The 64,622-nt window shown below is 36.6% G+C and overlaps 1 protein-coding gene and 1 long non-coding RNA gene across 2 annotated transcripts; one reads left to right on the forward strand and one right to left on the reverse strand.

Annotated features, from left to right (window-relative positions):
• Positions 1–5,521: 5,521 nt before the first annotated feature.
• LOC140329986 (uncharacterized) lies at positions 5,522–8,842 on the reverse strand. The gene is made up of 3 exons (XR_011920547.1): positions 8,757–8,842; positions 8,024–8,074; positions 5,522–6,011 (listed from the first exon to the last, which is right to left on the reverse strand). It is a non-coding gene; the product is annotated as an uncharacterized lncRNA (long non-coding RNA).
• Positions 8,843–25,303: 16,461 nt separating this feature from the next.
• APOB (apolipoprotein B) lies at positions 25,304–59,721 on the forward strand. The gene is made up of 29 exons (XM_072407486.1): positions 25,304–25,441; positions 29,824–29,862; positions 31,728–31,843; positions 31,937–32,082; positions 33,066–33,210; positions 33,373–33,522; positions 34,006–34,130; positions 34,766–34,848; positions 35,257–35,473; positions 36,513–36,740; positions 37,444–37,561; positions 37,653–37,796; positions 37,904–38,112; positions 38,266–38,506; positions 39,187–39,363; positions 40,475–40,666; positions 40,930–41,091; positions 41,952–42,163; positions 42,770–42,952; positions 43,041–43,162; positions 43,279–43,489; positions 44,340–44,515; positions 44,825–45,012; positions 45,970–46,109; positions 46,699–47,069; positions 48,441–55,877; positions 56,158–56,272; positions 57,024–57,207; positions 57,665–59,721. The coding sequence occupies exons 1-29, from the start codon at positions 25,384–25,386 to the stop codon at positions 59,474–59,476; spliced, it is 13,701 nt and encodes a 4,566-aa protein (XP_072263587.1). The 5' UTR covers positions 25,304–25,383; the 3' UTR covers positions 59,477–59,721.
• Positions 59,722–64,622: the final 4,901 nt, after the last annotated feature.

Raw genomic sequence — 64,622 nt, forward strand, 5'->3', positions numbered from 1 at the left:
ACTGTGCATTCATAGCCATTAGCAGATATGGCATAGCAGAAATGCAATTTTTTTTCCAGGATAACATCACTCATACCATGGCAGCATGAGAGTAGACTGGATGGGAGAGTGTTCGTGTGTATGCATTTCCACACATTGGCCCTGATTTATTAAAGTTCTCCATGGCTGGAGAGAATACACTTTCATCAGTGAAGCTGAGTAATTGAGCAAACCTGGAATGGATTTCCTAGAATCAAGCTATTTGTTAGCAAATGTTTTAAATCCTGGACCAGATCCATTCCAGGTTTTCTGGATCACCCAGCTTCACTGATGAAAGTGTATTCTCACCAGCCTTGGAGAACTTTAATAAATCAGGACCAATGCATCTGATGTGGGTTTGTGTGTTAGCAATGGGATGCTAATGGACACAGTTCAGATGCAAAATAACCCACACCCCCAGATTTAAAAACATTTCTTTCTGCCAAATCATGGATTTCCACAAAAACTCAATTTCAACTAGTACATGGCACCCCATGCGTCCCTGGCAAAACCACGTTCCGGGGCTTTGCAATTACCTAAAAAAATTGGTGTCCATGTTCTATATTGCAAATATAATAGAAGCATGAACATTTATTGGATTTTCACGTTAAACTGACAAACTTGGATGGAACTTGCAAATGAAAGCAAATGAACTATAAGGTGCAAAGAAGGATTAGTACTGAAAAGTATTGAATAATTTTGGGTATTAGGGCTATTAGGCTAGTAGGGCTACAGTTCTACTTTAGGCACACATGAAATTAGAACAACGCCCCCAAACCATGTCTTTATGATAAGCCTAACCATTTTGCCCTAGATGATTACACAAACTGACTGCAGATACATCCTAATAACTCTTATACCTTTTTAGGGCAAGTTGACCCAGCAACACACTTACAAAGTATTCCTACTTCCTACATTACTTGATGGGTAAGTAGGAGATTACTAGACACTGGCAAAGATCCAACTGACTTTCTAACACCACTCCCTTTAGATCGCCCTCAAAACCCCTTCCTGTCAGTCATCCATTCAGGTAAATGCCCTGTACCTCTCCTTCCAATGACCATTTAACCCTTTGACCATCTGGCCCCCCCATTGATCCCTGTTATCTAGGTCCTGCACCTAAATTTTGCTTTTCTTCTGCTCCGGTTCTAGCTAGAATTCTAGAAACCATTGTCAAATGGAAAAGTAAACATAAGCATACATGCTATTTTGTATGGAAAGATAAATTCTTGAAATAGCATATAACTTATCTCCTGCTTGGCAGATGGCAACCCTGCATTCATCCAGTCTTGGAACACCCTCTGACAATAAGACAGTCATAGCTGTGCGGGGTGGCATTTATATTGGAGCACCAAACTCCTGCATGATAGAGGTAAAAAGCCCCTTGGATTGAAGATACTTTATGAACTCTGGTTTACCACACACTGAGCAGGAGATAAGCACATTTTCTATCCTTTTCAGTAAATGCCATTTTAAGCATTTATATTTTCTTAAAAAAGGGTTTCACACCATGCCAGTGCACACTTAGTTTTCAATCTCCTTTCCTGAACTTCACCGGTACTTTTCTGATCACCACTTGCTCTGTTTTTCAGAAATGATGCCACAAATGTGATCATCAAGGGATAATGAAACAGGGTATGGGTTTTGTTAGAAGTAATAAGAATCATGGAATGGGTATATAAATCTCTGTGACTGCATAATGATTTTTTCCTTTCTTTATATAAATGTAAAATGTAAATTGTCTTTTCACTTGTTTTTTTTTTTATTCTGGTGTTTAGCATTAACTTGAATATAATTTTTTTTTAATAATGGAATGGATGATGACAACCTTATGGAGGAAACAAAGGTAAAAAAAAAATCTGTCAGTAATAAAACTGTGTCAAACTGGACACAAATGAAAATGCAGTCATCATAAGCAATTTAAAATTGAACTGGAGCTCAATAGGTGTCCTGTAGATTTGCCATCTTATAGAGAACATCTTGAAATGTTAATAGTGCCTAAGTAGAATTGAATTTCTCCAGCTGCCAAAGCCCTATGCCTTCAGCCTTTAAGGTTTTAGAAATGCATTATGAGATCAGCTAAGTAACGGATTTTCCCTGTTATCATATTTACCTGTTGTCTTAAAAAATAAATTGTAGGTCAGATTGAATTAAAATATGGGCCGCTGACTTTTTAAATCAACCACGGGACTGGCCTGTTTACAAGAAGGTTTACAATGAATCAAAGGTAAAGTATAGATGGGTAAACACTTTTCTTATGTTGAGTAGGCAGTGAATCATAATTTAACTTATTAGCATCTCAGTTTTTTTTAGATTAGTAGGTCTTTGTCTCAAATCTATCGGCATCATTCCTTTAAATGTGACACCTTTATCCTTTAACGAAATTGCCTTGGGAAAGCTTCATGTGTAGTATAACAGGGGGCACTTCTGTACCATTTGTAGGGGAATACACAAATCATTCAAAGAACATAGGTGAATGCCTTAAAGTTGTGGGTGTTTTTTTCAGATCAAGTTTGACCAGGTTCAAATATTACTTATCAGATTTTTAAGCCACAATTTTTTTAATCCCATAAATTTTGGTGTAAGATTTGGTGATATCACTACTGTGCTGCTCACTGTTCCCTTTGTTGGAAAAGAGTTGTACCTAATGGCCTGTAGACAGCATCTACTTGTTTCCAATAATTTGGAAATTGAAGCTTTTTCCTCTCCCACTGTTCCTTGATTTTTCTCCATTAGTCATTTAATCACCCGTTATCAAGGACAACTCTAATATAAAAAGAGAGTCCTAAGCCTCTACCAAGATGGCTGTTGGCACACAGAGATATAGCAAAGAAAAAAGCAACTGCAAAGAATTTGTAGCATAGGTCCGCAGTTCAGGTCTTCTCTAAAGATCTCAAACTCACCAGGAGTGCTCTAATGTGCATATTCAAAGCTTTCTTAGTAGTGTTGGAAGCCACCCCACCTCATCCAAATTTTCCATGTTCCTATTGACTCATTGCTAAACAAAAGTGGACCTACCGGACAATAAAAAAGTTCTTGAGGCAAGAGGGCATTGTCTAGCTAACAACACTGCTAAGTTCATTAAAGAACCTTAGGGCTCCTGGGACACCCAAGACGACATGTATATAGGCGTATGTGTAGGTCTGAATTTTACTTCTGTAACCTGCTTTATCAATATTTTACCTTTGGATACAAATTTTGTCATCAGATTCTCAGATAAATCCATTTCTAGCCACAATGATTGATTGTATGTTATTCTCCATAATTACACTCTCCCCTATTGATTTATTTTATAAAGAATAACTTTGCCTGATAAAAGATGAGCAACCATTACTAATACACATATCTTGAACGTGCAAATTCAACATAACAATGTTTACAAAAATATTGGTGATACCAATTATTATTGTTGGCCCTCTTTAGGAAATTATCTTGCATTGAGATAATCATGGAAAACACCATTCAGTGTTTCAGAGTTCATTGGCCTTCCCAGTCAATACACTATCATGGGACTATTGCGAATAATGTAGTTTTCCCCTGCTGTTTTTTACTTTCCCAACAAGAAAAAAGTAGTACTCTGCAAGTCGAAATATATCACAAAAAATCTTTATTGGTATTCACATTCATCACATTTCATCCACGTATTTCAAAATACCCAAAATCTAATCCAAAACAAATCTATTTTTTAAAAGAGGGTCACAGTTGCCATCACTGTTATTTATTACAATAAAGCAGAACAGATATGAAAATGCAGATCTGTACAGCTCCAGAACATAAATGCTAATGAAAATACCAAATACATCATAAACAGGAGATTGATAAATGTGGGGTCTTGGGCCCTCCTCAATTAGCTTAGCTCCCAAATCTGTTGGAAATGCACTCTGTACAATGCAGAAGTTTTCTCATGAGATTTGTAATACCCAGAAATCATTTATTCCGCATGTGAGGCCCAATGACATCATCAGAGCCTACACAAAGCATATGGAAGCCAGCCTTTAAGAATATTTTTCAATTTATCTTCCACACTTTTGTTTTTTGTTTTTTTTATTGGGGGTAAATGGCTGCAGGATACGTGGACCTTGCATTTTTATCCAAGGTCTGTTAAAGATTCAAGCTTTATTCTCATAAGGAAAACTTACCTATCAGAAAAACTGAAATAGTTTTTAAAAAATTAGAAAAACTTTCCCATTTGCTCATTGCTTTGTGGACCTATCACCACATTTTTTTACATTACATAAAAGGGTGGCTAACCCTTTTATAAAAAGAAAAAAATGTCTTTGTTTTTTTTTATTTTTTAGAGAGGACCCCTCCTCTTCCATCTTTACCACTGTGCCAGGGAAACCTGCAGCCTCTTGGGATACATTACATATCCCAGAACGGTGCAGTCTACTCCTTCGATCTCAAGCATGTGTAGAATGGGTTTTACTGGAATTGTTTTTTTACATTTTCAGGAAGGCACGTCACCTGATCTTGTGCCTGCACAGTACATGATTGGGTGACGTAAGAAGAAGAACCCTAAAGAAGACAGAATAGGATGGTGGTGCTCTGTGTCCTGTCTGTGCCAGAAAGAAGAAGGGACGGTGCTGGACTTACTGGCATCAAGGGCTTTAGACCTATCAATGTAAGTGTCTTTTGTTTTACTACCAACCACTTTATTTGGTACACCTTACTAGTTGGACTCTCTTTTACCCCCATAATGGCACATGCCATAACTCTTCGTGGCAAACGTTTCTATGGGATTTTGAAAGTGACATAATAGCATCACACATTTGCTGCAGATTTGTAGGCTGCACATCCAAGATAGTAATCCCCTAGTCCATCACATTCCAAAGGTGCACTGTTGGATTAAGCACTGGTTACTGTGGAGGCCATTTGAGTACAGTGAACTCATTGTCAAACTAAATAAACCAGATAGAGATTTTAATTTTGTGACATGGCACAAAATCTTGCTGGAATAGCCATCAGAAGAAGGGTGTGTTGCAGTCATATATTCTCTTGTCTTGGTAACCGTTGGAAAATTACATCCTAAGATGCCTGTTCTTAGCTGTCAGGTGTGGGACTCGATATGGTCTCCTGCTGCTATAGCCCATGTGTTTCAGGGCCATTCAGAAATTCTCATCTGCATACTGCTCACTGGATATTTTCCCTTTTAGGACCATTCTTTGTAAACCTTACAAATGACTTACATGAAAATCCAAGCAAATGGGCAGTTTCTGTATTACTAAGACCAGCCCAACTGACACCAACAGTTTCTTCCCCATTCTGATGCACAGTTTAAACTTCAGTGGGTCACCTTGACAATGTTTGCACACCTAAATTTAGTTATTTGCTTGTATATGAGTGTCCGATAATAAAGGAATCAGTGGATGTATGATTATCATATCATAATATTATATCATAATATTATATCTTATACATTTTTTGGTTTTAATGTTTCGGACAAAATATCATGACTAATTATACACTAATAAAGACTGCTTTAGTTATATTTACATGACTTGTGTGCCCACTCTTGTTGACATGTTTTTTTATCTTTTTGAAGTAGCAATGTTTGGATAACCTTTTTAGGTTTATTTTGTTCCTGTGCCAGCTGTTGTTGTTAGTATTTCAAACATCTACTCATACTCAAAAAAGTCTATATTTTTGAATTTTCATTTCAAACTTGAAAGGGCATTTTTAGTGAACACAGACTACAGTGAACCCAGTATCCAGTATATCCAGTATGCAGCAGTGAAGAGAATAAGAGAACGTAAACCTGCAGCCTAACAAAGAACATATAAATGACAGCAAACTTCCTGAAACCACTGGAGAGACGTGCATCATCTATCTGTTGCTTGAATCATTACATTGCTGTTTTCTGTAACGCCTTATCTTCAGGAGATATTGTAGTCAGAGATTAAGGGTTGACATTTGGCTTGGAATATAAGGTCACCGTTTTAACCTCTTGGCTTCAGAGTGTCTTCATTATAGAAAGAAAACACCTACAAAGTTTTCTATAAAAAAAAAACAAAAATTTCAGTATATGAATTTGAGAAGTTAGGTTTAAACTGGAATACCAATTTCTAACCTAGAGCAAACACATGAGCCTGGAGTTCCAATGATGTCCCTCACTAAGTTTCTATGCAAAAACAAATATCCTCGTGGATCTACAAACAGCCAATCAGGAACGACCACTGTCCGGTTCAAAAGAGGAGGGCACAGTGAGGATGTCAAATACTCGATCTCAGACTAATTTCAATTTTTTAGGGTTTTTTTCTGCATTTTATGTGGTTTAAAAAAAAAACAACATCAATGTAATATTCTGAAATGTATCAGTTCTTAGATTTGGTCACTGCATTAGTTTCCTGGTTAAGAATAAATTCAGCAAATACAGACAATACCCATTGATCACAGGATCACAAAGTAAATTGAGAAAGAAGCCTGAAAATAAAGAAAAGTAACATAGCCAGTAATTGCCTTGGTAAGCGTTAACGGTACAGAGATTGATCTTAAATTTTACAACTGACACTGGAGCGAAGCAGAGTGGAAGGAAAGTCTACAATTTCATTCCTGCTATATCAATATATAATAAAATTAAACTACTTGCAGGATTCAATTATAAAATATTTATGCAAGAAAATTATGAACATGCATCAGTATTTTCAAAGGAAAGACTAAAACTTTTGAAACTCCTTCCACATAACCATTCCATATTGGTGTGCTACCCTACTTCAACATGCAGTGTGTTTAGGCATCCAATTTACATACCAACACATTCAATGGGGGGCTACCAACACATAACGGGGTACAAATACATGCAATAGAAAAAATGTGAAACTGTAGCGTATTTTCCAGATGGTGCAGAACAAAGCATACTATATGTGTTGTAATGCAATGTACCACCTACCATAGTTATACATTGATGCACCACTGTGCACTGCAAATCATAGGGTGCAATACTACAATGGAAAGATGGGAAGCCAGTCTTAAAAAAGGTGTCAACTCTAATTAAAAGTGTGTGAATGCTATGGATTGCAACTTAGAGCATTACAGAGGAACATTCTTTTTAAAGTTCTTGTTTTGCTGGGTTTGTTTTTTTTATCTGAAAAAATAATAAAAACTGGTTGTAGTAAATTCGTTATAGGAAATGGAAATAATGACCAACCAGAACTGTTGTTCTGTTGGTCTTTTGAAAAATGTTGACATGCACAAAGAACCCACCCCCCCAACATTTTTCAATATGGTATTCAGTAATGGTTTTGACTAAATGCTAGACCATCATGAGCTGGCACATAAAAGATAGGGACAGTGTACTGTATTGACCTCACTTTGCCTCCACTCTTCTTTTAAGAAGGCTTTCCACAGGATTGTTGAGGGTTTCAATGTAATTTGTGCCTATCCAGCATTTAGAGGTCAGATCTGGCTGGTAATCTGTGTTATTTCTCCTGAAAGGTGTTCAGTAAAGTTGAGGTCAGGGCTTGGTGCAGATCATTTGAGTTCTTCCAATAACGGGTCTGGGAAAGCTTTATAAACCAAGTCCTATGTCTTTATGAAGCTAGCTTTGTGCACGGAGGCAAAGTCATACTAGAACAAACAAGAGCTTTCCTTAGACTTCTACCCCGGGGTTGAAAGTGCACAATTGTAAAAAAAAAATGTCTTTGTATGCTGTTGCATTAACAGTACCCTTCACTGGAAACTCCCAAATAATTATTTACCCATAGAGTGAAATTTCTTTTAAATACCCATTCTTGTTTCTCGATAATTGACATTATCTTTGTCCTTTATAAGCGGTGATCTGCAAATGAAATCTTAATTCTATTAGAACTTCACCCTGATAAGTAAATAAATGAATCAGCAACATTTTTTTCTAATGAGTAATTTTTTTTACCGATTGAGACAAGATCACTCAGCTGGGAGATAGCAGAGCATGTAGAGAATTATACCTTCGTTTACAGTAATGGTATAATACCTCCATATTCACCTGCATGTCTGTGATGACTAAAGGAAATAAGTGAAGCATACCTACCTGTGTCCTCTTGACCTGACCTTGCTTCACCTAGTGCAATTGTCTTTCTGCCTGTAATAAACAATTTTCAATATTACTAGGACATTTTTAAGCATGCAAGTTTTTAGTCCAGTGTTTCTCAAGCAGAGGTTGGTAGGGGTTCCTTGAGCAATTAGGAATTTGTGCTTCCTCAGTCAATTACCTTTGACACCAATAATCTTTTTGGCTATCCATAATGGTGACATTCTTTTCAATGACCACCAATGTAATAGGAATTCTTCCTATTGACCACCATGCTAATATACTGTAAGCTGAGGATATAGTATAGAAGGGGGTCCCTGAAGACCTGAAAGTTGTTTCAAGGGTTGCAAAACATTGTTTTAATCACATTGTCAATCACACAAAAAGGAATAAGTAATTAAAAAAAACTCTGTAATACTATTGTATGTCCAGCTACTCCATTTATCTTAGTTTTGGGTAGTTTGGGATTTTTACCTCTATTATAGGCTTCATTAGTAACGATTCTCTTTTCTGCTCCAGGAACATTCCAGAAGGCCACAGACAAAATGTATTGAGAACTCTACACAGGTATTGGAGGTATCATATTTTAGAAACATGAACTTGTCCTGCAACCTGTATTAAAAAATTTGTACCCTCCAGTAATATATCAAGAATACTGCATAGATTATATTGAAAAGAATCAAGCTGGCACAATGAGCATTTGTAAGAAAGCTAGAAAACTCTTTCTGCTTACCGATAAAACTTTGATAGTATATCTGTTTTCTGTTCTGTTTCTGTTTTAATTATCTCTGTCAGCAATGTACATATCTTGTAACTCGGCATGTCCTAGCATCGCTTGGACTTGTTAGCGGAGAGAGGGAGGTTCATAACAAGATTACCGCTGATTGACCAACCTGATAGCGCAGGTTTTATGTGTTGTGTGATAATGGTAATCAGAAACAACAAGCAAATAACAAAACTCAAATGAACTGAAAAAAGACAGCAAAGAAAAAAAATCCAAACAAAAAGGGTTAACTCAAAATTTTAAGTCGGATTACTATTGTATTTGTATACTCTATTAGCCTGACTCTTACATGTAGCTGGGTCTGTTTTATGATTCCATATTGTGAGAATTAAAATCTGATTTATGTGTTCAAGTGACATTTTAGTAGCAAACTTACATAGTTCTGACATTCTGTACATTTCACCAGACAGATAACAAGGGGAGAGGTAGACTGGTGCACTATACCTGGATGTAAGATCCAAGCTAGTAGTCTGTGTTACCTGTATGCATCTTAAAGCATTAAATTTAAATCTGACTGATGCTGACTTTCGTTATTTCTATTAAAAAGAAGTTGCCCTCTTTTTTATCAGAAATGGCAAGCTCCATATCTTTTTTTTGCCTGAATATTTTAAGGCTCATTGTATGTTTTAACCCTATTTTTCTCGTATCAGGTTGCTCAATGCTTATTTCATGCCCTTGGCTAATTTAGCTCTGAAGTTTAATTGTGCCTGAATATTACATGGATATTGTAATAGGAATGGCAAATTATGTCATTTATTATTTTATCAGCACTGTGCAGTTGATATATTTTGCCCTCTCTTGTAAAGCTTGCATGTGAAAAAAAGTAAGCTTGCTTAGTAACTAAGAAAGACAGAATGGGAAACATAGTGGGTAATTCCTTCTAACTAACTCCTTGCATATGTGGAGCTTGCAGGATAATTGGTCGCATAGCAAAAGATAAAAACAACCATGCTCAGCTCACATGAAGCCAAAAGATAACCCTAAGGCTATATACACATGAATGAGTACTGTCATTGGAAATGATCCTTCATGATCGTTTCCAGTGACAGTTGAATGTACACATGAGCAATGTACACAATGCTGTTCTGTTCTATAGGGAGGGGGCACCACTTCCATAGGAGTGACAGTGGTCATTCCCTATCAGTTGTTCATTCATCTGCCAGGATTGATGCACAACATCAGGGAACCTCTATACACATGTAAGATTTTCACCCAAGACGCGCATGATCTTACGCAACAATTATTTGACGTGTGTAGACAACCTAACAGCTCAAAGACCTGACTTTGCTATGTTCAGAAATCGATTGATATATCCATTAATATGAGTCAATATGAAGGCAAATCCTGATCGAGGTCCCTATGTTAACAGCAGATGCTAACACGTCCTTACTAAACAATGGGGTTTTATATAAATAGACAAAATATTTAAAGTTGACCTATCATGGCATTTTTACCATTATATGAAAAGATGAACCCTTCTGCTTCCATCTTTACCGATGCGGTGGTGAAGACAGAATAGGAAACATATGTCACATATTCCAGGCCTGCTTTTTCTGCTCATGCCTGAGCTTGGTTATGTGCAGAAGGGTCTTTCTCTGCACTTTAAAAAAAATTTCAGAACTCACACATATGCATTTAGATCATTTACGGGAAGGCATGCAGGTGACTCAGGTGACGTCAGCAGAAGAAAGATGGCGCCCGGAAGAAGAAAGGAGATGGACAGCACAGAATCTATTGGACTAGGTTTGAAGAGGGATTGAAGGCTTTTTCTCTGTAAAGTTTTTTTTTTTTTAATAAAAGTTCCTCTTTAAAAGAAAGAGCCCCCTACATGGGGCTGTTAATGGGCTTTGGACTTTAACCTATCTGGGTGAAGTTAACTTTGGGGTGGTGGATCACCCTGTGTCAATGCATACACCAGTATGGAAACAGAAAAAAAAATTAGTAGGTCCCTCAGTCAACCTGATAATCTAAATGTAAGAAGCTCATAAGACAGAGCAATGTCATACAAATCTGCATCCTGAAAAACTTAAGCTTGCTTTTGGTATCACATAATAGCTGCATTTTGAACAAGAAGGTAAACTTGATAAGCTAGAAAAATTGTAATTAACTTAATCAAACTAATGTCCTGTATATGAGTCACTCGCAAAACAATTAGTCATATGCAGCAAGATAAAAACCCTCCCTGTTCCACTTACACAAACCCATTGAATAGCCATAACAGCTACTACCAAATTGAGATTGTTACTTCCACAAATCAATGGACAGGCCATCTCTCAAAAAAACATTTAATAGGTACATTTAGTATTTTAGAGAATGAAAAGTACTGTACCTAGTGATGATCCAATGTTAATAAATAACCTGCAGACATGGCCTTATGCAGTAGCAAATTCCAAGTTTATCTACTGTATTTGGATAGATACAGAGTACCTGGTAAAATTACAGTGAAGACCTCGAACGGGTGCAATTGCACAACGCCTACAGTGCAGTATAAACACAAATGTAAATGCTAAGCACACAAAAGAGGGCACTAATTTTGCTAAAATGATGAAAGCAATGAAATGGTGCTGTTCAAATAATGTAAGGTTACTCAAGTTTAAAAGTCAAAAGTAACTAAAGCCTCACTGAGCCACTAGCACTCCAAGATGGTCAGGGATCTCAGGTGCACTCAGAAATTTCTGCATCAACAAAAAGCATGCTCTTTGCCAATAAATAGACCCTTTGCACATGAATATTCATAGCTTCTTAATTGAAGGTACTTATTAAACTATATTCCAACTTTCCCATATTGCAAGCCAGTCCTGATTGTCACTGTGTGCATTATTAAAATGTTTGAAATGCCTCTCCTTTGACTACAATAATAGCAAGATTAGTCTGGAAATCCGGCTAGCTGCTGTCAAAATGCTGCTAGTTTCACCATTCCTCCCAATGTACTGGCGCTGATAGAGTAATTAATCTGTCCATTTAGTAGTGATGGATTTTACAAAAATCCAATTTCCCTGCTTACATTTCACTGTGTAAATTATTAATAACATAATCTTAGCAGATAATAATCCATGTACTGCCATTGTATTGTTGTCTGTTAGTTTGTACAAATTGTCCATTGTGGCAAACGTCCACCCTTAATGTGCTGCTAAATGGCTTAAAAGTTGGAAAATGAAATGGTTGTAGGATGTAAACAACCACTGCTCTATGTCACCCTTTCCCCACTGCAAAACCTATTTACATTTATTAACATGCTGGAAAACACAAGTAAATGAGTGAATTTTCAAACAAACATCAAGAAAAGTTGGAAAAGTCATACCATTATCAGTAACCACAGGAAAAATATTTTAATACAAAGCAGTAGTCCAAAATGAAGCCCATTTGTGGTATTCAATGGACCAACTGAGGGTCTAGGTTGTGTTAAGTATCTCCATATGGTATGCACAGTACAACATGTCTGTACAACGTGCCAGTATTCTCTTTTACAACTGCTATACTTCCATACTATTTCTTTGGATAACACGATAGCCTGCTTTTGGACAGCACAAGGAGCCCCCTGATCATTCCACTTAAGACCAGTTTTTCATGTTGTTTGCTTGAAAATTTACTTGTATATTGCCTGTGAGTAGCTTTGAGATATAGGGGCTGATTTATTAAAGTTCTCCAAGACTGGAGAAGATACACTTTCATCAGTGAAGCTGGGTGATCCAGGAAACATGGAATTAATTACTTAAAAGTTGCTATTTGTTAGCAATTGTTTTCAATCCTGGACCAGATACATTCCATGTTTGCTGGATCACCCAGCTTTACTGATAAAAGTGTATTCTCTCCAGCCTTGGAAAGCTTTAATAAATCAATCAGCAAGTAAAAATGAGCATCACAATAGTGGCATCACCAAATTTCATTCCAGATCCCCTGAGTCTTAGATTTCCCACTGCAGATATAAAGCTATGAAGATAAAAAACAGGAGTAACTGTGTTTGTAATCCAGTTCTTTAGCAACTTACAGGGCCACATAGAGTCTTTCACATGATTTTATTTTGAAATGTATTAAAATGAAACAGACAAATATAAAAATAGTGAAACACACTTTAGTTAGGTACCACTGATGTTCCTTAAAGATCAACTAAACCCAGAACTGAAAAGGGCAAATTCAAATAGTGATCAGTAATATATATACTGTAAAGGGGTGGACAGAATGCCTATTTTATAGACTACTTTACAGCTAATTTCTCCCATCTCTGAATTTTGTTAGTGAGAGGGTCAATCATAGATAACTTGTATTAGGAAGAGCATTTCCAAATATCTTCACATGTCAGTAGAAATTACATAATGCAGCAGGCTTTGTAGTTACAGAAAGTAGGTGGTGAACAATTGTAGGAACTGTGTTAACAAAACTATTTGGTTGGAGAGGTCTTAAATTTAAAGGGGTAGTTGCAAGCAAACAACTTGGGAACCTATGAGGAGGTGGGAATGATCTGGAAACAAGAAAGGGAGCTACTAGGTTCCTTTAGGGATTAGCTGCCTCACTTGCCATGCCAATAACAGTTTATGGGGAAAGTCTTGATCACAGTTGATCCCTCGAATTATAGTACATGAGTGATTCTTTGGTTTAAGTGTTGTCATGTACCTGGGTTTATAACAGGCAAGATTGACAAGGCTTGGTGAAGTCCACAGTAGCTCAAGAAGGATGGGGTCAAGGTATAAACCATGTTCACCATGTTCACCAGAGCGCCCTGCAAGGACTAATGGCCATTGCTGTAAATAACTCCTAGGTTTCAGCCCTTGGACATACCAGAGCAGGCAGTTCAAAAGGGACACTAGACAATCACACTCAGGGGCAAGCCAAAGGTCAGGAAGAGCTTGCAAGCATATGAAATCAGTAACAGACCGGAGTCGTTAACAGGTAAAGAAGCAAAATGGTGAATGGGTACACAGAAACCACAGCCACAGGGGTCACACAAAGTCACAGTTATCACGCAAGACAGTGGCACAACAGCAAGATACAGGGGCACAACAGCAAGGGGACTCAAAACTAACAAACTGAACTATTGTGCAAAATGTCATGCAACATGTTTCTGCACATTTAGGTGCCCGGAATAAGCAAAAGGGCTGATTCCTGATGGGCCAAACTTAAAAGTTCAAGTGACTATGAGCTAGAGAGGAGACTGGATCAATGTACAGAAAATGTCACAAGTGCAATTGTATTCTTAGTTACTGTATCTACACATATATACTATAACAATTCTCACCTTCTATATCTACAAAATTCTTTTGGTGCTGGGTTGGCACTGCAACTCACTTCCATCACCCTGGTTGACAGATATGTAAGACCAAAATTCCTAAATAGGTAATCATACATTCCTTTGGTTTAGTTTTTAGTACTTCTTTGGTCTAAAACTTTAATGAAAGTCTTAAAAGAAACATTTTCCACCTCTCCTGCAGCTTTATAGTCTTTTTTTAAGCACTTCCAAAATCTAAAAAAAGCAGTTATTTAAACTTGCTGTTACATGACTATGATCAGATGCTTCTCAGTGTACTCTCTGGCCATCCAGCCACTTTGCCACTATTTCACTATTTGTATTTGTGTGAAGGAGTATTCTCTATAATATATATATTTATATATATGCCAGATTAAGCTAAATCTCTGGGTATACTGTCAAAGTGTAAACAAACAGAAGTACATTGAATTCCCTCTTGGTTGGAAAACTTATGGTGTCCCAGTTTTTCCTGCTAGTTGTCCGCTGTTTTTTTATTACTTGGAATATCTTATTTTATGGGCAGCTGCCAATTGCTTCATTGCTTTTAACAAACTCCAACCAAGGGTGTAAACAGATTACACATTAGACTCGAGTTATCAGAACTACTGAACAATAACAAAGCTTGAGAATAGAATGCTGCTTCAGACTTTACCATCCAATATTCACGGGGATGTGCTAGAAATTACAGCTATTTTCACACCTCCAAAGAATTGGTGCTATTAGTAGCCAAGACTGGGGAAAAAGGAGACCCTCTGGGAGATAGTTTTTTTTTTTGTTTGTTTCAAGAGACAGTGGGTCTGAGTTAGAGGTAGAAGCTTTGGGTCAGAGGTCAAAGCAGAATGTTAGTCTGCTGGGTATGGCACAGATTTTACCAAACAATGCAGGTTTGTGCATATTACAGCACTTTCACCTACTGGGGCAGTATTTATCAACCATGGTTCAATGGAACACTAGGGTTCCTTCAGATGTTGCTAGGGCTTCCTTAAGCCTTGAGTAATCCTCACCTGTCAGCTCAGTTACTACTGACACCAATGATCTGTAATGGTGATATTCTTCCCACTGACCAACAATGTAAGAAGTATTTTTCCCACTGACCACCACACCAATGTACTGTGAGCTGTGGATACAATAATTATAGAAGTGGTTCCTTGAAGACCTTAAAGTTATTTCAAGGGGTTCCCCCATGTTAAAAAGGACAAGAAACACTGTACTAGGGTGTCCTAATTTAGCACTGGAAGGTTCATGATGTCTATAGCCATTTCTCCCTCACCATCCTCTTCAACACTTCTTCTTCTAGAGTCTGAATAATCTCCTTTTAAACAACTGGGCAGTCTCAAATTATGGAACTCCTGCATAAGAACAATGGTTTTACATTGTTTTTACATGTCCCTGGTTCTTTTACCAGCATCAGATACATGGCACTGCTGTGCACCAATATGTGCTGTGGTTGTTCATTCATGGTGAAAATAAAAACAGTTACCATTTTTTTACCAATATTGATTTGACCTTTTATCATTCTTTATTGCATCTCAATGTTGTCTATCTCCTTCAGTTTCTGTACAGCGTTTCCTGGTATGAACTCTCCTATTGCTATATATGGGAATTTCACACCTGGATGTTTGCTGGTTGCTCAAGTCTGATTTAAGTAGGACCCAACTAGGTCCAACTAGGTCAACTAACATTAGGTCAAACATTTTAAAATACCCAAGAGGGTAATATTTATTTCCAGATCAAATGCGAATGTATCTGCTTTTATGCCACTCTTATCCACCCAGGTCCTTTTCTCCCACCCAATTGACAAAGCCCCACCCATGCAGACCTCTGGCATTTGGGATTGTTCAAGGAGATCTATGATTCTCTAGCAATTTCATTTTTTGAGATGCTCACTAACAGTGCTTATGGTATTTTTTTTAGCTTTCCCCCCTGTTTTTGCTATGAGTATGTCTCATTTCAGCCACCTATAATATGGAAAGACTTAATGACCTAATACTCATTTAATCCATGGTGCTGAAATAAGCCTATAATTATTTCTAAAGTGCTATGTGTAATACCAGCTACAGCAACAATTAAAGTGGTTAATTAGTGTAATGAAGCCTTTTGTGCTGCTCACCTGCATTGAAAATTAATCCTAAAGGACAACAAAAAAAACTAAATCTGCAAATGTGAAAATGAAGCAATTTCATTATCTAAAATAAACACATAACATAACCCCCGATGTTCTGCTGTTTTGAAAGCAAGTTGCCAGTGTTGGATAAATAGGACTGTGTTCACTTGGCTCATATTGTTGAGCTTCCCTTTCTAAATCCTGGTGTGCAGGAGATTATGGAAATTTACCTTTAAATATGTACTAATTCATGGTAATTGCATTATAAATATTCCTGTAGTTAAAACTTAACATTACAATGGATAGAAAAAGAACTATGTAGAACTCCTGCAAAGTTCCACAAACACCTGTTGATTCTGCCAGTGAAGCCCACCTAATGTCACGTAGGCTTGGTATTAGCACCCACAGTGCCAGTCATCCCACTAAGAGCCCTCCCACTAGGATCTGAATTGTCTGGGAGGGCATGTGAGCATGTGAGATAAAAGTGAAGAAGGATTTGGCTCTGTGAAGGTAAAGGAAGATTTTCTCTTTAGTTTATAGGATTTGTAAATCACATATAAATTTGGGATTTACTTTCTGTGATAAAGTTGTCCTTTAAGTGAATACAAGCCAAGTATATTCTTAGGAATATTTGTTTTAATAATGATTTGCTGGTGAAACATACCCAGTAAGCAAAAAATAAAAAAATTTGAGTAAATTTGGATCAACAGGAGTTGCCAAGGAATTTCTGTCAAGGTTCATCCTTTATATCCTTTGACTTTAGTGGGCAAATAATTCTTTGATTTTTTAAAAAACAGTTTGGCACATAAAACATGCAGACTGATCTTCCCATAGCAAGGCAGGTGTGAGTGTGCAACCCCCATACTATGCTCATACAAGCCTAAATTATTATTATTATTTTTATACAGTATTTATATAGCGCCATCATATTACGCAGCGCTGTACAAAGTTCATAGTTGTGTCACTAACTGTCCCTCAAAGGGGCTCACAATCTAATGTCCCTGCCGTAGCCTAAATGTCCTTAAGCATTGGGGGCTGCTTTAAAGGGGGTTCCTTCCACAATTCAGAGTCCCCAAACATTCCATCACAATCGTGACTAGCAATTGGTGACTAGAAAATTGGACCGGCAATATAGGTCTTATATTTCTTCTATTACCCCCATTGGGGTTTATGTTTCTACTCCTGTCCCCATGAGGTTTAGAGATCCCATAACTAGTCCACTGATGCAAGCAGTACAGACAAAATAGTAAACACGCACACAAAAATGACCTTGTTCTTTTTAAATTAACAGCATGTATTTCCTGAACTGAGATGCTGGCTCAGAGATAACACAATCATATAAATCCTGATGTCCCGAACCGACGACACAGAACCGACCCTACTAAATCCTTGTGATTTGCTAAATGGTACAATGTTTAAATTCACATTGACGCTCTGCATTGGTGTGCACTGAAAAAAAAGTAGGGGATCCTAAATTTGTTCATTACATAGTAATGTCATTACTATGTTTAGTCATTTTTTATCTTTTCACACAGGAACCTTCAGTATTTTAGGAGTAATATTTTTACATCTTAGCATTATTATAAATGTATTGTATTATTGGCTTGAGAGAATATGAAAGAGTTTGAATAAGTCTGTCATGATGAACTTTCACTATCTATTCTTTCTGATTACAATCTCCTTGGCTTGTTCAATAAACTCGTTTGAGTGGTTTGGTTAAAGTGTATTTTTTTCCTAACTTTGTGCTCAAGGATAAAGTCATACTAGAAGAGAAAAGGACCTTCGTCAAACCAGGGTTCAAAGTGCAAAAAAGTTACTGTATATGCTGTAATATTATCAATACACTTCATTGGAGACATCTATACTCAACAATTATAAATATGGACTACATGTTTTGACCATATGGTGGTTGTAGTAGTCTAATGTCCACAAAACTTTGGGCTTAGACTTTATACTGTTGTTTTATAGTTATGCTTACTATTTGTATATGGAAAATTAATTTTGAAACAACTATAGTAAAAATTCCCCTCTGTTCCTGTATGTTTGTTTAACCATTATTACTTCCCCTCCCTAGGCTTCCTTAAATGTGAAAGTGGTGATCATGCCCTGCTCTTTATAGACTAGTGAATAGATATTCACTATAAATTTTATAAAATATTTCAAAATAATTATTTGGCTTTATTTTGCCTCAGTTAAGGAAAATATTATTGTCAGTAGAATAGAACTTACCCAGAAACACTAATAGACAATGTGCTAATAATAAATCATAGAAAAGATACTGCACCTAACGATTGTGATAACTGCAGCAGATAGGGCTTTATCATCTATACACTCATCACATTCTGCTATTTATTGTTGTTTGTTGTTTGCTGGTATCGCTGAATCACTGAATTGCTTGTGAATTGCATTAGAGTTAATTCACCTAACTTCAGTCACTTGGTATGTTTAGCGTATCTCTCCATTCCAGAGTTGACTCATTATGAGTTCATAAATAGATTTTTCATACAAAAAAAAAAAATTACTCCAATGTAATGTGTCAGCATGAAAAAGGACAATATTGGTCAAAAACACAGTTCCATGCCAAATACAAAAACTGAACATGTTCCAGAAGTTTGAAGGTATAGAAACTTAAGTCCAATTCTATTTTTTTGGTATTTTTTTACTTTCTTCTCCCTAAATGTCTCCACCTTTATATTTGAAAAAAAAACTCAATGGGGTGGGGCCCTCGTCTTTCTCCAACAGTGGACAGAGATGGACATTTCTCCAATGGTGTATAGTGATGCCCATTGCAGAGAACAGTGCCCAACTTATGACCTAAGGGGTTCTGTACATAATGGCCTGCTCTCATATAAAACGGCTACATATCACGCAGAAAGGGTTTACTCCCAGTAGTGGGATTATTTTTTGATGCATTAAACTCTACATTGAACTGCCTATTCATAATAATGTCTTACTAATGTTTTGTACAAAGGTAAGATTATTTCCCTCTCATCTATGCCTCCTTTAATGAAAAAGAGTATCTTTCCCATTGTGGAAAAGTCAGATTGGCATTGCTTGTTAAAGCCCAACCCTATTTTTTTTGTATGGGCACTAAAAGACAAATAACCCCCATACCTTTTGCTGTCTGCAACCCATTGGGAGATTTTCTTTCTTCTACTGTTCCAAATATTCAACAGGGAAATGAGGCGAAATCTGTAAAAAATAACCAAAATTTTCATTCCATGGAGTTGTTCCTAAAGCAGAAATCTTTATTGAAGCCTTTCCCCTCACCTAGCACTCTTATGTCAACTCAAAATGTTGGATTTCCCCTCAATTCCTGTCTTGATCACTAGGACTAAAAAGGAGAATTTCCCCAACAGGTTTCCCCAGCAAGATTTAATGATAGCTAGGCAGAAGAATTAACTCTTTTCTACATTATGTAAAACTATGTAAAACAAATATTTGTCTTTACATCAGGGGTGTCAAACTCAAATACATAGTGGGCCAAAATAAAAAACTTGAAGTGTATTAAAAAATTGAGGAAGTTCTTCCTTCTAATTAGATATAAAACCTTTTCATATGGAAACAAAAAAGTTTTGCTTAACATTCAATCTGGAACAAGCCTATAATAGAGAAATAGCACCACTACTACAATTCCCTGCATCCATAAAACAGTCCAATGCAGGGCCACCCATAGGCAGAGAGTCCGCTGGTCTATAGACGCGAGTGATGCCGGGAATTGTAGTAGCGACGCTATTTCAATGCAGCGGCGGGCCAGCTGCAATTTATATTTAGGGGCCAAAGGAGCCTTTAGGGGCCAAAAAGAAGGCTGTTGTTTGAAGGCTGAAGTTTGACAGCCCTGCTTCACATACACTATAAGTCTGGTTTACTCAAGCTTTCCCAGACTGGAGTAGATGAACAATCATGGGAGAACCTGGGTGATACAGCAAACCTGGATCAGATTTCTTCTCAATTATATGATATTAATTGGCAAATGTTTTTAATTCTGGACCATATCCATTCCATTGCTGGATCACGAGGTTCCCCCATTATAGTCTATCTTCTCCAGTCTTGGAGAGCTCTAATAAATCTGGTCCTTGATACCTATAATCCATCAGAACAACCGAGTCTTTCTCCATCTCCATTTTTCTTCATTGACCACCTCTAGATTATTTGATGTGCTGTGTTTTAAGCCCTAGGTTCAAACCTTTAGAAGTATCAACATTAAACTTTTTATAGCCCTTTTCATGCCCAGTGAGAGTGCACCAAGATCAAATCAGAGACTGTATTCCACAACATAGCTTTGTTTCTTCTGGAAAACATTACCTTTAATCTCCAGCTCTATGGTATGAACAGGTTAAAAATAGTTACAAAACTAAGCTCATAGCATGAGATGCCATATTTAAGTGCTAATTAAAAGTTTTATTTTGCATGTTTTTGTTCTTCTGCTTTCATCATTTTTTCCATTAATGCTGTTAATATACTTTCAGAGCTACAACTTTAGTTCTATAAAAGTGTTTTGCCAGTGTGCTTTTAAGGCCATTGCTGTATTAATGAAGGAGGCTATCATCTGGAATATTGCGTTAAGGATGTATTAATGCATTCTTGATGCTAACACTTTGAACATTGGATTGGTAAAGTTTTGTAGCTAATTTCGCTTAAACTTAGAAATGTATTTAAAAATACACACAAGGTGAGATGTTTAATATGCTCATTTTAATGATTGTGCACTGGGAATTAGTAATGCAGCAGCAGTAATTATCACTGGTTTTAATGAAGATCTGTCATTAAAATAAAAAATTACACTTACCTTTATTTCTGTAGAGCACCCAATCCCCCTCCATTCGATTCTGCTCTGTTCTGGAGTCTGCCCGGAGGAGCACCGGGTGCCACCCACTTCTGCTGTGTTCTACCTACATCTCATGATCTTCCATGTTTGATGGGTGACATATATTACCATAAATGAAAAGAAGTCTGATCCCACTGTCCATATGTGTGATCGGCAGAATTTTATCCATAGAGGGAATTACCCCCTTCTGCGCATGCCAGAATTGGTATCAATGTCAACAGGTGGTAAATACATTTGGGCATCTCGTTTTTTTTTTTTTACCTGCAGTTTATTTAAGTGAAAAAGTGAAGATAAGCTATGAAATAAGTAACTTCTGGAAATGATAACTGCGCCTTGGTAGTACTCTGAAAAATGTATCCTATGTCTTAAATACTTACTGAAGACAGCACTGCCATCTCCCAGTACTAATCTCTCACGATTTATAGTAATGTTACTATCTTGGTGCTCACTGTTTTCTTTACTGAGAAGGAAACTGCAGTACAAGTGTCTCCAGAATTCAGATTTATTTTCTGTGTGGCTTTTTGGTTTCTTCCCTTTTTTTGCTGCTTCGGACCCCAACGTCATTGCAAAACCCAATAGTAACATAGGGGCTAGGGAAGAAAGCACAGCACATGGCACATTGGACAAGCATCCAACACACCCAGAGCCATCAGGTTTAATTTTTTAACCACCCAAGCGTTCTAATTCTGTCAGTTTTTTATGCAAAAAATGATCCTATTTTTTTTTACATAGAAATTTTTGGTTATTTTGTGGGCCTGTAATTCTTGGGATTAACTCCCAGGTATGATAAATATATTTATTAATTATATTATAATCATAAATTATAATATAATACATAAATAAAAATAATATTTTTAAAAATAATGGACAACAATGTAATCTTAAAATAAAATATAAAATTTAAAATGTACTTTTATTATTATTTCATGTTGTGTGGTGATTTTATACTGTAAAAAACATTTAAAAGCAGATTACATTGTAATCTGCTTTTAAATTTTCCACCAGGCCACACCCCCTAATACATCACCATTCGCATTACCCGGAAGATGTCACATTCTCCCGAGTGGGGATGATGCGAGTGGGGATGTCCCGCCCCGCCTCACCCCAACGCTGCTGCTGCTGCTGCTGCTCTGCATCTCCAGGGAGATGCAAAGCACAATGCAGACCTTCTGTGAATCGCATCTTCCTGGAGATGCAAACAGCAATAGCAAATTCCGTGGGTGGTGCCAGCTGGCATCACCCCCAGAATTTACTATAGCTGCTCGCATCTGCAGTGAGATGTGAAGCACATATCAGAAGTCCTGCATTGTGCTTCGCATCTCACTGCTGATGCGAGCAGCGGCGTGGCCGGGACCCGGGTGGTATTTAAAAGCAGATTACTCGGTAATCTGCTTTTAAATTTCCCGCCTGGCCACACCTTCCGACGGACCGGCGCCCCGACATCACAGTGGGACCATCAGATCGCTGCTGGAGTGTGGGGCAAAGGTAAGGGGGGCTTTTAAAGTTACCCCGAGTGTGACTTGGGATTACCGCTTTTTGCATGTAAAAGCCACCCCGAGTCACACTTGGGATTACCGCTAGGGGGGTTAAAGCTCTCCAAGACTGGAGAAGATAGACTATCATTGGAGAATGTCGGTAATCAAAATTATTTGCTATTAGTTCGCAAAATCCTGGACCAGGTCTATTCTAGGTTTGCTGGACACAGGTTCACTCATAATAGTTTTAAATAGGAAGAGACAGAGTTGCTTTAAATGTCATGGCCAATTTATGTGCTGCACAGTCTAAGAGTACTATAAAGAAGAATCAAAGAATTCTTTTAAGGAAGGTAAAATCCTAGAAGATAAAAGACAGCTGGAGAAAACAAAAGGAGGAGATAGCAATATTAGATAGACTAAGAAAAAGCATTGTCAAATATTTTCTATTCAGAGATGATAAAAGAGTAAGTGAAAAATTAAAAGGTTAGAATCTGCACAAACATTGTAAACATGCTTAGAAAATCTGTCTTCCTTGGATTGTGAAATGTAATAATGCATGTTATTCTAGGAGATACTAATGACACTGGCAGGGAAATTTACATTGCTGGCCTTAATGGGCTAAAGAATGAGAAGCTTGCTGCCTTTGTTGTGGTCTAAATCTAAAGTAGGAAAAGGAAAGTTGTAATGGTTTGTGGCCATTGTATTTCTTTCTTTCTAAGTTTAAGTGCTTTTAAACTTATGTTTCCAATCCATATATGTTGTACAAGAATGAAACACCTGATGCCAAATTTAGGGGGTATTTGATATCATGTACTTTCACCTGGAAAAGGATTAAAAGTCCTAGATAGGGCCATGGGTATTATTAATTATAAAAATAATAATAATATTAATAATAAATATTATTATTATTATTATTATTATTATTATTATTATTATTATTAATAATAATAAACTGGGTTTTTATAGTGCCAACATATTAGGCAGCACTGTACTTTATTAGGAGTTGCTAATGATAGACAGATACAGACAGTGTCACAGGAGGAGTAGGGGACCTTGCCCCGAAGAGCTTACAATCTAGGAGGTGGGGGAAGTAACACACAATAGGGGGGGAAATATGTAGTGGTGGGTGTGAGGGTTTCAAAAGACAGAAAAAGATGGGTAGGCAAGTTTTAAAAAATGGGTTTTGAGAATAGGAGTGTTGTTAACTGTTAGGAACATGTCAGGGGGAGATTTGGAATGTGAGGAGGGGAACGTAATGAGTTCAGTTTTATCCAGGCTGAGTTTCAGACATCCATGACGAGATGGTAAGTCAGGGGTGGACAGATAGATTTGAGAGTCATCAGCATACAGATGGATGCATACAGAACCAAAGGAAATGAGGCTACCAAACTGGTCCAAGGACTGACCCTTGGGGAACACCAACATGGTGGAGAGTTGGAGAGGAGGAATTAACATTGAAAGAAACTTGAAAGGAGCGGTCAAACAGGTAGGAAGAAAACCAAAGGAGAGCAGTGTCACTGATAACCAATGGATCGCATGATTTGTATGAGAAGGGGCTGGTCAACAGTGTCAAAAGCAGAGGAACGGTCGAGGAGAAAGAGCAGGGAAGAGTTGCCTTGGGAACTTAGCTCTGATGAGGTCATTGGCCACTTTAGTAAGGGCTGTTCAGTGGAATGGGCAGCTCGAAAGCCAGACTGGAGGGGGTCAAGGAGAGAGTTGGTGCTCAGGTAAAGGGTGAGTACCACTGTCAGGTTTTGTGAGCATGGTATGCACACATAGGAATGAATAATTCCCCTTTTGTCCTGGTGGTCAGTGAACATTCTGCCAAAAAAAAGAAAAGGATGGGAAATCCTGTTACTGTTACTAATACTGTTACAGGGACAAAAGTTAAACAGAAGAGACCTTACCCATTTTATCCATAGCTAAAAAATATAATTGTAGGTTTACATATATCATATTGCAATTTTAGAAGTTGTTTCCAAAATTTTTCTATCTTAATTAAAATATAAGCTGGTGATTCTTCTACCCAAAAATCCTGTTATGGGATGACAACTCTCTGTTCTTGTCTTCCAATTGTGTTCCAACACGGTCAACTATTGTTACCATTGGCCAAGCAATCTAGAATAATGCAATGTAACCATTGGCATACCTGGGAACTTGGTGGCTTTTTCTCTAGTTTTCATTTAGGCTCCATTCTCTGGCTGTCTTTTTGACACTTCATGGTACTTTTTTTTAAATAATATTTTTAGCTCAGGAATTTCTAAGCAAAAACACTAATGCCGGGGTCCAGGAGCTCACATGTCGGGTCTCCGGAGGATGAGAACCAAAGTACCTTATAAGATGCAATTCGTAGTGTCTATTCTCAGCTTTAAATGTTTAAAATGTAGAGAACCATGGGAATAGTATGGTATAGTATGGATTACAAAAAATAGATTCTTGAGATGTTTAGTCAATTTCCAAGGAAAACTTTTAACATGTTGCTCTGTCCCTGGAAATTTAGGATACATGAAAACAATAACAATAAACAATCACCTAGTACCATGTAATAAAACTGGGAAAAGTAAAAACAATGATATGATATAAAATCACACCCCAATATAACATAATATATTGAAATAATACAATTGTAATAAAAATCTGTCAATAAATAGTAATTCTGTCCTGAGCTGCCTGTGCTATCACTGCTATTGTGCTGTTTTCCCAGACCTAGGCCCAGGTCATCACACTAATCTGCGAAGCAAAACTTTACCCTTTGGACCTTTTGCAATTTGCTCTGAACTTCCAAACACAATACCTCAGCTGGTTTTCCTGCCTATATAAATTCAGATCCAAAGCAAAAGTCTCATTCTCTCTCTGGGACACGAGACCAGGAGCCAGTACTGGCGATATAGGAGTTAAAGGGTGCCTGAGAGCTACTACAGCTCACCATGGGCACTAGGACGCTCCTACTCCTTGTGCTGTTCACTAGCAGCTGCACATTTGCCCGTAAGTAACGGATTATTATCAAATCATAAAAGCTGGTGATCTAAAAGTGAGCCCAGTATTATAAATAAATATATATATATATATATATATATATATATATATTTAAAAATACAAACAAAAACCTGTGCTATTTGTTTTATTTTAATCATTCATAAAAGTTTCAACAAGATTGGCTTATTTTTGTTATATGAAAATGTTGTTTTATGGGTGTGTTTTCCCAGGGATCATTAATTAAAGGCTGGTTGAATAGAATTAGTAAACAGCAAGTCTTCTGAATGAATTTATTGAATTTGTTTCTCTAAAATGTATCCTATATCTCTGATTCGGATCAATTTGGTCAATTGGCCCTTTATTGTCTCAAAGGTGGTAATGTGTTGAAACAACAAATCTGTTATGAACAGACGGAATAGGAGGATTTGTTTGCAGCCAGGGTTATAAAATGTTGGGTTATTGAATATTATTATAGGGAATGGAATGGCAATTGCTACCAGTGCTTGCCATAGAAAGCCCGGTCTTAGCTGTAGATGCTTGTTGTAGGAGTTGTATATAATAATAATACCAATTTATATATTAACTTGTAGTTTGATGTTAACTGCTAGATGGATACAGGACTTCTTCTTACCTGAATGTGATACCGGTAGTTATAAATGTAAGGGTGGAATGTAATAAATATATTTTCAATGTGACAGATGTTATGATAATGACAATAATGATAATGTTATATATAATAAGTAGACACCTTCATTGGTAGAGTATCTTTCCTTCTTTTGATATATATATCAATACATATATATATATATATATATATTCCTAAATATGATATTTTTTATATCTTTTGTTATGTAATATATATATTTATGTATTTATTTATGATTTCTGCCAATTGCTGCGGCTACTCATAGGACAGAAGTTGTCCATGGTTGTGGTAGGGTAATTGTTCCTTGCTTCTACTTGCTTCCATGTAGCTTGCCTTGAGAGGTCAACTTGCTCAGTTTTAGCAATTTATTATTTGATGCGTGCTCAATATTCAGCTGGACTGAGGTTACAAATTTACAAATCTCTGTATTTAGAGCACTGTAGACTGGTTTACTGCTTTTAAATCCAATAGTGTGGCTTGGATTAGGATTGGTCACATATTTGCTCTCCTTCTCTACCAATTTGAGGTACTCTAGTTACTTGAAAACTGCATCTCTCAGAATCCAGAGTTCCTACAGAAATAAGTATTATGTATTGAAGCCTGTGCCTTTGTGTACAATTGTAGTGGATGATGTATTCAGGGAGGTAGATTTTTCTGTTTTTGGTTCATGCTGGTTGGATGGACCATTCTTTATATCTCCAGTGAAGGGATTGAAGTGATTTCATGGAGAAAGACCTCTATGAGACCTCCTAGACTGTAAGCTCTTCGGGACAGGGTACGCTCCTTCTGTGTCACTGTCTGTATCTGTCTGTCATTTGTAACCCCTATTTAATGTACAGGGCTCAATATCATGTTGGCGCTATATAAATCCTGTTTATTATTATTAATAATAATAATAATAATAATAAAAATAATATGAATGATCAATGTACCATTTTGGGTGGACTATTTTCCTGTATGTGTATATAGAGGTTTTGTTATCAATAGATCTGTTTGAAAACCAGTAATGTTTGTATGGATTTTATATTTCTTTAGACATTTTAGTATACATTTTGAACTATACTAGCTGGACTTAAGGTTTACTGAATACAGATACATTTCAGAAATGCATATTATGGCAATACAAAGAAAAATGAGTATGTGCAAAGTGTAATTCATAAAGAATTTACTGTACCATTTTCTTTTGATATTATTTTTAACTGATGTCACAATTGTAAATATGATCAATTCTAAAGTCAATTGACTACAAATTCTAAATTCTAAATGCATGAATCCATGCATTTAGTGTGGGAGCTTAATCCAGCAAGAATGTATCAGCCTGAAGAACATATCACTTTGTAATGTCTGAGCATACAAGTCGTTTTTTGGATGTAGCAATAATGCACAGCAACCAACCCGATTTTACTGCCCAGAAATTCTGATTGGTTATTGAGAGTTACTTTGCACAATATCACTGTTGCATTGTCATACTGAATAAGTCATTAAAGAAAATCTCCCCAAAGCAAAATGCTGGCTACGTGGCTCTTATTGTGACCTAATAGCTGCAATACATTCTTACTCATCAGAGCAAACGTACTGATCATAAAAGTTAGAAAAAAGTGTTTATGTGCATACTTGGTCTAGATTAATGACTCAGTAGGGTTTATTTTCCTAAGCACAGGAGACGTTCAATTAGCTAAGTACATAGAGTGAAGTTATTATCACTTTATATATCCAGTCCTGTGCCTTCTACATGGTTGAATATACAAAGTGAACAAATCTTAATATTTTCTAAGATATGAGAACATTAACTTTGGTAAGTGAATGGCATCTGCTCCTTTAGTAAATAATTCCCAATGTATGTGTCCACAAAGTGAGACACTTATCAGAACTAGAGTGGAAGCTTCCATTTTTTTATAACAACAGATTTCCTTTAAATGATCTCTCCTGGTTCAACTTTTTACTTTATTGGGAGGTTCTCACCTAGAATAAATTATTAAAAAAGACTTTATCTGTTTTTTTTACCAATGAAAGCCACATCCTACTGGTAGCTTCTGGAATAAAGATACTGAAGATAAAACTGTAAAAGGAACAACACTTATTGGCACTTAAATGTGGAGTTCATTGATTTTAAAGTATAAAACCAAACCAAATATAAAGCCAAATGAGTTTATTTTAGACCTGGTTGACATTTGTGTAGTTGGGATATTGTCTCTACATTGATGTGGGTTGTGTTATGTGCTGCCCTGCGTCGAGGTAAAGCAGCCGTTCTTTTACCGTGACTGGCAAGGTGCGTTGGGGTGCCAATAAACCACAGAACACCAAAACTTGTTACCAGTGTTATACTTGAAATGCAGCATTCATATATATGAATCCAGCCTTAGGTTTGGCATGGTGAGGAGTTGGAACCCGAGATTGCTGTCTGTGTCTGCATTGGGAAGATTCTCTTTCTTTATTCTAGTGACCATTGCCTCTAGAACTAAGTCAGTAAAGACCCATAATTTTGAGTTGTTACCAGGAAATCTTCCAACAGAGAGACAAGAGAGAATTTATTTTATTCATTTAAAGTGGTGTTTCCCATCTGGGGTTCCTTCAAAGATTGCTAGTGGTAAAATTCTCTCCCACGTACAAAAACTACCAATATAAGAAGGCAATATGTAGGCCCAAAACACATTCCTTAGCTAAGGAACATTTTGGTAATGTACATTTGAGTACACAAGTGTTCCTTACCACTGTAACCTTTACATTAAGGTGTGTTAGGGTGCATTAGTACATTGTGATGCCAATTACTTTTGCATGGTTGAACACAAGTCCAAGAGGGCAATTTTTATATTATTTATCAATGTAAGGGGGTATTTATCCACTGATCACTATTGTAAGGGGGTATTCTTGGACTTATCACCAATGTAGGGCTATATCCCCACTGATCACCAATGGAGGTGGCATGTTTCCACTGATCAAAAATGTAGGTGGTATTTATCCACTGAACACCAACATAAGGGGGTATTTTTCCACTGATTACCAATAAAAAGGGATATGTCTCCCCTGATCACCAATGTAAGGGGGTAGTTTTCCACTGATCACCAATGTAAGGTGGTAGTTTTCTACTGATCACCGATGTAAGGAGGTAGTTTTCCACTGATCACCAAAGTTAGGGGTTAGTTTTCCACTGATCACCAATGTAAGGGGGTATTTTAATAATTATTATTCATGTATAGATCAAGGAACTGTAAAAGTGTTGGTTTTAAGTAACAACTAATATAGGTATACCAAATCCTTTCATTTTTCTTTATTTTACATTGAACAGCTTACTGGTCGTGCTATGTTATCATGTAAGGTGTATAGAAAAGCTTTACAGGGCTTCAGAGAGACCTCATGATTTCTTGAAGGCTTCCTCTAGGGTTTAAAGATTGCTGTAAAAACAATTGATATCTTTCCAATGGAGACAGCAGAATTTTTTTAAATAAGAAACTTACATGACTTTCACAAGTCATGTCCATATAAAAAACAACTTTGTCTTTTGATGAAATTAAAGCATTAGTGTAACCAACATTTTGTCAGATTCTGGACAGATGAGAGCTCCACTTTTCTTCTGGCCTGTGTGGTGCTTTATTTACGTTAGGTCTACATTCAGGTCCTTTTGATTGTTCCTTATACTCCTGTGTTCATCTGTGTAGACAAATTTAAAGTAAGAGAAATACTTTTTAAGATACATGTTATATACTTTTGGATAAATTCTAAATCAGTTTCATTATTATTTTTGCAGAAGATGATGGGCCAGACAGCCAGAGCACAAGCTGTTCAAGTAAGACCAATATTCAATAATAGTCCAATATGCTAAATGTTGTGTTGTTATCAAAGTGGAAACAATCAATTGCCCATTGGGGTAAAAGCGACCTCTTGTATACTGAAGGGATTATAAGGGTTTGGGTGATTTACAGGATTGCGACACACAGAGACAGAATTGCTGTAGGTTCTTAGTATGGACTATGTCACCTAACAACTGGTCAGGATGGTAAACACCAGATGTGACCGCTGACTTCATTACGGTCCTATCAGCATGGATAATTATTTATTGCCGCTAATCTTTACAAGGATCATGAAATGTGTACTGTGTGCTTAACCTTTGTAACCAAGGCTGGAGGCCATCCCTGATACCTGGAACAGAGGATACATGTTGTTCTGTAGAGCACACAGGAGGAAAAGAACTGAGCTCTTATAAAGATGACCAATGTCTAAACTAAGCCAACACTGCTCTCTAGTGCTTATAAAGCCATGAAACAGCTAAAATACTTTGTATAGTATCAGGAAATATTTAAAAAGGAAAAAAAGGGGCATCAATTCACAAAATAAACCTCATCCTCATTTTCCTTCTGATTTACCAATCACATGTGATATTTGAATCTGTCCCATCCAATATATGTGCATTCATTCAGAAACCATTCAACTATATAATTGTTGGTAGATCTAAAGGAAATTGTACAAAATTCAAAATGTAAGGTTTGTGATGAGTTTAACGCACTTTTACTTAGTCTTTTAGTCTCCCATTTTTTAAGCCAGTGCCACAGATTGCAACACTCACCATGTATTGAAAATCCCTGGCTGACCCTGATTAAAAACAAAATCCAATCAATGCTGCTTACCCCAGTGCAATCACATAAAACTGTCGGAATATAAATATTTTGGCTGTTTTGTCAAGCAAATGAGTTGTGTAAATCCTATTTGGCCTGTCATGTGATCCAGATCCTTGCCACACCGCATAGACAGGTAACTGACGTGATCTCTCCCCACTGGGGTTAGGCAATGCAGTTTAATCATGATCCCACCCAAAGCCAGAGGATTGGACAATAAAAGAGGCTTACCATGCTAAATTTTACTCTGCTCATTTCCTCCTGTTAGAAAGATCCAAGTATTAGGCTGGCACTACTTTTGTTTTTTTAACTGGTTTACTGGGAGTAAGTTCACTGAGTGTGATGTGTATAAAGATTTAGTTTATACTAATATATTTAAACATATTTTTATGAAATAAACACATGGGTAAGTAAATTACATAATAAATGTAAAATAGTAAGGTACTAAAAAAAAGAAAATAATCACCTAGCATTGTATATAAATTAAAGTTTTGAATACCCTTTCCAATATACGGGATTGTCTTCTTGCATATAATTGGATAACTTAAGTGACCTTTACGTTATTTATTGCTTTTATTAAATCAATTTCACTGTCTTAGGGGTTGCTTGTAGTTGTAAGTAGGCCTATGGATGGATGACACATGGCCATAGCATAGGGCAACAAATGGTATTCTTCTTCTAATGTATTTTAGTGTTTAGGACTTTCTATAAAATGTTATGTACTTTATTTGTATGTCTATAGAGAAAGAAAATAAAAAATATATATGGGTAGGCCCATGTTTGGCTCACAGGAATTTGCAATATAAAGGGTGGTGTAAAAATGGCTGAGGGCACCATGAGTCTGATTTGGGGTTATAGGGATAATCTTTGGAAAAACATGATAAACATGTCACTAGCTAAGCATAGCTTAAGGGTTTCACCTTACCGATAATAGCAATATCACTTATCCCCACTGCGTGGTGGTACAAAGGCCTTGTATGGTTAGTCCTTGGTTTATTAATTGTTGCCTATCCACATAACACTAAACTGTTCATTTCAGGAGATGCAACAAAATTCAAACATCTTAGGAAATACACATATAATTATGAGGCTGAAACCTCCAGTGGTGTGACGGGTACAGCCGACTCACAAAGTGGATCCAAATTCAACTGCAAGGTAAGTTAGCAAGACCTGATCACTCACTCACTCAGATATAAATGTATTTTATAGCACTAATCGGAGTGTGAACCTATTTACTTTTTGTCTTAGGTGGAACTGGAAGTCCCTCAGCCATGCAACTTCATCCTGAGGATAAAACAGTGCACCCTGCGAGAGGTGTACGGAGTGAACTCAGAGGGCAAAGCACTCTTCAAGAAGTCCAAGAACTCTGAGGACTTCTCCAATGCTATGTCCAAGTAAGTTGGGTCTGTTGAATAATGGATCAGTATATCAGAATTTTAGCTTACAACATCTCTAAAAAGCAGATATCCAATTATAAATGTTTACTAGAGTAACTGTGGGACATGGTCAGTGGGACAAGGTAGGTAGAAGGAGGGGATGGATGCCTCAGATGGTATTGCTGCTTGGGGCACCATGATCTCTAAACCCAACCTAAACCCTTCTTTATCTAGGACAGTGACCTTTTTGAATTTATCGGGGTATCCTCCAGGAACAATTACCCCAATAACTGAAGTTTATTCTTAAAGACAGATGACTAGGACCAAAGGGGAATGGAACTGGTTTTCCCAAGGGATGATTTCCCCTCACCATATGTTTCAGGAAAAAAACTTTGTATAGTATGAAAAAGGAGGAATCTACCCCCACTTTTTTTCTGCCTAATCCCAGTCTCTAACGTTATCTCTTCCTTACCCCCCCCCCCTTTTTTTCATTCTTTTCTCTCTCTTTCTACCCCCCTTCCCCCCTCCCTATCTTTATTCCTCCATCTCTCATCTCCTATTTTCTGCCATTCTACTCTCTTTCCCTCTCTCTTTCTATCCCTCTCTCCCTCTTTTTTCCCTCCTTTCTGATAAATCCCCCAACCTAATCTTTGTCTTTATCACTCACTAACTTGCTGCAGAGGCCCCTGCTGACTGAGGACTGTCCGGGGCTCTTGTGCAGTTGCACACACTGCTCCTCAAAATGTTTGTCCCTGATGCTATTCACAACTAAAAGATAGATATACCTATTTATTATTGTAGCAATTACCTAATATCATTTATTCTATGACTTTTTCATTTGTACATATTTTTCTATTCATTATAAAAAAATTTACAGAATATCCGCTAGGGGGAGCTGTAGTTATATCAGGGCAATTGCTTTTTCTTTTTAATTAGCCATTGGATAAAATATTAACAATGCAGGAAGTTCCATTTTTTTAATGTAATGTTCCTGTCTACAGGTATGAAGTGAGCTTCAGTGTTCTGGATGGGAAGCAGGTTGTTTTATATCCAAACGGCGATGAGCCTGTTAATGTATTAAATATGAAGAGAGGTATTATCTCATCACTTCTTATTCCAGATGAGAACCAGGAGAGCAATAGCATGGTAAGTTTACGTGTTACTTCATTATATTAATTGCTGTGTAGGTGATATAATTCCCATAACCAACCTTGGTTTAGAGCCACCAATGTCCTAAATCAGACTGCAATAGGAGCCAATAATTGTATTATAATTATAATTTTATGTCTTTGCTATTTGTATTTTCAGGATACTGTGTATGGCAAATGTACCAGTGAGGTCAGTTTATCTGGAAAGAAAGGGGACACAGATATTAAAGTGACAAGAAACCTGAAGACATGTGATCAGTTCGAACCATTCAGAGACTATGTCAGCCCCATCGCTCTCTTTAAAGGACTGGTAAGTTGGTCACTTTCTCTTTTAATTATGGGAAATTTAATAAGTATTTGAATATCAGTGACCCCAGGAATTAATGGAAGTAATGAAAGCTCTACCTTAACCTATTGTTAAAGGACAGACTTACCTCTTAGGGGTAGCTATGTGTGCTGTTATTTTGTATTCTTTCCCTGTCAATTCAGGAAATTCTTTGATTCTGGAAGAAAGTTAAACTATGAGTTAACTTTTTTTCCTTTTTTATAAAATCCAGCTAGCACCTTTGTTATACAACAGTTTATAGGTGTTATCAGACAGACCTTATACTACTATTGCCTACTGGTGAGTGATACCTTTTAATGTATCTGGATAAAAAATGTCATTATTACATAAAAGCCATTAGGTAGATTTTACATTCTTCAGCTGGTAATTTAGTGGAGTTTTGATCTGATTAGTGAATGACAGAATTACCCATTTTATACATTTTTGTCTAACAATTTGTCTTCCCAGAATGCTCCATTGTCCACCTTGCTCAGCAGCAGCCAGTCGTGTCAGTACAGCTTGGATCCTAAACGAAAGCACATTACAGATGCATCGTGCATGGAGACTCATCTGTTCCTTCCATTTTCTCACAAGTTAGTGTTATGTTAAATGCTTTATGTTGTTATGTCATTATTTTTGGTATTATGATTTTATTGTCTTCAGGATCACATACAGTACGCACTGTGTCTAGTTGTCTTTCCTGGTTTCTTTAGAGCAGCCATTCTCAACCAGAATTCCATGAAAGCCTAGGGTTCCCCAAGAGGTTCCTAAGGGGTTCTTGAGCTTTGGCTGATGGATTTCCCATAGTTCCCTATAGTTTTATGGTTGATGCCACTTGGAACAGCCATGAGAATACCAATCATTATTTTAATTGGGTGGCATTCTGACTAAAGTTTGAGGGTCTTGACTTGGAGGAGTCCTATTAAAGGACATTTGTTTAGTCCGAGCATGGATGAAGTTGGGAGGAATTTGGGTTTGGTGGAATTTTGAAATAACTTTAAAGCCAAAGTCAAAGCCAAAAACAGTGTACAGGGAGCACTGCCTGCCTGCTCCATGATCCGCTTCTTCATCCAGACATGGATGTAGCATACCAATGAGCCTTTCTCGTTTGTATGGTTAGCTGGGAACCCTTGCTTGTGATCGAAGATGGGTGTTCGTATATAGGTCGTTACCACTTTTGATGCTTATATAGTTATATTTATTTATTGCTTTGCTTTATGTGTTTTAGAAATCAGTATGGCATGATGGCTAAAGTGACACAGACATTAAAACTGGAAGATGTGTCAAAGACCAACAACAGAGAATTTACAGGTAACAATATGTCCTTAATATTTTTTCTGTATTACACACAGAGTGAATAATACATTTGTCAGATCCACCTATCTTTCCTTCTGATATCCTCATTCTCTGGGTGAAGGGGTAGATTTAAACATAATGGAGCCCTTGGCAAATATTAAGTGATTCCATCTCTCTGCAACTATTCCATTATGGAGGTTCTGGAGAAGGTTGGGTCTTTGGCCAATTGTCCCTATGTTGGTGTCAGGTCAGAGAAGAAGACCAATATATCTTTTGATAGAATACAATTCTCCATCACATCCTGTATTTTTTTATGGTTTTTGGGTCTTAAGCACTGCAATACAACAACCAAAGACATAAACAACTAATTCTATTATGCTTGGAAAAAAAAAGTAATACCTTGTGTACATGTTGTGTTCCCAGACTCAGCACAGACAAAGGCCTTAGCTCTGGAGTCTTCAATGTACCAGTCCAATAATGAAGATGCAGTCATGGATAATCTCTTGGAGCTGCAGAAACTGTCAACTACTGGGCAGAACCAGCAAAGAGCCAACCGCTTCCACAAACTGGTAACTGCGCTACGATCCCTCAAGAATGAGACTCTAGGTCCACTCGTGCCAAGACTTATGCAGCTGTCAAGGTATATAAAAATAAACAAGTTTAAATTTCAGTGACTTTTCTTCAGAGTAAATTTCAAGCTAAAACAAAAATCTTATATGACTCCTCTTTGTAGTGGCATGGTAAAGCCCAAGACCTCTTAGATGTAAGCTCATGACTGCCACCTGCTGGTGGAATTTTACAATGATTGGGAGTTGCAAGCTCTTTATTTCCATCTCCTGATTAAATCTGGTATTACATTATGACCACACCACTTGAAATAATCTAAAAAAGAATCAGAAAAGTTACCAAAATTTTAAACAAGAATAAGATAAAGCCAAACCACTGTTAAGGAATACATAGAGGATTTCCAAGCAAATAGACATTTTCAATTTGCAGATAAAATTTCAATTAAATACATTTTGTTACAATAGACTGAAACATGGTTGGATCCCTTGTTGCTAGTTGCACTGCTTTAATAAAGTAGCTAAAGGAAAGCACCAGAGCCAAAATTTGACCAGATCAGATTTTATTTAAACTTGTATCAAAAAAAATAATGCATGCCAATTTTGCCAAATCTAGGTCAGCGATGCATACAGGATTAATAGCAGAGAATCAGAACATCATCCGGGCAAGCTGTATTGTTTAGGACCAGATCAGAAATGGTAGTTTACATAATCTCCCAGTACCAGCCATCTTTAATAAAGATGTACTGGGCTAGTATATTAAGATGAGACCTGAGAGTTATAGATTTGATTGCTCGAGATTCTTTTTGTCAGCTTAGAAGATTTCAAAAGGGTAACCATTCCCTCTATACTTTCTGGGACCTTAATGAGAATACCCACTGCTATAAGAGATCCAGTGCTCCATAATTTTTAGCATAGCAGTATCACTAATCACCACAAGATGTCAGCATTGGAGTATCTTTAACTGACAATGTTGCTTTGCAGTCTAGAAAAGCAAAACTTGATAGTTTACTATGTATATTATTATTATTATTAATATTATTACTACTAATAAAATGTTTTATATTAGCATATTTATTAAGTTGTTTTTATATATATATTTTTTTTTAATTCTAGCCCCATTACACTGCAAGCGCTGACCCAGTGCGGTACTCCAGAATGCTTCGGAGCTATCCTGCAAGTTATGCGAACAAGCCAGGTATCTCCATTGCTAACTGATGCCATTACCTATGCGCTTGGCTTTCTACCATCACCATGCACCAAACGTGTGCGTGAGATTCTGAACATGGCACAGTACCAGCAAAGCAGAGCCTCATTCTATGCCCTGAGTCACACAGTAAACAAGTAAGTACATTATAAGTAACAAGAAATACATGGTAAAAAATTATTTAACAAACATGGCTGTTTATGTATTTATTATAGTATTTTAGGATATTGCTTGCTAGTGGTGAACATGCAAAACACCCAACAGACACAAATATCCTGGTGCTATACATAAAGCAATGTAAAGACTTCAGTGTTATAAAGTTTAAAATATAAATTGTATAAATAAATATAAATATATATATATATATATATATATATGTCACAAATAAGTAGGTTGCAGCTTTATTGTATACTAATCATATACCACAAAGCATCTATAAAATTTCTCAGTGGAAGTTATAGAGTGCTCATATTAAATTGTTTGTAGACCTCCTTGTAAAAGTATATACAGTATATAGCTCCCCAACGGAGTGTATATAAAGTCAGCAAGTAAGTTGTATATAGACTCCTTGGTGTAGTTTATATGGAGTCTATTGGTGGATTTAGAGCTTTTTGTTAGGAGAGTACATAGTGCTTCCAAATGGAATATATTTAACAATCTTGAAATGCACAATATATAATATATAACGGAGTGTGCTGAGTATAATGTGCTTGTGTAGAATGGAGTGTAAAGCTCCGAAAATATACAAAAATCTAACAGAGTGTATATCTAGATGACAAGAATATCACAAATAGAGCTTTATAATCATTTAAAATTTTTATAATGTTTTTATTTTCTTAGCTTCTACAAAGATGCAAACACCATTACCCCTGAGCTTAGGGATGTGGCTGACTTCATGTCCTCTCTCATTGGCGACCAATGCAATGGAGACCAAGATAAGACGTTCCTGACCCTCAAGGTAATCTATTTGTTGGGTTCTCACATATAATGTCTGTCTTCTATAATTGTGTTATGGCTGGACATCCATTACATGTGTTCTTTTTCCATAGGCTGTTGGTATTATGGGAAGTGTTTTAGAACAAGCCAACCCAGAAATCAGGTCTTCGGTTCTGAAATGTGTTAGTCTGGCCCCATCACCAAATGTCCAGAAGGCAGCTATCCAGGCACTTCGTAAAATGACAGTCACAGATGAAGTAAGTTGACCTAATGACAAACGGGAAGGCTCAGCACTGATCTACAGTTCACCATAGGTATTACTTTGTCCACAATTTTATCCATAAATTTGTCCTTTTTTATTCAGGTTCGCAGTTCACTTGTCCAGGTTTTCCAGGACAATAACTCCCCAGTCCAAAAGAGACTGGCAGCCTACCTCACCGTCATGAAGGACCCCTCACAGTCCGACCTCCGCAAAATCCTTCGAGTGCTCAATAAGGATAACAGCCAAGTCAAGAACTTTGCTGCCTCTCACATTGCTAACATTCTAAACTCTGAGGCTCCAGAGACCCAAGTGTAAGTAAAACACATAATGGAAAGACTTTTAATAAATAATCTGTTCAGTTGATCTGGAAATTACAAACTTAACATGTATTAAACTTTTATCAACATTTTAACTTATGTATAGTAAATCAAATGTTGATATAAATTTTCCATATTACATTTTAGGCTCAAAGCCAAACTCGAAGAGTCCATTAAGTCAAACGGTGCACCATCCGTTGTCAGTGACTTCACAAAATTGTCACACAACTACCAATATTCCAAGAACCTGGACCTTCCTGGGCTGAAAGACAATGTAGGCGCCACGATAGACGGAAACGTAATTTATGATAGCACTGGTTACATGCCTCGGGAAGTCATGCTGAAGGAGACTCTAAATGTATTTGGAGAGTCTGTGGACATATTTGAGGTACTTACTTTTTAAATTACAATTATCCATGTGCAAGAATCATGCCTAAACAGCAGTAAGCCATAGTAATATTAATACTCATGCCATGAGCTCTTGGGGGCTACCATTGCTGGCCTGTTTCCCCTAAACACTAGCTGCTATACATGAGTGTTGGGAAAGAAATTCTATGTGCTTGAAGCCAAATCATTATTATGAAAGTTGGCCAATTAGCATTTTCTTAATAAGGAACCAGCAAAAGCAGCCCACATTGTCTACATGGGAGGAAATGGTACCATAAATATCAATGTTTTATAATGTTATTTGTGCTATGGGTGCAAAATGTGTTCCTAAAAAGCAGAGTGTCAAAAACCCTTTGCATCCAATAATACCCTCAATGAAACTTTTTTAAGTTCCAGTTTCCATGATGTCTCTGGTTTTAATACTGGGCGTTACTGGCTTAGAACACATACACAGCTGGGTTGGTTATAATAAAACTCATACAGCAGGGTTGGTAAAAATAAAACTCATAAAGTTTGTTGCCCAAATTGTCTATAAAATCAAACAAGGAATAATGTGATTGGATACTGGGTACACCAATCTTTCTTGGATTATATGCAGCACAGGAAGTTTTACAAGTAATGCTTAACTTAAACAATATTGAAACAAAGTTTTTACAAGTTCTAATTTTTGTTTTAATATAGATTGGCATTGAAGGAAAAGATTTTGAACCAACTCTGGATGCTCTCTTTGGAAAAGGAGGATTTTTCCCTGATTCCGCTACAAAAGCTCTGTACTGGGCAGATGGCAAAGTTCCTGACAAAGTCAGCGAGATTCTCTACAAGTGGTTTGGTGTTTCCAGACAGGACAGGCAAACTGAGGTATAGTCATTCATTGTGTTTAGCATTTATTTGCATCTTTCAATGGCTTGTGTAAGAAATATAATTTATAACATTAGGTTTAATAAATGTACGATGTAAAACACTTTTATAATACTAAATGGTTGTAGTAAACAGATTGTAAGTGATTTTACAGAAAAGACAGCAGTTAGATTATATAAACACCTTAGGATCACAATAATAAAATATTGTGGATGAAATGTATATGATCTCCCCTGCAAATGGTGTATGTATATTCATAGCTTCCTTTTACTACTATCCCATATTTGGGGGAAGCTGCCCGTTCTTGTGTTTGTTGGGTTTCATTTTCTTTGATTCTTTCCTTGAAAGAAGGGTGATGATTTAACTAAAACCAGCTATAATGTAAACCCTTGTAAATATATTAAGAAAGCTCAATGTACAATACATACATGGTCATTTTGCACACTACAAGTTGCTATGATAACTGTCATAAAAGAAATGTGAGAAGCTATATTACTCCGATACATACTCAGTTCCTGCAGATAGAACTGGTGGAGCTGGGTATGGGTTTACACTGATAGGACCATCCATGGTGCCAACTTCAAAAGACTTATAGGAGCAATGATACAGCAATTCACTGCAGAAGGAAAATTGTTACATAGTTACATAGTAGGTCAGGTTGAAAAAAGACCATCAAGTTCAACCACTAGGGAAATAAACATATCCCATATATAAAACCTTATGGTCCAGAGCAAGGCAAAAACCCTGATACAATTTGCTTCAACAGGGGAAAAAAATTCCTCCTGATTCCATGAGGCAATCGGATGTTCCCTGGATCAACGGTCTCTGTTTTTCTTTACTTTAAAGCTTTAATACCCAGTTATATTCTGTGCTTCTAGAAATCATCCAGCTTTTACCTAAAGCAATCTATAATAGTTGCTGAAACTACATCCTGAGGGAGCCGATTCCACATTTTCACAAGTGTTGTCACACTAAGGATATGCCTATCCAATTAGTCTAGCCTTCCTGGTCCAGAAAGTCTACATTACATATTTAGTTTTATACATTGTTGTTCATAGAAAATCAGAATCATTCTTTATATCTAACCATATTCTGGGTATTTGCATTTTAGGATCTTAAAAAGGCCATCCTCTTTAACGCTGAGAAGCTGATCAAGGAAATCAGATCAAGCAATGCACCGGAGGCCAATGCCTACTTGGAAATTCTCGGTAAAGAACTGGGCTATGTTAAAATGAGCGACTTCAAGATCCTGGGGGATATGCTGCTTAAGAGCTTCCACTCCATCAACAATTTACCAGCAAAGGTATTTCTGATTCTTTGTTTTACTGATTAATGTCAGACCTAGACTGGTATACCATCAATGGAAATATCCTAAATCAGCTATTGCTGTTTCCATAGCATAATTACCTTGTGTATAGTCCTCTAACAAAGTTAAGACGACCTTTGTAAAGAATATCAATCTTACAAGAGAATAATAGGGGGGTTATAAAAAAAAAATTAGGATTATCTTAGTTTTAAATTGATGAATTCTATGGAATTAAAATGATTACATTTGATTTTTGATAGATTGCTCAGGTATTCTCAGCTGGAGGTGAGAGCGATATGTTTGCCCACTACATCTTCATGGACAATCAGTTCTACCTGCCAACCGGATCTGGTCTTCAGCTTCAAGTGTCCCTTTCTGGAATAATTACACCAGGAGCCAAGACTGGGTTTACATTAAGAAATGTAAGTACAATGGAAACTGATTGAAAGAACTCTGTCCTCTCAAAAATTGTACATAATACATGTACCTATAGAGTTGTTTTTCAGATTGTGGCCCAAACATCCAACAGTTGATTTAGTTCTCCTAGTACTAAACCAACCTCATGTTCAAGCTAAATTTGGATAGGTCTTTTACTTAATAACATAACCGGCAGGAACATTAACAACACTCACACCTAACACTACTTGCCTTATATCTGGATACTTACATTAGGTTAAGCTTGTAAAAAGTATAAATATTGGGGCTATAAGCCCCCTGTTAGGGAAAACAATGGACAGCATTCCCAATGGGCATTTTGCCACTAACAACTGCCAGCATTCCCAATGGGCATTTTGCCCCTATGCTGAACCCTGCCTGCTATGTACAGGTAAAGGAATCACTTCAGTTCATTTATTCTGAATCCACTTTTTTCCTCAGTTTGGCAAAACAGTCCTCAAAATAAACAAATGAAGGCAAATTTAAGCAATCCAACTTACCTCTCTGGTGGTCTTGCCTTCCATCTCATTTCTGTTCAAAAGTTTTAGCCTCCATTAGATTATCCATTATTCTACACATACAGGCATGTCAGATTCCATGTGCTGTGGTCTTGTTCCTAAATTCCTATCCGTAGTCTGAATGTGGAAAACTTTAGTCAGTCACTTGGCTGCTAACCTTTTATAATATGATGACTTAAAAAAAGCACACAGGCTTACAATATCACCTTGATGCATGCAAGAAATAGCCGTGGCTTCATTGATTTCATTTTGAAAAATTCTAAATATGTCAAATAATTTGCATTTTGTATGAAATGTGGGTCTAATTTTGTGACTTTGCCCTTTTGCAGGCAAAAACTGAACTGTCTCTGAAACCAGCAGTGGCTGTGGAGTTTGTTACTCAGTTGGGAGTTCAGATCCCAGAATTCTCCCGCCACGCAGTCCAAATGAACACCAACATTTACCATGAATCTGGAATTCAGGCTCGTGTCTCTGCAAATAAAGGACAATTCAAACTCTCTGTCCCAGCACCCACCACTCCAGTAAAACTCTTCAGTATCAAGTGAGTAATAGACAAAAAAGCAGAAGTTGCCTATCTATCGATCTACCTATCAGCATTTATGTATACAGAATACATAACAGACAGCTAAACCTTCCATATGCCACGACAATGCTGAAACTAATAATGTTGACTTCGACTAACTTATGAGTATTAGGAACAAATACAAAAAAATATTTTTTTGGCTTTTCTACGGTATGTATAAAAAAAAATTAAATTTATAGGTTGAACAGTCTTTTGTATTGATGATCTCTCTCTCAAGATCCCTGATTTATGGTCATCAGTGAAGCTGGGTGATCCAGCAAAGCTAGAATAAATCTGGTGCAGAATTGCAAACATTTGCTTACAATTAGTGAATGACTTTTGGTAAATCCATTCCAGGTTTGTTGGATCGCTGAGCTTCACTAATGAAGGTGTATTCTCTCCAGCCTTGGAGAGCTTTAATAAATCAGGGCCAAAGTGTCTTTTGACATCAGAAAAAGTTCTACCAATACAGCCATTTATATGCCCCTAAACCCCACCTGACCATGGCAGATGTTCTTTATATGAAAAAAATAAATAGATAGGCAATTACTTAACACTAATATATTTTTGTTTGTGTTTAATCAGCAACAAGATTAACTTGGTCTTTGCATCAAAGACTGAAGTCATGCCTTCCATTATTGAAAACCGTGAGGGGAAATCCTCTTGCAAGCCCCTGATCACAGGGTTGCTATACTGTACAAACATTGTGTATTCTAATGCCAGCTCAATCGATGGAGCCCCCTACTTTCCACTCACTGGAGAAACCAGGTTAGTCTATGATATCCATAACTTGTGACATTAAAAAAAGTTTCATTTTAATAATAGATCTTTAAGGTTTATTTCTCATTTTTGAAAGGTTTGATCTGGAGATCCAGCCAACTGGAGAGGTGCAGGAATATTCTCTAACAACACGTTATGGTTCCAGCCAGGACACAACAGATAAGGTGCGCTTTCTGCAAATCTCCGCTCAAGCAGAAGGTGGGTTTTAATTCCCTGTTCTTAGTTCTGCTTTATAATTGTATTTGATATATCTGCTTTGATGTTTTTTTTTAGATCTTAACAGATCTCTAAAAAATATTTTATCTGTTTTTCAGGAGTTGAGGCATCAGAGGCAAGTGTTACCTTTAAATACAACTACGACAAGATGACCTTGACTGGCGATTTGGAAATTCCCAATGCTAATATTAACCTTGGCACAAGGCTGAAATTAAGTGATGACTCTGATCAGATCATTAAATCGTATACACTTACTGCTGAAATCATCAACCAACAGGTTCCAGAAGTCACACTGACTGGCAGGATTAGGTAAGCAGTCATACACCTTTTTGACTGTTAACAGGTAGGGAAAATTGAAATGAAATGGCTCCTAGAATAAACTTAAAAGGAAGAAAGGTTGAATTAGAATAGCTTATTTATATATTCTATGTCAAATCATACTACATTTTGCAGTGTTTATATTGAACAGAGTTTATTTTTAAAATACCATATTAGATTATTTTATAATGGTCCCCATACCTGCCTTTGAAATTTACCCAAATGCATCATTTCTATAATAGCCAGGGCATTCTTACAATGAACCCTTAGTGACACTGTAAAGGGCAAGTCCATCCAATGGGTGAATAGTGAGAATAAATCACCCGTATATCCACAATATTTGGCTGCTTCGCGTGAGTAGACAAGAGAACATAGGAACAAAAATCTTAAAATTGGAGTCTAATGTATACAGAAAAAAATCATAGATGGCTGGCCAAGTTCTACCAGGAACTGTAATATATTACTTTGGATGACTGACCTGTTAATATTTAAAGTGATGCTTACAATACACATTAGTTATATTAATATTGTGTCCTCTATTGTTAACAGCTTTGTTAGTTATACTAATGGGAGGGCAATTGTTATCAAAGCTGCAAAAATCTTTTGGGTTTGGTTCGGAGGCATCATCAAAGTGGATGGGACTGCAGTGGTTCACCACTTTTTGAATGTGAAAAAACTTTCAAATCTCATGTTCGTTATAGTAGTTGTCACCACACTTAGATGCTCCATTCGGTTCCAGTGGTTGACATTGGGTGTCTGGGGTAGTAACTGCATGACAAATTGATTATATGTCTGAACATTATCAGTGTCATTTAAAGCAAATTCTTATTTCCATTCACAGCTATGATCGCAGGTCACAAGGCACAGTGAGTGCAATCCTAAGCATTCCCAAATTAAACATAGAGGCCAAAACAAATGTCGATGCTATGAGTGTTAGTGGATACCACAAGCTTCAGATACAGTCCTCTGCCAGCATCTGTGCATTGTCCGCATCTCAGAACCTTGTGTACACATATGGTAAGTTTCATCCAAAGGGGTGAAAAAAATAAACAATTATCAGAGTATGAATTCTGATAAATTCCTGTGAGTTACTGATTTTGATTTTTTCCTTTTTGAACATGCCTTCTAATTCATTTTAAACAATAGATGATATGATGGGTATCACGTACAGTAAATCAAACATTCAGTACCCAAGGGCTACATTTATAATGTATTGCCAGGTTTTGTAACCAGTTGGCCAGTCCTTTATTATTTTAATTAACGTATTTATTTTATACTAGAGACATGGAAGGTTATATCTTAAATTCTAACTGTTTTCTGCTTCAGACAACGAGAAGGTCAGTTTGCAGTGGAACACTGACAGCAACAGCAACATCAAGAAGATCCTTTCCAACCTTCCTGAGTTTCAGTTCTCGTTCCCCGAGGCTATAAAAACCTATGCAAATGATGTGTTGGACCATAAGGTTGCCCAGACTGACATGACCCTTCGCCATATTGTGTCGCAGTCCATGGTGGTAAGTTTTTTTTGTTTATTGTCTATAACTAAATTAAAGGGGTCATGGAGGATACTTGGGTCTTATTATAGCAAAATGAGTTAGCCAAACAATTCAGCATTTCAAAATCCAACTTTTTAATTTTCAACTTTGCAGTTACATAATGCGCATTTAAACATACCAAAAGCTGAATTCTGTTTTTAAATGAAACAAAGGCTCAAAAGCATAAATAAAAAAGAAATAAGAGAGAATAAAAATTACAGCATTCCAAATAAAGTAATACATTTTCATTGTGGTAGCTGTTTTGGGGTTATAGAATTTACTCTTAACCGGAGTGTAGCTATATTAGTTTGAGAAGTATCTCAATGGCAGGTTGCTAGTATAGGATTGATTAGCACATTCTGAGCACACTTAGGTTGGCAGTCTTGAAGCAACCTAATATTACTAAACCTAAAATAAAGGTCGACTTCCTACAATGCATTAGTTTAGCAATTTAGTTTAGCAATTATTAAAACCATTGTACTTTTCTCTGGGGAACATATTCACTTTTTTCAGTTGGTGGAGACCTGTCTTGGAGAAATAAGTTGTTGAAGTCAGAACACCCATCCAAATTATTCCAGCACTCCACTTGACCTTTTCATTCGAGAAATACAAATTTAAAAAGGGGTTCCAAATATCCCCATTCTATCCACAACTAATAAAAAGCAAGTTTTGGTTTGATATACATATAGGGGGAATAAAATAAAAGGAAATATAATAAAGAATTGACTTGTTTTGGCTTTAGAACTTACATAAATAAAGAAGAGTGTCTGCACTGTTTCAAAAGTCAATTGGTAGTTGTTTCGGTTGTGTGATGTGGGGAGCCCCTTGGTGTTAGTATGTGAAAGTGTTTCCATCCAAACTAGAAACACTGCTTAAAATCTCATCAATTATGTGTCTGTCAATTTAATAAATAATACTTTCTGTATATTTTTTTAGGCAACTGACAACATGCTGCGCAAGGCATCAAAGGAGAGTCCATACGCCCAAACACTTGCCAATAAACTGAATGCATTAAAAGAAATGGATCTGGAGAAAATAGGCATTCCACCTATTCCAAATGATCTGTTTTTGAAAAGGTAATCAGTGGCTTGGAGCTGCTTTGCTAAGTAAATTAAGCTCTTCTGATGCATAAAGAAGAATGTTATGCAAATGTTTCTTTACCCCGTGCACATGTTCACTGCATTGCACTTTTTTTCAATTGTGCTACATGTAATTGTTGGAGAATCCTTGAACTCACATCATTCTCTGCACAACTACTGATATTCAGATCAGGTTGCTCATGGGTATGTTTACAGACAGAGAGCCAAGGCCAATTGATGCAAAGCCCTGTTGCATTGACAGCTGTTGCATTATGATATTTTTTCACAGGGTGGGGGGTTCTTTAGGTAGAGTTAAATTTTGATTTAAGATTTGGGTTTGAAAAAAGTAATTTTAGCATCAGAAAGCAGAGTCAAGGTCTTAACCATTCAACAGTCTAATACCAAGACCCTGACAAAGCCTAAGACTGACTGCAAGGAATGAATGTAGGCAATGCATTAAGCAATCTAGCAGTTTAAACTTTTTTTCCTTTAGAAGAGTATAACCCACATTTTGGTTGTATGTTAGGAATTGTCTTGTGCTTTGTTAGGAAAAAAATGCTAATCAATTTATCTTTTTTATTTGTAGTGATGGGGAAATAACTTATCGTTTCAACAAGAACAGTTTTACCATCAATATCCCACTGCCCTATGGTGGAAAGTCATCCCAACAAGCTGTACCATGGACAATGAGATCTCCGGCTTTGGATCTAGAGTCTGTGGGAGTAAAATTCCCATCTCAAGAGTTCAGGATTCCAGCTTTCACTATCCCTGAGTATTACCAACTTAGAATTCCCTTAATTGGCCTTCTAGATGTCTCATCCAATATTAAGAGCAACTACTACAACTGGTCCGCATCCTATTCTGGAGGCAACGCTACTAGTGACATCTACTGGTTCACTTCTCGCTATCAAATGAAGGCAGATGCCATTTTTGACATTTTGTCATATTCCATAGATGGTAAGTTAATATACTAAACACATAACTATTTTTATAGTTCTACCTATATATCAATTCCTGATAACATAAAAATGTATACTAAAAAACAGCTTCAAAATAATGACCGTATACCAAAGAAGTGAAGTAGTCCAACAACCCTAAATAGAAAACTGATGAAGCCAATTGGGGTTGCAATATAAATGAAAAGTGTAATTTCCTGCAGCCATCAACATGCAAGGCGTAGATAGTGTTTGGTCCCAGGAGTTGACACAAATTGAAGACTATCAGAATATAGGGAAATAAGCTGCCCAGTATCAGGTTTAGGAAAGTGTTGCATCCATACACTAAAGGAAATAATACAGATGGGAAAATTGGCATACAAAACGTAGATACATTTTGAGGTATAGAGCTGTGGAATTTTAATTATAATATTTGTATAGCATGATTTATGGCCTTTATATAATAGAACATTTATCCTTTTGTTCAATACCTTACAAGCTGAAAATTATTCAATGACAATAGCTTTTACTTGATACTAGTTACAGGGAAGAGGTGTACCAAAAGGAAAATCACAAATACATGAAGTGTGCTTGCCAAAGCCTGGATCAATATTAAATAAGAAAAGGAGAGAGAAAGACAGTTTTTTTGGCAAATTACTTAGTAAAATAAAACAATTGTATTGAATACATTGCATTGAGACAAAGCTTCACAAGGTAGTTTTATGTAGTAGGGCATAAGACTGTTTGTACATATAGCAGACTAACATAATCAAAGATTTGTCCCGATTCCCAATGCGTTTCGCATACTTGCTTCCTCAGTTTGATACTGTTGTATATTAATCTCTGTTCCATGATAGCAATTTCACCCGGACGTGTGATTGCAAGTAAAACCTAAACTTTCAGGTTGTGGTATAGCTAAAATAGCCTTAGAGTTAGGGTCTATCTCATAGGAGCTAAGTAGGGAGAATGTAATGTGATAGCTCCAACTTTTAGGTCCTATCACTTATAAAATTTTAGTGGAAAAATGAAAATAAGTAGTAACAGTCTTAAAAACATCTTTTCACATAGTCTTACAACAATAAGATGTTAAAAAATAAGTAGTAAAATAATAAAAAAAATAATTAAAAAATAAAAAAAATAAAAAATAAATAGTTTTTTCCATGCTAGAGGTCTCTTTGCTTATCATGTGTGTTAACCACCATGTCACAACATAATTAACAGATACTAGCATCAAGCATGTGATGATAAAAATATTTGTATTAAATATGGTTGCAGGAAAAATACTTAATCATTTTAGTCAATATAGTAATAGTAATGTTATTGTACACAACATTATGATTCCCTCTAGAATACAAAATGTATCCATACACTTATTTTATCTGCTTTGTTTTAGGTTCTGGGGTGGCAACATATGATCCCAAGAAAACATTAAGTCTGTCCTATGAAGGATCTTTAAGTCATACCCTGCTTGAATCAAGCATGAGATTAAGCGAGCAGTACAATTTTAAGAGTAACCAGATCTTTAAAGGATCCTATACATATCAGGCTAGAAGCGTCCTGGGATTAGATACTTCTGGAGCTCTTTCAGCCAAGTCCTCAACAGCAAATAACGTACTGACAACAGAGATTGAAGCTAATGAGCGATTTGCTATACCATACTTGTTTGCCAATAGTGACTTAAGACTTATCACTACACTTAACACTGAAAATTTCCAGGCTAAAGCTGATTCCAATTTCCAGTTTGACTCCTCTTTCTTGAAAGCAACCAACAAGATATCTGGAATAATCTTGACAGAAGCAATGACATTGACTTCAACCACTGAATTGCTTGATGGAGCTTTAGTTAACGTTATGTCTTTAGATTACAGGAACAAACAGCTGACTTTGAAGTCCGATACAAATGGAAATTACTACAATCTGGTTGGGCTAAACAAGCTTGAGCTCACTATTTCAAAACAGAGGGCTGCCATGCGCTCTGAATGTCAGGCCAACTACAAGCGTAACAGGTTCTACACTCTTCTAACTGGCTCCCTGAATTCTCTTGGTCTAGAACTAAATGCTGATGTGACCCTTAATAATCAACAAAGCCGAGCAGCACACAAAGCTACTTTGAAGCTTAGCCAAGATGGTCTGTCTACTAGTGCAACAACCAGTGTCAATTTTAGCCCCCTAATGCTGGAGAATGAGTTCAATGCTGGTATTGGATCTTCAGGAGCAGTGATGAAAATGATGGCAAATGGCAGATACAGAGAAAACAGCGCAAAGATTTCTGTTGATGGAAAAGTTGCCATGATGGAACTGTCTTTGGGTAGTGTTTATCAAGCAACAATTTTTGGTTTAGACAGCAAGCATCTGCTTAACTTCAGGGTTAGCCGTGAAGGACTGAAATTCTCGAACAACCTAATGGGCTCATATAATGAGATGAAACTGGAAAATAGTAATGATCTGAACATTGCTGGGTCTACCTTACAGTTTACCTCTAAGTTTGAAAATTCCTTAAACTCTGACAAGTTCCACAAGCATAGATTTGACTTCCAGATACAGCCCTACACTATGACATCTTCACTGAATAACGAGCTACAATATGGTGCCTTGGAATTTACCAACAGAGGCCAGCTTCAACTTGAATTTTTCAAGTTTAATATCAATGGGAATGTCAGGGGAGCATTTAACAAGGATGAAATAAAGCATTCTTATGGATTCTCAGTTGGCAACCTGGCTGCAAACATCAACACAGACACCGTTGCAAATATACAAGGAGCAGCTCACACTCATAGATTCACTCTTGATATTGCCGGTCTCTCAGCTTCACTTAGCAGCAACACAAACTGTGAAGCAAAATCTATGCGCTTCAGTAACAGGATCCGATCTGTTGTAGAGCCATTCACAATAACCATCGATTCTCAAACCAATGGAGACGGAAGACTGCTTATTTTTGGAGAACAATCAGGACAGCTTTACAGCAAATTCATTTTAAAAGCAGAGCCTCTTTCCTTCAACTTAGTCAATGATTACAGAGGATCCACTAGCCATTCACTGAGTACAGGAAACACACACACAACTCTTCTAGACTACAAGATCAACCTGTTGTTCACTCCAGCAGAGCAGTTAAGTTCTCTGAAACTGAAAAGCAGCGTGAACCAAAATAAATACAATCAAGACCTTAGTGCATACAACAACCCTGATGGCATTGGAGTTGAGATTAATAGTCAGGCTCTAGCAGACCTCTCCATCCTAGACAAAGAAATCCGACTACCATTTGCCCGGTTCAATCCGATCGATGCATTAAACCTAAGAGACACTGTAAACAGTCCTCAAGAGTTCAGCATTTCTGGATTCATAAAGTATGACAAGAATAAAGACATGCATGTCATTAGTTTGCCTTTTATCGAGAACATGTCCTTGTATTTTGAGAAGATAAGAACTGTAATCATTGATGCTTTACAAGCTTTGCAAAATTCATTGAAGGAAGTGAATATTGACCAATATGTACAGAGATACAGAAGGGCTTTGGACTCAACAGTGCAGAAAGTAACAGACTATGTTGAAAACTTAAATGTAGAAGAGAAGGTTAGAGTAGCAAAGGAGAAACTACAAGCTTTAACCAAAGAATATAAACTTACTGCTCAGGAAGTGCAAACTGCAGTTGAGGAATATTTTGAAAAAGTTCAGTACCGCCTACAGGTCTTTCTGAATGAAATAGACAGATACATCAGGGAGAATTATGACTTTGAGCAGCTTAGAAGATCTGTTGAGTTGTTTATACAAAGATGTGTTGAGAAACTAAAGGCTTTAGAGTCTGAATACAGAGTTCGAGAGCAGATCTTTGAAATCGTCCAGAACATACGTAACCAACTGGAATCATTCAATATCAATGATTTAGGACAAAGCATGGCTGCCTGGATTCAGAATGTAGATGACCAATATCAAATTAGAGCTAAGCTTCAAAAACTTTTACAGCAAATCCAAGTTTATGTTCAGAGAATTGATTTTGAACAAATAGCACAAAATGTAAAAAAATCCCTGCAAAGCATTGATGTATCCTCATATATGGAAGCGATAAGAAACTCTTTGCCAATGGAGAAGCTCAAAGTCGTTATTGAACACATTAAAAATCTTATTGCCACACAATTAGAGGAATTTGAAATCGGCGAGAAAATAAATGCTGTTGTTGACAAACTTCAAGACTTTGTGGTCGATTATGAACTTGACAAGAAAGCTGAAATACTTCTGGAAAAGTTTGTTGAATTCCTCAACCAACAGAAAATTAAAGAGACAATAAAAAAGCTAACAGATATGCTTAATAACATCGATATCAGACTCCATTACAAAAAAGTTCTTACTTTTGTCGATTCTACAGTCCAGCAAGTGAGAGACTATGACTTTAAGAAGCTCATTGAAGACATCAACTACTACCTTGACATTGCAATAAAGAAGATGCGGTCTTTCAATTACAACAAGTTTGTGGACGATGTTAACATGTGGATCAAGGAAACAACAGGAAAGCTAAATGACAAAATGAAGGCCCTGGAACTGCCCCAGAAGGCAGAAGCCCTACGACAATACCTGAATAATGTAAGAGCAGTGGTAACCGAATATTTTCAACAAGTAAGAGACACCAGACTTGCTGCTATCATGCAGTGGTATGAAGATATCATGAAGTCCACAGTACTAAATGAGTGGAAGACCAGAACAATTGAACATCTTGAAGATGTCAGAGACAGAATCTATTCAATGAACATACAAGAAGAATGCAAAAAGCATTTACAACAGCTGAGCCAGGCCTACAGGCGCTTCCTAATGTTTGTAACAGAGCAATGGAACCTTGCAGCTGTTAAGATTACCAAATTTGCTGAAGAGAACAATATTAAAGAATGGTCAGACAACATAAAATTTTTTGTAGAGGAAGGATTTGTTGTACCTCAAATTAACTTAGGATTTATACGCATTCCTGAATTTGAGGTTAGCCTCCGGGCCCTTAGGGAAGCAACATTTAGAACACCTATCTTTACTGTACCCTTCACTGATCTGGAAATCCAGTCTGTGGAGATCAATTTTAGAAAGCTAAGAGATATAGAAATTCCAACAAGATATGTTACTCCAGAGTTCACTATATTGAACACCTACAAAGTATCATCATTTGTTATCGATCTGAATGAAATTAAACAGAAGGTTGTTCGATTAATTGATCAGATAATTTCAAGTGACTTTTCCGTGCCATCTCCAGAAGTTTTCTTGAGAGATCTAAAGATGAGTGACATGGGGCTTCCTGAATTTTCCATTCCAGAAATCTATATTCCTAATATGCAACTTCCTGACTACAAGATCCCTAAACTAAATCTGGAAAACTTTCAGTTCCCTGACATACAAATCCCTGAATTCCAACTTCCAAAGATCCCACACACTGTCTCTATCCCCACATTTGGCAAGCTTTCTGGCTCATTTAGAGTAAACTCACCATTTTTCAGCATGGCAACTTTAGCTGAGGTCAAGAATGCTACTGTTTCTGAAAAGTCACCCGAAATCATTGCATCACTAACAACAGAAGCTACATCAATGATTGAGGCTTTGGCTTTCACTTTTGATGCTGATGCTCGAATTTCTGCTCCTATGCTGGAACAGTTGATCTTCAAAGAAACTGTGTTGTTGTCCCATCGCAATGTAAAATTAAATCACTTTAGTGAGATCACCTTCATGTCAAATGTCATTCAGACAAAGATCCAAACCAATGCAAATCTAAGAACTGAGAAAAATTCAGCGGAGTTGCAGAATTCAGTTATCATGAAAATACAAAAGAGAATCACAGCAGATATTACAACTAAATATTCCCATAGGTTCAATATTCCAGAACTTGGCTTTACAAGTCAGCTTGACCTTCAAAACGATATGGACACAACTGTGGACATTGGACGCATCACCCTAATATCTTCTGGTAAAGGAAACTGGAAATGGGCTTCCAATTCTTTCTCAGATGAAGGTAACCATCAAGCAGATCTAAAGTTCAACCTGAAAGGTGGCAAAATTGAGATTTTGGGAACCAACAAGATCAATGACAAATATCTAAAATTAGATCAAAGTCTTAATTATGACTCAGTTTTCCTAAATTTTGTATCACTTGAAATCACATCAAAGGCAGATGCACCTAGCATTGGAAACAGCATTGTGACAGTTAAAGGAAGAGCACAGGTTAATGAGATGAAAGTTGAATTGGAGGCAAACCATAACTCAGAGTTAGCAGGCAGAGCAACTGGCACAGTAAGTAACAACTTTGCCTTTTTAGCAAAAGCATTTGAAATAAAACTGTCTACCTATAACAATGGTAATCTTAAAGTTAGTTTCCCTCTGAAGCTCACTGGCAAAATTGACTTCAAGAACAACTATGACTTTACCCTAAACCCTAATGTTCAGCAAGTACAATGGGAGGTCAGTGGAAGATTTAACCAATACAAGATCGCTCATAATATTTTACTAGGTAATAATGAAGAAAATATTGGAATTGCTTTGTCAATGGATGGAGAAGCTGTACTTGACTTTTTAACAAACCCAGTCTCTATTCCAGAGATTCCCATCCCATATACCTCACTTAAAACACCACAAGTAAAAGATTTCTCTTTGTGGGAAAGAACCGGTCTGAACAATTTGTTGACATCAACTAGGCAGAATTTTGATCTAAGTATAAAGTTTCAATACCAAAAGAACAAGGACATGTTTGCAATTCCTCTGCCCTTAGATACATTCTTTGATTCAATTAATACAAATATGAAGAGCCTCAACAAAAGATTTGAAAGTGGGCGAGACAAAACTTTAAATTACTTGATGGATTCCTATAACCAAGCTAAGTCGAAGTTTGACAAGTATAAGGTAGACAACCAGGTAAACAAAACTCCCAGAACCTTTAGGATTCCAGGATACACCATTCCACTAGTCAATATTCAAGTGTCTTCTTTCTCCGCTGAGCTTCCAGCTTTTGGATATGTTGTTCCTAAAGAAGTTAACACCCCAAGTTTTGTGGTTCCAGTAATTGGATTCTCTTTCCCAACCTACAAGTTAGTTCTACCCTCACTTGAAATGCCTGTTTTACATGTTCCAAATTCCTTACGCAGACTGTCACTTCCAAAAATAAAATTACCAACTGATCAGAACAGTATTTTAATTCCAGCTATGGGTAACCTTACCTATGAATTTTTCTTCAAATCCAATGTGATTTCACTCACCACAAGTGCTGGAATATATAATCAATCTGACATTTCTGCCCGTGTAAGCGTGGCCTCCACCTCTGTGATTGACAGTCTTCAATTTAATGTAGAAGGTACTACAACACTTACCAGGAAGAGAGGGCTAAAACTGGCTACAGGGCTAGCTGTAAAATCCGTCTTTGCTGAGGGAAAACATGAAAGTTCCATAACATTTGGAAAGAAAAACATAGAAGCATCTGTCATCACAAATGCAAAAATGGACACAAGCCTGATAAAGAGCAATTTCAAACAAGAACTTAATGGCAACACAAAGACAAAGCCCACTGTTTCATCCAAAATTACCCTCACATATGATCTTAATGATGCATTATTTGGAAACTCAGCTAAAGGGAAGCTTGACCACTCCTTAAATCTTGAAGGACTTACATCTTACTTTTCACTGGAATCTCAGACAAGCGGAGATATAAGTGGAATTATTTTGTCTGGACAGGCATTTAATGGAATGTTCACCAATGATGTAAACACCTACCTGAACTCCAACGGCCTCAGGTCATCTGTGAGACTTGTGTCCCAATCTAGAGCAGACAGCATTGGAAACATTGACTTGACAGAGAGTCTAGCTGTTGAAGCATCTACAAGCCGTGTATTTGCTCTTTGGGAACATAAAGGAGAAAACTATTTCAGGGTCACCCCACTTTTTACATCAAAGGGAAAACAAAACAGCAAAGCAACTCTAGAGTTGGCTCTTTGGAGCATGCTAGCAGACATTCAAGTTCAGATTGAGCAACCCAACTCATTTATTGAAGCTGCATCATTAAACCAAGGCATTTCGCTTACCCTTAATACGGAGAAACAGGAATTTAGTCTGAAAGGTCATGGAATTCTAGAGTCCCTTATTGCTGCTCATGACCTGAAGCTATCTAATGACCAAACCGATGCAAGAGTGGAGGTTGGTGGTTCCCTGCAAGGTCATGTAAATTTCCTACAGTCAATCATTCTTCCAGTGTATGAAAGAAGTTTGTGGGATGTCTTAAGACTTGATATTACAACAAGTCCTGACAAGAAGCAATACTTGAATGCATCTACATCACTAATTTACACAAAAAGCAGCAATGGATTTTTCTACCCTCTTTCACCTGAAAGGCTAGGTAACAGCTATACAATGACCTTCCCTGGATTTAATCTACCAAAAGATGCCAGTCTGCCTTCAATACTTCCAGAGGTCCAGTTCCCTTCAGTCCCCATCAACGTGCAATACACAGCTGGCGAAGATTCTAAATTATCCTACGTTGAGCTCTCTATGCCACAATATCAAGTCACTGTACCAAAATATACCCTTCCTAAAACTTTCTACAACTTAGATTTCAACAGCTTGTTTAACAAGATAGCAGATATTGACCTACCAACTATTGAAATCCCAGAGCAGAGAGTTGTGATGCCACCAGTTAATCTGAAAATGCCGGCTGGAATTTACATCCCAGCATTTGGGGCCCTGTCTGGATCCGTCCAGCTTGCAACCCCAGTATACAATCTCACATGGACAAACAAAGTGGAAAACAACGCAGAAGGTCTTGTTGGTTCTATTGATGCCACCAGCAGTTCAACACTACGATTTCTCGAGTTTGACCTAGATGGTGAGTTTCTTTGTTTCTCAGTATACTATTATCAAATAGTTTTATGAAGTGAAAGAAAATGTAATTGTTGAGGATAAATACAAATGAGCAAAATATAAAAAAAATATACATGCATGTGCCATAGAATTTCATTTACATAACAAAAAATTTAAGTAACATGGCACTGTGCTGTTCTATAATACTAAATGGTCATTAAACAGATCTTGCATGGATTGTTATCAGAATATTAAACACTCAAATTCAGTTATTTATTGTTTCGTCTTTTTTTTTTTTTCTACAGCTTCATTGGCAAGTTCTTTAACTGGAAGAACTGTGAATGTTGTTGGACAGGGAAGTCTTGCTCATGTAGACCTTAGTGCTGTTTGGAAGGAGCAAGCCGTTTTCAATGGACTAAGGTAACCAAACTTCTTATTTATTAATAGACTGGCCTATTCGCTCATGTTGTCCACATATTATATAAAGCCTACAGGGGAGGTGGGTGGTTACTAATTAGCAATATGTTAGAGGAGGAAGGTGATCTGATCAGATTGTATAAACCAACAACCGAGGTGTCCTCCTCCTCCATGTAAAACAATTACATGCAAGGAAATGTAAAATAAAAAACACTTGATTGGTGCTTGCACATAGTCAACTAAGTTACGTGAATGAACTCTTGGAGACTAGAACAGCTAAAACTCCTTTAGTCTTCTAGTAATAGAGCTGGTTAGAAGAATGGGGTCTAAAGATAAGCAGTATAGCTCTGACATTGATATATAGCCACATACCTTGGCTTTTGTTGGGTATTTTTAATTCAAAACAAGCTCACAACATAAATGATCCACCTACATTTGCATAACAATTTAAGTATCATACACATAGGGCCTGATTTATTAAAGCTCTCCAAGGCTGGAGAGCATACACTTTCATCAGTGAAGCTGGGTGATCCAACAAACCTGGAATGGATCTGGTCCAAGGATTGAAAACATTCGCTAACAAATGGCAAATTACTTTTTCATCAATCATCACCCAGATTCACTGCTGAAATTGTATCCTCTCCAGCCTTGGAGAGCTTTAATAAATCAGGCCATAGAGTCTATGTTCTTTTTATTGAACATTCATAATGTAAAGTGCAGAGTTTTACGTAACTTTCTTTTTTGTTTCAAAAAGGATGCAAAGCCACAATTTTGAAGTAGACATCACAAGCCCAACATTCACCAACATACAGATGAAGTGCCGGCATGATGAAAATGGTCTTTCCTCATCTATATATTCTCCATCATGTGGAACTCTGGGACTTGAACTGGAAAAGGACTCAAAGACAATCAAAATAAAGCTCTACAGCCGTTCTTTGGTAGGTAAAATATATAGTGAAAGCTACTATATATGTAGGTCCAGTCAAAGCTGGAAATATAAATCATAATAAGTTAATTAATTAAAACTTAATTATTTCTGGTATCAGAGGTTTTACTAATATTCAACTGTTCAATTGAAAAGGAATTAAACAACTTTAAAAAATATATATATATATAAATTCAAAATTCTGAACTTTAATTTTTTTTTTAATTCTTGAACTTTAATTTTTAATTAATTTTTATTATTACAGTTATCAATTATCATTATAAATACATTGTAAGTTTAGTGTATTTTAGAACAGAAGGTGATTTCTAATTCCAAGGCAACAAGTCTAGGTAAACTAGGCCTACAGTTTACCACATTAATCACTGCACTGAAAGAGTTGGTCATTTTGGTATATAGGATAGTAAAAATTTTTTTACATATTATTATTATTTGTTATTACTGTCTTATAGGCATCTGGAAAGGACACATTAATTTTGAAAAATGAGATATCCCTAAAGAACCCAGATAGGATTCAGAACAAACTGAACTGGCGAGAGGAAGCTGCTCAAGATGTTCTTGATGGTCTGAAGGAGAGACTGCCCAAGATGTCTGATGCTGTCTACAACTGCGTCAATAAATACCACAAGGAGCACTTGGGAATGGACATGAAACATGCTAGTCTACTTATGAAAGAACGCCTCCAGTCCAAGGTTTCCTCAGCATACCGATCTGCAGCCGATCAAATTGACAAGATGGAATATCAGCTTCGTTCAGCAGCCAGAGATGCCAGCGGCAAATATGCCGATGTTATGTACAAAGCACAACAATTGTACCAACAGCCACCAGACATGTCATACCTAATGAGTGATGGTGAGCTTGGAGCTCAACTCTATGAAAAATCAATTGTCGTTATAAGAAACTACCAAAACACAATGAGAGATATTATTGATGCCTCTATTGCATTTTTAAAGAACACCAGATTTCAATTACCTGGACAGACCACTAAATACACTGGAGAAGAACAGTTCAACATGGCTATGAAATGGGCAACATCAAAAATTGAAGAATACATACAGAAGATACAGCAGCTTCTCGATAATTTAATTCAAAGAATTAGTAACACCAACTTCAAAATCCCCGGTACAGACACAGTTATTGAGGGCAAACAAGTTGTCGCAGTTGTAAAAGATTTTATGAAAGCACTTCAACAGGTTACTAAAAAGATTTTTAATGATCTCCAAAACTTCAGCCTTGAGAAAAATTTGCAGCAGCTTAAGAATGTGATTCAGGATCTGTCACAGAAATCAGAAAAAATAATTGAAGCCCTTAGGTCTAGAAACTTCCAGGATATGAAACGACAAACTCAACAGATGTACAATGATGCAGTGAACTCCAAATACGTGCAGTATATCAATGACCTTGCTGATAAAATCAAAAAGGGAACTGGTCAACTGGTAACTGTTTGCCAGAATCTGTATGAAGAACTTTCAGAAAAACTAAAACAGCTTCTAATCTATGCCAAGGCCTTGCGAGAAGAGTATTTAGATCCAAATATCATAGGGTGGTCTGTAAAATATTACGAACTGGAAGATAAAGTCATTCAGTTCTTTAAACTCATTATAGATTCACTAAAAGAACTTCCATCAAAATATGGAGTAAATGTCTCAGAATATACAGAAAAAATGAAAGAGTTTTTGAAGGAATACTATGAGCAAGCCAGGGTTCTAGCAACCAATGCAGAAAACAAAGGACAGAGGCAGGTTAGAGAATTTGCATTAAAGGTAGAGGAGACAGTTAGTGAGTGGTCAAACACTGCCAGGAAAGCTGCTGCTGATCATTCACAAATCCTAAATGCTAAACTTCAAGAAGCTTATAATCAACTTCTCAGCTCTTACCAGAATTTCCTTGCCGAAGCCAATAACCTTATCGAGCAGACCATCCAAAAATGCAATGCACTCATAGAGTTCATCACACAGATGTTGCAAAATTTGCAGAATTCTGCCAGCGAGGGAATAAAATCATACCTTTCTACACGTAAAGGAGAAATCAAGCTAGATGTACCCCATCCCTTTGACTGGAAATCCTTTGATGAAGTTCCCCAGGTGAGAAGTGACATCATAACTAAGAGAATGGAAATTGCACGTTCTATGGTCCTTGACGGCATCGACAAAAGCTCAAAGACATGGGAAGAACTACAACGCTTTATTGAGAAACAACTAGAAGATGGAAAACTAACAGCACAGCAGATCATAGAAAATATTCGTAATTGGAAGAAAAACTGAACAGATATTATGTACTGTAGTAGCTAAACTTTAAGGTTTTTACTTTGGGAAAAATAATAACAATCCGTTTATATTACATATTGAAGGTATTGTCATTTCTTTAAATGAAAAAAGAAAAAAAAAGTGTTTATTTCTTTAAGTTGAACCAATAAAACATCTTTGTTATAAGCTGGCATTACTTTACCTTTTTAGCTATCTTTCTTTATTTAGATGAAAAGTAATCAACATTAAAATGTATCCTAACATTTGCCTTCAATGACTTTTATTTACAGTAAAATAAGTGTGATTATTGTTATTAGGTGTAAGACTAGAACCATAATATTAAATTTCAAAGTGTACCTCAACCCAAGAGAGAAAATGTAGTATATTGCAGCTTACCAGACTTTAGTGGCTTAGTTAGTTTTTATTTTTCAGGACAAGAAATATACAAACTATCTGTTGATTCTAAATACCATTGTCAATGTATGTTTTCTTTGCAAAAATAGCACAAAAAACTTATCTTTATTGTGTAAATGACTAATCCCATTAATCCACCATGTAATTGAGATGAGCAGAGGGAGACAAGTTTGAAGTCCAGTCTGTAAAACAACCATCGCCCTTTCATTGATAAAACTGAGAAATGAGCATAGCTACCCAGAGACTTGTAAATGTAATATTTGCAGAACTATCAATATAAATTATCTTTAATTTTGATTGTCATAAATGCTCATTGCAAGATTTCCATTACTATAGCCTATCGGCACACACTCTTTGCAAATGCCATCTGCAAGGATCACCACTTTTACACAAGATAATATATATATTGGTTCCTACCTGCATTACCAATTACCATGTTGTGACAGTTTTCAGACAAGCTTAGATGTAAAGGCTTTAATACGAAAAAATGTGTGACCCATATGCAGAACAATACAAAGGAAAGCAAGCCCTTTCTCTCTTCTGCCTGTAGGTGCACTCCATATGTGCCTAATGGTAGCACCAGCTCTGTATACATTATTCCTGTCTGCTTAGGGAGTGGAATTGTGTTGTTAACCAATTTACCTGACTCAAAAGTCACCCATAAGACCTTACTGTATGAGAGTCATGAAAAAAGAAAGCAAATAGCAATACATGCATATTTCTCATATTTTATCCCCTTGATAATTCTGCAAGTACAGAAAAGTACCTGTTGATCTACCAGATTTACAATCACCTCTTCCTGTTGTGAGCTAACAACACACAGGATTTGGTGGACTGAAATTTAAAATGATTGATGTCAGCCCTGCCTGTTATCCTTTGGTAAAGGATTTTGAATTCTTCTCATCATCTCCACAATATATAAAGGAAATGTTCAGTAGTTTAAAATAAAAATTGGAAGCACTACTTAGACTGCTTGAGATAACACATGTGGCAGAATGGAACAGAATAATGGTAATGAAAGGGAAATTGAGAAGAGGTAGATGGAATAAACAGGCAGCCGTGATATAAAAAATGTACAAACAATTACGTGGCAAAAGAAAAGGCGAAATGAAAAGCAATAAAAGTAAGCAAGGATGGATAAGGATGACTAATGTCCAAAACCAACAGAGGAAAGATACAGTGTGACACTTTTTATGTTACCGGCCCCAGTAGGTATGGATCCTTATGACTCCCAACAGAACTGTTGTTCCTTCTCTTGCTCTTGTAGGCAGCAATACAAATGTATTACATTTTCCTTCATGAATGAGATGGTGGTAGCTAGAAAGATTGTGGATCATCAACTGTAAAGAAGCTTTGCAATGTTTTGCACATGAATAATATGTATACTGCTGCATCCAGGAGCTACTGGAGATATCCAACTGTCCCCATAATAAACTAATATAACTGTCCCCATAATAACTGGATAGTGGCCCAAAAGATACTTTTACAGGGGTCCTTTGCATGTACTATCTATTCTGCCACACTAGGGCAGAAAAGGACAAGTGAGGGTCAAGCAATAGAAGTGATATGGGGGTCAGATAACAGGACTTTTTTCCAATGCTAATCAAAAGACATGTTATGCATATTTCTTTATTACATATATTGCTGGACTGTGCTGTCATTATTTTTCTATATATGGAGAATAAGTGTAAAGGCAATGATATCTTAAAAGACCAGAAAAATGTATGTTTTCCAGCGACCTCATAAACATCTCTATGGTTGTTTTCTGATGCACTCATCCAGTCTCTCTCTACCAACTGCTTGATGTCCTCAACCCTCCCTTATACCCTTTTTACATTTTCTAACAGCTTTCTGTAGCCTTATATTGACCAAATATTACATGTGGGACTTTGTTTTTGTCAGTAGCTGCTCTCAAGACCCCTTTTTTATCGAGAAAGCTGAGCAGTATGTTAGATGCTGGTGACTAGCAGCTGCATAAACAGATAAGGCCACCATGCAGCTTAAAGTGGACCTAAAATTAGGACTGTATTATATTAATGTTAAATATGCCAAAGCAGTACCCTACAAAAAAATCCATATTCCTCCTAAATAATAGCACTTGGGTTCCTTAAACGTTATGATCACATGCTACAGATATACAGCTAAGGCAATGCTGTCAAGTGAAATTTGGAGTGATATTTGATGATGTCAGCACTGTGGTGCTCACGGTTCTCCTTGCTGGAGGGAAATTTGTACTTGAAGACCTATTTGTGTTTATTAAATGATGTGGATCTGGACTTTCTGCAACTCTCCTTCCTTTTCTTGATAATTCCTCAACAACTCATTCCTCACAGTCATCATGGAAGCAGTTCTATGATGAGTAGGCAAAGTTCTCGCTCAACCAAGATGGCTTACTCCACACAAGGACACAGTCAGATCAAGGCATAGTCAGAAACAGGGAATATGAGTTGTAAGTAATATTGGAGACTACACGTCCATGTGTTTTAGTTTTAAGTTCTTTTGTTTAAATATAAAAATATAAATAGCACGGTCACAGAAATACAAAATAAATATAACATTTAGGTAAAAAAGCAAAATTATTATACAACAAATGTCACTTGAAAGATCACAATCTTGAGTCAGGGAAAATACATCCTACGAATGGCTACATCGGAATCACATTGATGCTGGGCCTGAAGGCTTAGTCAATGCCTAGGCTGACTCAGTCTTTACATATAGCTAATTCAAAAAAAGGAAGGGGGTGGAAGTTTCTCAGAAAGCAGGGTGCAAGTAATATACAAATTCCAGGGAGTCCAAAAACTGCAACAGAAAAGACTCTGTATTCAGAATTATGTCTTTATCACCATGCATACTATGTAAGATCTTCCATACACATTATTTCATTCACTCTCACCAACCACATACCCAGCAACAGTTAGCGATCTAAAAGATCTAAAATCTTATTTTTTAATGAAAGTAATATAGAAGAAATAACATGGAAGGATTATAAAAAGCACTTAAAAAATCAAGGACCTTCCAACAAATTTCTGTATTCCAGTTAATCAGTATGAGACCTTCTATATAAACTCCAAAATGTAATCTAATTCTACCAACAGGTGTTTAATACCTAGAGATCAAAGTATAATTTCAATAAAGATTAAGTTGTCATGTTGACTTTTCTTCCTGTTTATATAAAGCAGCGATACTATCGCAAAACAGTTGTGCTTAATCATCTGTTAATGTCACTTTTAACGATACGCAAGACCACCACAATGGAAGACAACTTCAGCACGAAGGTCACTGGATGCCCGAGAGAACAATATAACAGAGGATATTGTGTTCTTAATTTTTATGAACGTCTTAGTTTTAAAAAAAAATAAATAAAGTTGCATTTTTGGCAGAATGGGAAAATATGATCAACAAGATAAACTTTAAATCTGAACTTGGACGAGGCACTTAAACTCTTTTTCATAAAAAAAAAGAAAAAGAAAAAAAGTCAACATGATTCACCAATACTGTATACTAGTATCAACAAAAAGGTTGTCGTGTCTTTAGATGTTAAATAATATTCTGTGGTTGGTGGAATGATTGCTCAACCCCAAAAAACAAGCTATTATTCACTAAAATTGTGGCATATGTTCCATCAGGCAGTTATGTTCCTAGACAAATAAAACATGTTTGCAGGTTACTTAGCAATATAGAAACAACTGTATACAAACTATAAATGTACTTTTTTTATTAGCTGACTCAAGTAACATTCACAGCCTTGGTATATTGCAAAGTGTTCTTCATTTTGAGTGTGTGTGTTACACAATTTCAAATAGTTTTTGCTATGGAGCTAATTATATAGCTGAAATGCAAGGAAGTCTCAGACTTAATTACAAAGGGGTCTATCTGAAAAAGTGTTTTCAAACGTCATCCAATGTTTAGCTATCATTTTCACATTTTGCACACTGGATTCAACTACAAAATGTGTAACTCACAACGTATACATTTTCCCTATATAATGCAATTCAAAACTTTGCACATTTTGAGTAAAAGGTGAATCTTAGGAGCAAACATTTAGAAATAGACCCTTAAGACTTTCAGGGTTTGCTGGCTCATCCTTTAAAATAACCTCGTGAATTTTAACTTGTTCAAGGGGGTCCTCAGAAATGTCCACATTTTTTATTTTTGCTAGAAACGGTGAGAGTCTGGGGAGTGGTCATGTCTGAGAGTGTCATGTAGAATAGTGGAAAAACCTAATTAAACAAAATTCTTAATAAATAAAGTTAAAAAAAGTACAGAAAATGACGTATTAAGATGTTTTTAGCTGTTTTGACTGCAGCCTTATTTTGATTTTTTTTTCTATTACATTATCAATAATAAAGACCAAGGTAATATAAATAGATGCACATGTAATAAGAAATATTTACAAATAAATGTTATATTATTAATGAATCTTCAAAGCTGTATTACAAAATAATGGGCACCAAGTATAAAGTAATAATAAAATATTTGTAATATTTTAAATGTAATAATAATACTTACGATTAGTAGTAACCCCCCTAGAATTCTAATTCTGTCCGTATTTCCACGCAAAAAGCTTTACATTTTTTTGCATGGAAATTAATTTTACATTGCAGGCATATAATTCTTAGGCATAACTCATCGAAATATGTCCAATATTTCATAAATTTATTAATAAACTTTAAATAAAAAAAACACAAAAATCCTGTGAAAAAAAAATAAAAATAGTGAAACATGTAATATAACTGTACTGTAGCATTTA

The sequence above is a fragment of the Pyxicephalus adspersus genome, chromosome 4 (genome assembly GCF_032062135.1).
Source record: "Pyxicephalus adspersus chromosome 4, UCB_Pads_2.0, whole genome shotgun sequence".
Lineage (NCBI taxonomy): Eukaryota > Metazoa > Chordata > Amphibia > Anura > Pyxicephalidae > Pyxicephalus > Pyxicephalus adspersus.

Coding starts and splice junctions, on each gene's coding strand:
- APOB (XM_072407486.1), top strand. CDS start 25,384: ATGGGCACTAGGACGCTCCTACTCCTTGTGCTGTTCACTAGCAGCTGC. Junction 45,013..45,969: donor TTGTGTCGCAGTCCATGGTG/GTAAGTTTTTTT, acceptor ATATTTTTTTAG/GCAACTGACAACATGCTGCG. Junction 57,208..57,664: donor AGCTCTACAGCCGTTCTTTG/GTAGGTAAAATA, acceptor ACTGTCTTATAG/GCATCTGGAAAGGACACATT.